The sequence below is a fragment of the Leuciscus leuciscus genome, assembly GCF_965113295.1.
Source record: "Leuciscus leuciscus genome assembly, chromosome: 1".
NCBI classification, from domain to species: Eukaryota; Metazoa; Chordata; class Actinopteri; order Cypriniformes; family Leuciscidae; genus Leuciscus; species Leuciscus leuciscus.
Genome location: NC_138725.1, coordinates 43,477,696 through 43,549,784, shown reverse-complemented (window position 1 = coordinate 43,549,784; position 72,089 = coordinate 43,477,696). Strand labels below are relative to the sequence as shown.

Sequence of the window (72,089 nt, the reverse complement as noted above, 5' to 3'; positions counted from 1 at the left end):
ATATATATATATATATATAGCTCATTGCCTATTGCAATATTCATCAGTCACATGCTTAATATCTGTCAAATAAAAGAAGTATTGTACATTACAAACATATCTAAAGTTCATAAAGTTGCACTGTGAAGTTTGACAATCTGAAGTCCCTGAAGATGGCTGGAGAAAGTGAGTGAGCGCAGATGGAATGATAGATGTCAATCAGGTACAAACTTCAGCATATGTGTTAAATGGAGCAGAACGTTCATCTCTGTCTGAATCACACACCGGGCCGCACGACTGCTCAGCGGGCGGCAGAGGAGATCAGCCATGAGGAGGCTGGGGAGGGAGTCACTTGGGACTCATTCAAAGGATCCCACTCCCCAGATGATATGGTTTGCATGTGTGTGTGTGTGTGTGTGTGTGTGTGTGTGTGTGTGTGTGTGTGTGTGTGTGTGTGTGTGTGTGTGTGTGTGTGTGTGTGTGTGTGTGTGTGTGTGTGTGTGTGTGTGTGCTTGTGATCATGCATGTGCAGTGCACTGACTTTAAAGGTATATTCTGGCCAAACGATTCAGTCAGATTGCATTCTGAATGTTTTGAAGGTGAAAATCACTCTTGAATCTCATAATCAAACAAGATGGATATGCTAATGAATTTTCTCAAAGACATCTGTTCATCTCAACATTTGGTCTAGAGCTCCCAACTGTGTGTGCTAGTCAACTTTATGCCACTCATCACTGTGAGATTGGAAAGCTAATCTATTAGGATTGTGTGTGTGTGTGTGTGTGTGTGTGTGTGTGTGTGTGTGTGTGTGTGTGTGTGTGTGTGTGTGTGTGTGTGTGTGTGTGTGTGTGTGTGTGTGTGTGTGTGTGTGTGTGTGTGTGTGTGTGTGTGTGTGTGTGTGTGTGTGTGTGTGTGTGTGTGTGTGTGTGTGTGTGTGTGTGTGTGTGTTTGTGTGTGTGTGTGTGTGTGTGTGTGTGTGTGTGTCTGTCCCCGTGTCCATGTCCGTGTCCATGAGAGGGAGTGTTGCATTTGTCAATGTCACAGACAGGCATCTGACATTCCCATTCATCTCAATGGCAGTTGTTCGGCTGCAGGAAGTTTGTGATTTGAAGCTGTAAATGTGACTAATTAACCCTATAATTCTTACTGTATCATATTTGGTTTGCACAATTCTAAGGCCTCTAAATTATCAGCATGATCAAAACTTTACTGTAAAACCTGTTGCACACAATCTACTACATGCTTTTTATATCTACTACATCCATAGTTTATACTTTTTATAAGTAAAATACTTTTTTGCTGTGAAATCTTTAATGATTTTTATAAAGTAAACCTAAGAATATTTATATATTTATATTTTTTTATATATTTTTAGTAATATTTCTAGATGAACACTTATGGGCTGAAGCAATTTAGGTTTACTTCAGTATGCGTACAAATATTTTGTTGTTGTTGTTATTGAAAAATGTAAGTATCAAATATGATCCATCAGTCTTTTGAGGAATGTTGAGGATCTCTTAATCATCAATGTATTGCATTGCATTTGATCATAAAAGTAAACCTTTATATATCATCAGTAAGTTGTCTGATCTTTATTTACATTATCAGAATTTATAAATATATACTATATATACATATATGGCAAGCCGTTCAGGAAATAATTATATTTATAATATGAAGTCTGAATATATAAAATGAAAGTTTGAATATATATATATAGAATGAATGTCTGAATATGTAAAACAAATGTCTGAATATATATAGAATGAAAGTCTGAATATATAAAATGAAAGTCTGAATATATAGAATGAAAGTATGAATATATAGAATGAAAGTCTGAATATATAGAATGAAAGTGAATAAATATATAGAATGAATGTCTGAATATATAAAATGAATGTCTGAATATATGGAATGAAAGTCTGAATATATATAGAATGAAAGTCTGAATTGTGAGTGAGACTGCACAGACACGTCTTTCATTAATGGACTGTTTGAAACATTAGTGACACTATTGGACCTGTTCATTATTTTAACATCATTGGCTGGTGTTAATATGGGTGTGGTAATGGGTGTGGGCATATAAGATTGGCTACATTGTTACCTTGTTGCACACTGAAGAAGGCACGCCGAAACGCGTCTGTGCAAATAAAAGTTTATATGCATAGTGCGGCCTCTCTCCTCTTTATGTATTCCAATTATTTAGGCCAGCAATCTTAAAGTTGATAAAGTATACACATTGAGTGAAGCCTGCTCCTATCCTCACTTCAAAATGTGTATAAAAAATAGTAGATGAGTAACACAACAACAATCTGATAACATCAGATTTTCATTCTATATATATTCAGACTTTCATTCTATATATATATTCAGACTTTCATTCTATATATATTCAGACTTCCATTCTATATACTGTATATTCAGACTTTCATTCTATATATATTCAGACTTTCATTCCATATATTCAGACATTTGTTTTATATATTCAGACTTTCATTATATATATATATATTCAGACTTTCATTATATATATATTCAGACATTCGTTTTATATATTCAGACTTTCATTTGATATATTCAGACTTTCATTCTATATATTCAGACTTTCTTTCTATATATATTCAGACTTTCATTTTATATATTCAGACTTTCATTTTATATATTCAGACTTTCATTCTATATATTCAGACATTCGTTTTATATATTCAGACATTCATTCTATATAGTCTTTCATTCTATATTCAGACTTCATATTATATATTCAGACTTTCATTCTATATATTCAGACTTTCATTCTATATATTCAGACTTTCATTCTATATATTCAGACTTTCATTCTATATATATTCAGACTTTCATTTTATATATTCAGACTTTCATTTTATATATTCAGACTTTCATTCTATATATTCAGACTTTCATTCTATATATATTCAGACTTTCATTTTATATATTCAGACTTTCATTTTATATATTCAGACTTTCATTCTATATATTCAGACTTTCATTTTATATATTCAGACTTTCATTCTATATATATTCAGACATTCGTTTTATATATTCAGACTTTCATTTTATATATTCAGACTTTCATTCTATATATTCAGACTTTCATTCTATATATATTCAGACTTTCATTTTATATATTCAGACTTTCATTTTATATATTCAGACTTTCATTCTATATATTCAGACTTTCATTCTATATATATTCAGACTTTCATTCTATATATATTCAGACTTTCATTTTATATATTCAGACTTTCATTTTATATATTCAGACTTTCATTCTATATATATTCAGACATTCGTTTTATATATTCAGACATTCATTCTATATAGTCTTTCATTCTATATTCAGACTTCATATTATAAATATAATTATTTCCTGAACGGCTTGCCATATACATACATACTATATATATATATATATAGTATGTATGTATATATATAAATATATATATATATATATATATATAGTATATATGTATATGTGTGTGTGTGTGTGTGTGTGTGTGTGTGTGTGTGTGTGTGTGTGTGTGTGTGTGTGTGTGTGTGTGTGTGTGTGTGTGTGTGTATATATGTGTGTGTGTGTGTGTGTGTGTGTTAAAATAAACTGTTACATTTCTCAGACTTACTAGCAAGACTTCTACTTAAAAAATATAATGAAACACTTACATGTTTCCTGCAACAATTATTTTGTCAGAACACAAAATAATAATAATTTCCGAATGGCCATCAATGGAGATATGCTTTTTGCAGGCGAATTGTGTTTGTGTGTGTGTGTGTTGTAGCATCACCCAGCTAATGGGACTATGTTAATCAACAAAACATTGACCCCTTGTCTAACTGTGTAGCTTGCTTGATTCACTGGAGTCTTTGACATGTGACTGGTTACTTAGAATAGATGTTTTTGGTTTTGAATAAGTGCCATTTAATGGAAACTCGTTTTTGCTATTCATTTTTATGTCTATCTTAGTGTTTGACATATTGGGAAAATAAGATATCACAATGCTTTTACATATTCAGTATTATTTAGTCACCTCACAGTGTACCTACAGAACATGGTAATAAATAAATACAAATATAAATATAAAACAAACAAACGCAATATGGTAAATACAAATGGTGCATCTGTTCACAAAAATACACATCAATTGAATATGCACAGGGTGAAGCGTTCAGCATACAGCATGTGATTTAATCATGTTTCAAGAGGAAAATCAAATGAGCACAACAGAATATCGCACACACACATAACCTGTTGACGGATACTTCTGTCGTGTTGTTTGAAGCGGTGTAGGAGGGGTGGAGTGATTTCCCACTGAGATCCCAGTGTCAAATACTGCCAAATTCAGGATTGTGATGGGCACAGAAGGGTTTCAATGCCACTTTGCTGAGATAGCTACTTACCTTTACTGACGTAAGAGCCAAAACCAGAAAATTTTAGCTCTCGCTTATGTAACAATGTTCAACAAATAAAAAAAGTTATGCCATAAATATTTTCACTATATGCCTCATTCCATGGGATGGGTTTGGGATCAATAATTAGCCTTTTAACATCTATAGATTTAATTTTATTCATTAAATATTTATTTAATATTATATTTTTAATATGTCATGGTTCTCTGTACACGTTTCTGTATAGCAGATACATATAACTGTTTAACTATTTAATTTAACTGTGTGAGGATATACAATCGATCCACCTTGTTTTGCAATGCTAAAGTCAGCTATTTTGTGTGAATGTGCAGGACTTACCATTCATTTGCTGGTAAATAACCAAGAATAAAGGGCAGTTGTCACGTCTTTTTCATGTATTTGTTCTCTGTTCATGTTTTCATGCTCTTAGTTCATGTTTATTATGTCCTGTCTTATATTTTGAAGTTTATGTTTATTAGTCATAGTCATGTTTTCTGTTTTTGTCATGTGATTCCCTGCTCCCCTCGTGAACCTGTCATTCGATCTTGTCATGTGTTTCCTTGGTTCACTTTGTTGATAAGTACTTAGTAGGGATTCGGGAGCATGAACTCAACAGAACCCCCGCCCCCCAAAATTTGAGGTCGGGAAATTCGGTCTGGACTTGATAAGTTGTGGAGCAACTATGCTCGAACCAGAGCTGTCTGGACCAATCAAATTGTCAGGGCGGGCTTTATACGATGATGGACAGATGATCAGCATTAACGTAATCATCCACGTCACCAAAGAGCGCTTGGGTTGAATTTGTTTACAACAAAGATGGCTGCCGCTGGAGAATTGAGATGTGTAGATTCCGCCATCACGTCTGTTATAGAAGATATCGACAGCACATTAATTAATTAATTAAAGAGGAACAGAGAACCGCGATCAAGGCATTTGTCGATCGGAAAGATGTTTTTGCCGTCCTTACTACAGGATTCGGCAAAAGTTTAATTTATCAGCTGGCCCCTATGGTCGCTAAGAAGATGGGGTGCAATGAAAACCCTGTGGTCATTGTGGTTTCTCCTTCGGGTCGCACTCATGGAGGGCCAAGTGAAAGAAGCAACTGAAATGGGCATCTCAGAGATGCAACTCGGCGTGCACGACGAGGTGGGCATAACCAGCGGTCGTTGCCAGCTCCTTTTCGGAAGCCCGGAATCCTGGCTGGCATACATCACTTACTCCTTTGCTCTGATTGGTTGTAGGTCTATCCAATTGAGTGTAGAGGCATTTTCTTTCCTGTTTCGGTTGAAACACAGCCCATGATCACAGCCCAATGGAGCAGTATCAGACTCATATTCTGACTAAATCTGAGTATGACAACGTCAGGCTAGCTCTTTACAGAGTGCACACACAAATACACACTTATTTGCATTTAAAAACAACTGTCTATCAGTGGGTAGTGAAAAATATAAGCATCGACCAAGCGGCAACCTTCCGGTCTCTCTCTTGAATCCAACACTGAAGTGACTTAAACTGTAATTCATCGACTGGGCGCTAGAGACAGGCTCCAAAAGAGAGTCAATCCCATGTTAAAACTTTATAGCAGAAAATTTTTTTTTACAGCCTGGTACAAAAAGTGGTTTTGGTCTATATAGCTAATTTTGCCCTTCATGACAACTGTGAGGGGGGGGATTTTTTTTTATAACTCATCCGTTTAAATTATATTGAGCCTTAAGGTTCCGCATAATTAAGGGCATGGCCCCTTGAGTGACAGGTGGATTGCCACTGCTGTCACTACAAGCTGTTTGTCTGCTGTCTGTTAACCGTCAAGGCCCCTTAGTTAATCCTGCCTCTTTGCCAATTTTCAATTATCCACGAGTGGCACACTCCTCTCACTTTGGGCTTCAGAAATGCTCTTCAGAAACATACGGGTTTTAATGATCTAAGCGCATGGTCTAAAGCGCAGGGCGCAATTGCACTTAGGGCGTGTTCGAATCCACTTTTGCAAGTTTAACTACGGGAAAAATGGTTGGCGAGTGCGGTGCATGGTCTAAAAGGATTGTCCCTATTCTCTTAATGAGTAATGGGTGTGTTTTGGGCGTAACGTGAAATAAACCAACCAGAGTCTCATCTCCCATTCCCTTTAAAAGCCAGTTGTGGTATCGCCATGGCGGATTCGCTATTTACATGGCAGAATTTGCCAGCGAAAAAGACTGAACGCGTCTCCAGAGCACAAACGGAACTGCTCGTGCACGAGGTTAAAGTGTTCAAGCAGACCATCTACAGGACAAGACGGATTCCATCATATCTTTATGTCCACAATATTGTTCTTTTACATTGTAATCCTTTTATGTTTAATATTTGGCTAGTTTGTGTGTCCCTGTGTGTGTAATAGGCTGAATGTACCACGTTGTGGACCCGCCTATAGGCGCACATTACTAACACGCTCTTTAAATAACCAAAAAATATATATTGCGCCATTGACTTTAGACCAGGTTTTTGTTGGTCAATGGTGCAGTCTATTTCAGTTGCCTCAAAATAGTAATGCACCTCAACACACCTCATTTTCTGACCAGCATGCCCATGGGCGCATAAATAGGCACAAATGCATTTGCTATTTAAACAAAGTGGCGCAGGACGTGAAAATGATAACTGCGTCGGGCTGAAACCAGCAAACAACACTTGCGTTGCACTTGGCACTGCATTGTAGAGTTCTCAACGGGCCTGAAAATTACAACCCGACCCGACCCGGCCCATGGCTTTTAAAGCCCGGACCCGATGTAACCCAACACATCAACATGAATTATCTGCATGAACCCGGCCCGCGGCCCGACGCCGTTTTTTTTCCTTTTTTTCTCATACATGTACAGTATTATCATGACCAGCAGACGGGAATTCAAATCAACCTTTAATGTTCACGCCTTTTAACAATACAAACAACTAAAACAATAAACTTTAAATATATAAATAGGCTATATAAATATGCCTTAAATAAAAATCTTCACACAATAATAAATAAAAAGAACTCAAACATGTACCCAGCCAGCGGGCGGGCTACTTTTCACACCACACAATTTTTTAAGAGTTTTGAAACAAAATAGGCCTAGCCTACAAACATAATCTTATGCTTATAAGGCATTTTGAGCATTGCACATAACCTGTAGAATTTCCATCAGAATCCAGCACCACTCCAAACACTTTCCAGACCTCTGATTTTCCCACTCCTGTAGTAGTGACGGTGAATTCACCTGCGGCAAGTTTACTTTTCACCAACTCCATCTTCTTCTCCAGGCTAAAGGCGTGCACGCAGCGGCGTCAGGTCTGTCCCCGCCCCTCTCCATGATGCACGTTGCACGCAGCAGCCAGACTTTCTTTACAGTGAACAGCAGCGATGATTAATAAATGTGTTTTTTTTTCTTTTTTTTCTTTTTTTTTCACTGAGCGGAAAAGATTAAGCCCGAGGTCCGACTCGACCCGAGTCATTTGCTTATATTTTCGACCCGAACCCGGCCCGAACACGCGGGTCCCGTCGGGTTTGTCGGGCCGACCCGACCCGTTGAGAACTCTACTGAATTGCGCTGGGTGTATGATAGGGCCCTATGTCTATTGTTTACAGTCTATGGTATCCACTAGTATCAAAGTACCAGTGTTGGTACTACTTTTGTCTGAAAATGTCTTTAAGTATTTTCAGTATATAGTTAGTTTCTATATATTTAGGGGCGTTTAAATGGCACTGTTTTCAGTTATTTTTATGCGTTTTTGGGGCTCTGAAAACGCAAACTTTTAAAAACGGAATTCAAATTATAATTTCCGTGTAAACTACAAAAATGTGAATTTGTGAAAACAGTGACATCATGCATATGCATATTACAAGTTCAGTATAATAGGCACGTAGTGTTTCTTTACAAAGTTACGTCGCCACCTACTGGCCTGGCATGGATGATATACAGTAGCGTTTTTAGTCGTTTTCACGGATCTGTGTGAAAGGGGATCATTTTGACGACGTGGTTGTCTGTACGCGAAGCACAGAGGAAAAACTTTTCCGGTTTTAGTACATCATTGTCTTGAATGTACTGACAGACCTCAACCGAATAACTTTTTTGAGAGCTCATGCTTTGAATCAGCGAGTCACATTGTAGGTTGATTCATCCAGGTTGCTGTAATTCTGGAGTGTTAATCAATTAAATGGCCCTTTAGAAATGCTACAGTAACCCTTCATCCGCTCAGGTCTCTACATGACTCCAAGCCCACCGGCAACTATAGTTGCCGCAATGCATAGTTGTCATTTTCCTTTTGTAAGTATTTTTCTAGATGTTGTCCATGTTTTATTTCTCAATGACATGCAAGCAAACAACCAACCACATAAAGGATTTCAAGAAAAAAAAAAGGTATTCACTTCCTCCCTGTCACATGAGGCTGTCAACTTCCGAGCCCTAATTCTAGGAAGCATGGCGAAGGCAAAACCTCCAAAAGAAAGGTCATTTTCATGTTACTAATAAGTATTTTTTGTTTACATATATATATATATATATATATATATATATATACATAATCATGAAGGTCTCTAGAATCATCCAAACAAAACAAATCTTACAAGAGATCTGTAGTTTTTTGAATACTTAGTCAAAAGTCCAAGCGGCAACTATAGTTGCCGGTGGGCAAATGCCTTGTAAGTACATATATCATGGGAAAATGGGGTATACTGTGTTAATAGGTTAATAAATCAAGGTTATTGTAGAAAAGAAATAACGTTTTTCCAGGTAGATTCATATCTACATATAATGAAATCACAATTATAACAATAAAAGTTACTTTTTGTCGAAGTTTAGCAGTTTTTGTACTGAAAAAATAATAATTAGTTTTTCAATAATGTTACATTATGATTAGAATCAAACCTAATCAGGATGTTACAAAGTGAAAAGTTGAAGTTTTTAGAGTTTTTCATTTTTTTCAAACATCTGTTTTTCATATAATTCTACAAATTTAAAGTGTGCCAATTAATTTCTGTCTATGTGTGGTTCTGTGTTGTTTCTGATTTTGAGGATGAATTTTGTCCATTGATGAAATTCATTTGATTCTAATCATAATAAAACAGATTTTTTTTTTTCAGTACAAAAAGTGCCTAAACTTTGACAAAAAGTAACTTTTATTATTATAATTGTGATTTCATAATATGTAGATATGAATACAACTGGAAAAACTTGTGAAAAGATGTCTTTCAGTTAGTCAAATAGCAAATCATTCTGCAGCCATCTACTGGTTAAAGTGATAATTTGTTACTTTTAAAACGGCATTTTCCAAAAGATGGGCAAAAATCTTACACTAAACCATGTCAAATTATCCATGTTATCCCCAAGAATGAAAGTTAGAAATGTGGGTCAAAAAGACCCTGAACAGCGCACAATGGTTAAGGCAAATTGATTTGTTGTTTGTTGTGTTTTCATATTCAAGAGATTATAAGCTAGATGCAGTTTTTTGGGTTTACATCAAATGTTCTTCGACTTTTATACATAATAAATGTGTTTATGAATAAAGATTGATCTGTTGAAAGCAGTTATTTTGAGATAAATGCCAAATATTGTCCTCCTATTCATATTTTACATTGAGGGGGTGCATACAACATATTTGCCCACCGGCAACTATAGTTGCCGCACATTCAAATATGATTTTCAAGAAAGAAAAAAAAAACCTGGGGAAAATAAATGCAGAACATGTTCACATAGGACACTATTAACATGATTATATGCATGAAACCATTCCGAAAAATTTGGCCACAAATGGGTTTAACTGTTGATTACTGTCTTACTTCAATATGCCAAAGAGTATTTTCGACCTGATAAGTCACAGATGGACAGTGTTACTTATTCTGTATACTCTGTATAAGCAATATTACAAGAACAAAAGTGATTTTATACAACAGTTCTATTAACAAAAAGTTGATGTGGCCAATCAGACAACTAACTGTTGTGTAATTAAAATAAACATTTCGATCAGAGCACTGCTCCACCAAAAATCAATGTTTTCGCTCTTACACGGCTCTTGCTTTCCATCCCAGGAGCTTAAGCTTGCAAGGTTACCACAATGAGACGCCAGCAAAACCACAATCCATGACTCCAGATGTGAACAGAACCGTGAAATAACCTTAAATGCCAGAAACAACCTTGTGGCAGTCATATAATTATGAATAATTGCTGTACGCATTCACCCGCACACACTGACACATAAAGCAGACAAATTATCATAATTATAATCATTCACCCGCACATACAGACACATAAAGCAGAGTTATCAATGGATGTTATTAAATGACCTTTGGTCACCTAGTGTCATAGTTTTATTTGTAGTTTGCTATTGCTTTGTCCATCTGTAGCACGTGAACCATATTTCTGCATGATTGGAAGTCAGTAGACCTGACATACAATGACGACCCTTATCCCCGCTCGTGACTGAGAGACCCTGTGTGATGGCTAGGACAAACTACCAATTGATGCAACAGAGGAGAGACAGAGAAGGAAAAGGAAATGCCCGTTCACATGTAGCATTTGTTATAGTCCAGAATACATTACTGTCTAGCAAAAGCTGTTAAAGTTGTTCACCTCCAAGCACTCACAGGAAAAAAAATACCTGGTGTTAATGATAACGTACTGTACTACATAATGATATTCATTCAGCCTTTTTTTAGCCATGACAGCAAATGCCTCAGTTGCTCAGTATATACTCTTATACTGCATATCAATGCAAATCATCATTCGCAAACCATACTCACTGATCTCACTGATTTGCAAACCATTTACCAACATTGTAATAAATGTGAAAGTAAATACGATCCGTTTTGATGTTGTGTTGACTTTTAAAAATGTATTAACACGATAAAGCCTACTGTTTCATATTTGAAATGCAAATGTAATTATTTTTTGTAGGCCTAGAACTTTTTTTTAACAAAATGATCAAAACTTTGCTAATAAACCTGTCGTACACAATCTACTACATGACTATGTTGTCTGATTAATAGTTTGTACTTTTAGTATAGGCCTTTAGTATAATTGTAAAAATGTCCACCATCAGGGTGTGATACATGTGTATTTTTGCTGTGAAATCATAACTGATTTGTATAAAATAAAAACAAAATAGTAACTTATATATTAGTAATATTTCAGGATGAACACTTACTGGACTAAAGCAACTTTGGTTTACTTGATTAATATGCATACATCGCTTTTTAGAAAAATCTAATATTAATTATCAAATCCATCAATCTTTCTAGGAACATTTATTTGTATCTCTGAATCATCATTTTATTGCATTCCATTATATATTTATTGCCCCCTACAATGGAAACTCTGATTATAAAACGTACTCGGTTACTAACGTAACCTCGGTTCTCTCTAGAAGAGGGAACGAGTACTGCGTAAGATATCTTACGCTAGGGGAAAATCCTTTTCCGCGAGATATTGAAGCCAAAAATTATCCTTAATTTTGTAATAATGCAAAACGCGTTGCAGCAGCAATGCAGACATAGGCGAGACAGCTCGCGCGCCTATTGGCTGCTCTGCGGCAACTGCAGCAGCCTATCGAGCGAGGCCTGGCGTGACGTCAGACCCAATCAGGGCACTTCGCGCCCGCTGCGTCACGTCCCGCCGAAATGGGCGTGGTCTAGGCCTATAAATATCGCTCGCAGGCAGCTATTATCTGGTTTTTCATCATCGAAGCAACCAGAGCGTGTGCATGCACGGCAAGATACGCAGTACTCGTTCCCTCTTCTAGAGAGAACCGAGGTTACGTTAGTAACCGAGTACGTTCTCTTACGAGAGGTCTCTCGTACTGCGTAAGATATCTTACGCTAGGGGACCCAGTGTAAAACGCCGTGCATGCTGAGATCTGACACCAAAGACCCAAGGGCGAAAGCCCGGGGTACATATAGTGCACAATCACTCAGTGAACTCACAGAGAGTCCGGGAAGAAGGAGGGGTGCAGCCTCACTTTTCCACATAAAGTAGCGTCGAAGGGACGCAAATTTCATCATACAGACAGGGCGGGGTACGGCCTGAACTGATGGGAAAAAATGTGGGTCTTACACAGTTTGCCCAGCTTTAAACTGTCGAAAATTGAGCTGTGCTCAGTAAACGCAGCATTCTGAGCTGAACGCATCAGGTCAGATAATACTGGTAGTTTAGACCGACAGCAGCCTGGCCTGCAGGGCGGGAACCTCTAGGTTATAAAACCTTATAAATGTAGACGGGGAGGCCCAGCCTGCCGCCATACAAATATCTTGCAAGGCAATCCCACTTGACCAGGCCCACGAAGAGGCCATGCCTCTTGTGGAATGCGCTCTGACACCCAAAGGGCACTGCATGCCCTTGGAGGCGTATGCCAGCGCTATAGCATCAACTATCCATCTGGATAGGCTCTGTTTCGACGCGGCTAGTCCCTTAGAACGTCCGCTAAACGAAACAAAGAGCTGTTCCGTCTGTCTGAAAACAGACGAGCGAGACACATAAGCTCGTAATGCCCTGACTGGGCAAAGGAGGCTCGCGTCTCTTTCCTCATCAGGGACCGGTAGGGCTGACAGAGAGATAATCTGCGCCCTAAACGGTGTGTTGAGGGATTTTGGAACATAACCGTGCTTAGGTTTGAGTATAACTTTTGAGTCATTGGGCCCAAACTCCATGCACGCCGCGCTCACAGAGAGCGCGTGCAGATCCCCTATGCGCTTCACTGAAGCGAGAGCCAGCAAAAACACCGTTTTGAAAGACAGGTGTTTCAAATCGATTGACTGTAAAGGCTCAAATGGCGCACCTTTCATGGCTTCCAGAACCGTAGAAAGGTCCCATACGGGGACTGAGGGAGGTCTGGGAGGATTCAGTCTCTTAGCTCCTCTAAGGAAGCGGATGACTAAATCGTTCCTTCCTATTGACTGACCAAGCGTTGTTTCTGAGAACGCTGCTATAGCCGCCACATAAACTTTGAGCGTGGAGGGGGCCCTGCCCCCATCCAACAGCTCTTGTAGGAAGGAAAGCACCTCCGTCACATCACAGTTTGTGGGTGACACACCACGGGCTGTGCACCAGCCCGAAAACACTGACCATTTCGAAGAATAGAGTCGTCTTGTAGACGGAGCTCTAGCCTGCGTGATCGCGTTTAATACTCCTTTAGGGAGTCCAACATGTACCCGTTGATGGCCCAGACATGAAGGGACCATAGTTCCGGGTGAGGATGCCAGATCGAGCCGCGGGCCTGTGAGAGGAGATCTCTCCTCACTGGTACTGGCCACGGGGCAGTACTTGCTAACTGCATCACGGCTGGGAACCAAGGTTGGTTTTTCCAGAACGGTGCTACCAGCAGTACTGAGCATCCTTCTTCCCTGATCCGTTCTATCACCTGAGGCAGGAGAGAGACGGGGGGAAAAGCATAGAGCGGGCGGCGGGGCCACACATGGGCCAGCGCGCTCCTGCTCTTGGAGAAAAATTCTTGACAGTGAGCGTTTTCTTGAGACGCAAACAGGTCCACTTCCGCTCTGCCGAATTTCTTCCACAGCAGTTGGACTGTCTGTGGGTGTAGAGACCATTCGCCTGCCGGAACATTGTTCCTGGACAGTCTGTCTGGTCCTATATTCATGATCCCTGGCACGTGCGCTGCTCTGAGCGAGCGCAGGTTGCACTGAGCCCATACCAGGAGGCGTTCTGCCAGCCTGTACAGTTTCTCGGATCTGATGCCGCCCTGGCGATTTATGTAGGACACCACAGACATGTTGTCCGAACGGACCAAGACGTGGTGACCTTTTATTTGGGGACAAAAACGCGTCAGTGCGTTGTCTACTGCCAGCATTTCGAGGCAGTTTATGTGCAGGAGCTTCTCCCGTTCTGACCACTGGCCGAAGAACGGTCTGCCCTCGAGCAGCGCTCCCCATCCCGAGGTGGACGCGTCCGTGGACACCACTTTCACCCTCGGGGAAGTCCCCAGGCTTACACCTGATTGGTACCAGTCGTTCGCTTTCCAGGGTTTCAGAGCTGTAACGCATTTCTGATTGACCCTGAGGCGAAGCAAACCGGGTGCCCACGCTTCGCGTGGGACTCGCGCTTTCAGCCAAAACTGCAGCGGGCGCATGCGGAGCAGACCCAGCTGGAGCACTGACGATGCTGAGGCCATGAGACCTAGCATCTTCTGAAATCCCTTGAGCGGGACAGACGCGCCGCAGCGAAAAGAGTTCGCTGTGCGTCGAATGTCTACCGCGCGCTGTTGTGATAGTCGCGCTATCATGGATAGTGAGTCCGGTTCTGTGCCCAGGAAAGATATTTTCTGACTGGGAGACAGGGAGCTCTTCGCCCAATTGACACTCAGACCCAAATCCTCGAGGTGATCGAGTAAAATGGTCGTGTGTTCTATGAGCACTGCGCGAGATTGCGCTAGAATCAGCCAATCGTCCAAATAGTTCAGCACTCGCATGCCTCTCATTCTGAGGGGTGCGAGCGCCGCATCCATGCACTTCGTAAATGTACGGGGTGCTAGGGACAAACCGAACGGCAGGACTGTGTACTGATATGCCTGGCCCTCGAAGGCGAATCTCAAATATCGCCTGTGACGTGACGCTATCTGTATTTGAAAACACGCGTCTTTCAGATCTATTGACACAAACCAATCTCCTTGGCGAATCTGCACAAGGATTTGCCTGGTCGTGAGCATCCTGAACTGTCGCTTCACAAGCACTTTGTTCAGTTGCCTTAGATCTAGTATGGGTCTGAGACCCCCGTCTTTTCTCGGTACCAGGAAGTATCTGCTGTATAGCCCTCCCTCGCTCTGATCTTGAGAGAGAGGTTCTATGGCCCCTTTGCTCAATAGTTTCGTCACCTCGGCTCGAAGTAGATGTGCTACTTCTGTTTTTACCGTGGTCTCGACGCGCGCCACATAGCGGCGAGGGCGTCGGCGAAACTGCAGCGAATAGCCTCTTTCTATAATGTTCAGCACCCACTTCGAAACCCCGGGTAGCTTTGCCCATGCGTCTGCATGGATAGCTAGGGGTCGAATACGAAGCGCGCTCCGCTCGCTCAGCGATGGAGAAGCTTCGGTGTGCTGTAACACAAGCGTGTCGCTCGTGACATTTGAGGCATGGGGCGCGCTGATGACAGCGGGCAGATTGCCCGCGCTCGACTCCTCTGCGGTGGTTAACCGCGAGGGGGAGGGCTGGGCGGTTCCCGTGGGAACTGTCATGTCTATGTGTGGATGTGGGCGCGGGACAGCGGGCACATTTATCACACCGAAAGCATCGTTCGCTTGCGTGAAGCGAGTGCACGTTGGTTTCGTTTTTACAGAAACCGTGAGACATGCATAACGTGGTGTTAGTGGGCACATTCACCATGTTTGAAGCGCAATCGGTCTGAGCCGATTCATGTGCGCGAGCCCTGTGTGACGGGCTGTGCTTGTGTGTAGAGATGGGCACTGGGCAGTGGGCATTCTTCTTACACATAAAGCACCATCGGCCGTGGCCGGGACACCAGAAAAAATTCACACTTATGGGATTTATCTGGGTAGCCGTAAAAACGGCGTTTGTGTGCAGGCAAGCGGGTGACAGAACCGACTTGTTTACTGCAGGATACACTGGAACAGTCACATTTACTGGAACTGAACGAGCGAGAAGTTGCCATAGAAACAGAGAGCGTCAACATGCTGGCGTTTATTGCAGGCCTGCGTGCATTACAACAGGCTTGTTCACTGCAATATTGACATTTCCAGTCGCCTGAATTCCAGAGGGGAATGGGAAATGTATAGGAAAAAGGAGGTTGGTCCGTCCGCAGCGGGACCAGAAAAACTCCCTTTTTTCCTTACGCCAGTGACGCACGGAACACCATAGAAACGGTGTTTGGGTGCAGGCGAGCGGGTTGTACAACGCGCTCGTTGGCTGCAAAATACACATCTGCAGTCGCCTTTTCAGGGAACTGACAGAGCGAGCATTGACGGCATAATTTTATCTGCCGGTAGACCCGGGGATCGAACGCGGGTCTCTCGCGTGCAAAAACCTGAGAGTCTGCCACTGGGCCACAGGGGGAGACACATTGTAACTCAGTTAGCGCGAGTATTATAAGAGAGCGTCAACGTGCTGGCGTTTGTTTGCAGGCATGCGTGTATTACAACAGGCTTGCTCACTGCAATACAGACATTTCCAGTCGCCCGAACTTCAGAGGGGAATGAGAAATGTACGAGAAAGAGGAGGTCGGTCCGTCCGCGGGGGGACCAGAAAACGCTCTTTTCTCCTTTCGCCAGTGACGCACGGAAACCATAGAAACGGTGTTTGGGTGCAGGCGAGCGGGTTGTGCAACGCGCTCGTTGGCTGCAAAATGCACGTCTGCAGTCGCTTTTCAGGGAACTGACAGAGCGAAGCATTGGCGGCATAATTTTAACTGCCGCTAGACCGGGATTCGAACTCCGGTCTCTCGTGGGAAAAACCAATGATTCCGCCACTGAGCCACAGGGGGGGAACGCAAAGGTTTTCGGATGCACGAGCATATAAGAGCGTCACATGCTTTCTTCGGCGTATGCTTGCAGGCGCGCTTGTATTAAAACAGGCTCGCCTGCTGCAATATTGATATTTCCAGTCGCACGATCAGGGAACTGGGAATATGTATGAGAAATTGAAGGTCAGTCCATCCTCGGAGGGACTAAAAAAAAAACACATCTTTCTCCTTTCGCCGGTGAGTGACGCATGAATGGGGCGCAGAAGGCAGGGTAGCTTTCTTATAACGTAAAGAAAAACTAACCCCGACCGTCCGCTTCCAGCCTCCCTTGTGAGCGGCGCAGTTTGCGCGGCTTGAACAGAGGGAGAGAGAAAGCTAGCCCCGTGACCGCCCGCTCCTGACATCCTCTGTGAGCGGCGCGGTGTGCGCGGCTCGAACAGAGGGAGAACAGGTATCGTCCCCCAAGCAGGCAAGGCAAGCGGGCGAACCGGCAAGCTTTGCGGGTTGGGGGGGGGGGCGGAGGAGCAGTCTCGGAGAAGGATGCCAGGTGAGTCCTCAGAGTCACCATAGGCAGTACCTAACTCGCAGTGAGGGCAGTCGCCGTCAGCGAGTGCGAGAGCTGCGTGATCAGGAAAAGGGGCGTCTTGAAAAAGACGCCCAGCTCTTTTAGTGCAATGGGAGTGTGTGTCGCGGCGGCGAGCACACACACATACATAAACACAGTAGCAGAGAAAGGATATAATGCCGGAAAGCGCAGCAGGAAGGCAAGGAAGGCGGCGCGGCCAGCGACTTCAGTGACTCGTCCCGCTGAAGGTGCTCTCTCTCGACGGCGCGGCTTCTAATCCAGCTCCAGCGATGCATGTGCTTCGCTTGAAGGATGAAAAATCAGATAATAGCTGCCTGCGAGCGATATTTATAGGCCTAGACCACGCCCATTTCGGCGGGACGTGACGCAGCGGGCGCGAAGTGCCCTGATTGGGTCTGACGTCACGCCAGGCCTCGCTCGATAGGCTGCTGCAGTTGCCGCAGAGCAGCCAATAGGCGCGCGAGCTGTCTCGCCTATGTCTGCATTGCTGCTGCAACGCGTTTTGCATTATTACAAAATTAAGGATAATTTTTGGCTTCAATATCTCGCGGAAAAGGATTTTCCCCTAGCGTAAGATATCTTACGCAGTACGAGAGACCTCTCGTAAGAGAACTAAGCATTTAAATGTCATCTTAATAAGACATATTATTGGGAGTCATAGAGTATGTGCATTTTATGTAAGTTATACTGTTATAAAGATCTCACTGATTTGCATTAGAAGCTATCAAAATCTTATTATTTGGCCATATGAATGTCAGAAACTGCACCAATTTGCATACTTTTGCTCAGTTTGGGCTTCTGAGTTACGTCCTCCTCAGGTATGAGATCCAAATTCTCACCATATCTTATTATATCAGACAGGCCATAAAAACAATAAATAAATCATATATATTTTTGTCTAGAGTTTAAATAAACTGTTACATTTAAAAAGAACCCCCCATAAAATGTTCCCTTCAAAGGCAATTAATGTCTGTCGGTGGTGAAGTGGCAAACTCTTTCCGTGTACACTCAGTCATGCCAACTTAAAGTGGACTATTGCCACAATTAATTAGTTCCATAATCCACTTTATAAATACCATGAGCTGTATGTGTGAAACATTTGAGGAAATCCTGAGAGTGCTGCAGGGGGAGTGTGAAAAAAAGCCCTGTCAAAAAGTCTCCAGAGTAAATGTAAACCTAGCAGAACATGACCAATGGCCTCCAAATGAATTCACATTTCATTTAATAAAGTAGCACCCATCTGCTAGCGGGACCGGTGCCTCGTCCTCAGGGCTTTAAGAGGGACCGGGCCGGTCCACAATCACCATTAAGATGACACTATATACTGGACGCTATCTGACCACAGAACAACACTTTTGTTCAGGGTTTTCAGAAAAGAAATGGTGACAAAAGCAGACACATTTCAGATGTCTTGTTAAAGGTATGACTGGAGGCCATTTAAACAGTGAGAGACATAAAATGATGACAGATGTGTTATTACAGCCTAAAGAGAAGTTCAGCTTTGCATCACATAGAAAACATTATATTTTAAAATAGATTCAAATAGAAAACAGACATTTTAAATTGCAATAATATCTCACAATATTACTGTATTTTTTTTATCAAATAAATGCAGCCTTGGTGAACATAAGAGACTTCTTTTAAACTTATAATAATCAAACATATATAATCAATTATATTACGTCATTGATTGAACTACTCCTGTAAGTTAATATAAAAATAAAAATAAAATAACTTTATTATTCCTCTCCTCATACAGATTAATCATGAATGGATTGCATAACACAGATTTTTGTCATCCTTTATAGTAAAAAACTGGTCTTTGCCCATTTATGTGAAAACAGCATATCAGGAGACATCAAAATCGAATTGCATTATCGCACCCTCATGTTGAGAGTCTGTCACCAGAACATCCACTTTTTGATATAAAACACTCACAACACTCATTTTCTGAGACACATGGAGCAGGAGATGTTCTGATGTCTAAGGGAATAAGTAACCTGCTGTTAAAGAAAGATGAGAACTGTGCAGAAAGACCAAAAGCAAGTCTGGCCTGTATTAAATCACAACCTTCATTTATTACTCTAGAAGTTTGGTGTCTGTTTTATTCTATTACTGTAGTTTGGATTTAGTTCAAATCACACTACCAATAGGGGTAGTAGTTCAAAGTAGATGAAAAACAAAAAGACAACTCAGATGTCTCAAAGGAAAGATGTCCTATTTAAGTCAGTCTGACTGTTTCTGTCCCACCTCCCGTGATCAGAAACATATCATACCATGGATTAAAACACATAGGTTGTTTCTAATTTTAGGGTTTGTTATGTTTGAATAAATCATGCTTGTCAATTTGCAAACAGACAATAACATACCGTTACAAAGCCTGTTTTTTTATTTACTTGTATGTTTCAGTATTGTTCACTTTAGCACAAAGTTTCAGCTTGAATGTGCATTTCCCCCATGATCACTGTGAGAGATCACTGCAGGACTCTGCATTAGGGCAAGATCTCTTGTTTGTGTCAATTCCAAACCAACAAAAGTAGGTTAACTGCTGGGGATAAATGTGATAAATGCTCTTTTCCCAATTGTTTGAAAAGGAAAGTGTTCAAATGAGTGGCACTGGCCCATTTAAACGCAGACCAAACTTGGACATATTCTAAAGTTTTGGTGCTACTCTATCTAAAATAGTGTTTGACCCATTTACTGACACAAAAGAAGAGTAAATGTCTGTCTATATGTTGCCATTGTCATTTAGGGCATCTTTTTTTTGTGTGTCATAGTGAAAGAAATATCTGGATCAGATTTTCTATATGGTTTATTGTACCTAGACTTCTTGGTGCACGCAAATCTTTGCATTCTGGTTCATATATTATTTTACTTTTTTATATTTTATTGCTATAGGATTGATGGATCATAACACATTTCAGACTCAAACTGGGGTTGCCAGTATTTTTGTCGACCACGACATTCTGAAGTCTACACACTGTTTCTCTATGCTTTCTTAATTTCAACTCAAATCAAACATACATTTATTGACCTACTGGTACATGATTATTAAAAAGTTTCAGGTTGGTATGATTTTTCAATGTTTTTCTAAAGAAATCTGTTTTGCTCAGCAAGGCTGCATTTATTTGATCAAAAATACTGAAAAACTAATATTGTGAAATATTACAATTCAAAACAACAGTTTTCAGTTGTTTTAAATTGCATTATATATTTTAAAAAGTCATTTATTCCTGTAATATCAAAGCTGAATTTTCAGCATAATTTCTCCAGTGTTCAGTGTCACATGATTCTTCAGAAATCATTATTATATGCTGATTTGCTGCTCAAGAAACATTTCTTATTATTAGCAATGTTGAAAAAAGTTGTGCTGCTTTTTTTCAGGATTCTTTGATGAATAGGAAGGTCAAACAAACCGCATTTATTTGAAATAGAAATCTTTCGTAACATTATAAATGTCTTTAATGTTTTCAGGGTCACATTATGTTTCCTTGTGTTTTTGTTAATTTTCCTGTGTTTCCTGTTTTTACTTTCAGTTTAGTTATTGTCTCCCTGTTTACTAATTCTTCTTACTGTTCACTTTCGGTTATTGGGCCCTATCTTGCACCCAGCGCAATTGACTTTGTACACCGACGCATGTATCATTCCTATTTTGCACCCGCGCACAGCGGACTTTTCCCTCCACAGAAGCACGTCGGTTAACTAAGAAATACACTTGCGCTCCCGGGGGTGGTTCAGCGCAAAGAGGAGGCGTGTTCCGGCGCAAACGTTCTCTCATGCTATTTTGCAGGTTTAGAAAACAATTCCGCCACTAACCAAAAAAAAAAAAAAAAAACAGTTTAAAGTCAGTGGCGCGTTGCGCATGTAATTCATATGCTATCTTAAGGGCCATAATCAATGTAGCGTGTGCACAACGCGCATACACTTTGATTCTCTCATCTACACAGACGCAGCAGTTATCATTTTTACATAATTACGATAGATAGATAGATAGATAGATAGATAGATAGATAGATAGATAGATAGATAGATAGATAGATAGATAGATAGATAGATAGATAGATAGATAGATAGATAGATAGATAGATAGATAGATAGATAGATAGATATACAGTTTATTATAAAAGCGATTTAGCTTACACATTTACCCAAATTATCATACGCCTGTTTAACCGAAGTTAATTTGGGTGGGTTTCTCCATCCCCAATGTCCCTGGCGAGAACGTCGGTCTCCTCGGCTGTGAACCGCTGCCGGCGCGCGCCTGGCAAATCCGCCGTTATAATAGGAATCCGCTATAGAATAAGCGCGCCTGCTCTTAAAGGGAATGTGAGATGACGCTCTGATTGGTTTATTTCACGTTACGCCCAAACCACACCTATGAATAATGAAGCTGCTTCAGACCAACCCATTTTAGATTTGCGTCGGGCGCAAGAGTCATTTATCCCGCCGGTATAATAGCAACAGCGCCCGAGATCCGCCCACAAAGTTACTTGCGTTTTGCGCTTGATACTTGCGTTTCAGATCGTTAAAATAGGGCCCATTGTCTGTGTTATAGTTTTCTTCTTCCATGAGGGGGCTTGGCTTCACGACGGCTTTGTTTCTAGATGGAACGTTGAATAACGCAACACACACGTCTCTCTGAAATCCTGTAGAATTCAAGCAAATTACGGCTTTGAAACTCCTGAAGTGTTTCCCATTTCGTGTGCCATATGCATCAGACGTTCAGCCAACGGTCCATGGATGTGATGTCTGAGGCTGAGCGTAGATTGCACCTAACATGTGACAACTGTCACTTTTAATCATTTTAAAATATCCTTGCTGAATAAAAGTATTCATTTGAACAGTAGTCTATCATTACAATCTGCAACAGTATAATACTTTAATACTATAATATATATATATTTTTTTTTATCAGTGCAAATACATTGCAAATGCAAGCACACCAAAAGGTTTTGTCAAGCCACAAAAATACATTTGTCATTTTGATTTTATCAGAGTTGCGTTTCCATTCGCCTTTCATCCAGGTTCAGTAGCCCAAGTCTCTTTCTTCTCCCATAAATGCACTAGACAGCTGAGACAGATGCCAAACAACAGAAGGCACTTTCTTCTCTGACATGAAAATGCAGCTGTGACATTGTGTACCTGTGGACCACGAGATCAATTAAACCTTCCGCTGGCAGAGGTAGAAAATGTAAGACCCCCTCAGTGCCCCGTTTTAACGGAATATTCAAGCACGGGAATATTCAAGCAAGACAATTTGTCTTCCGAAAGTCAAGTGTTCAAGCAGAAGGCATTCGCATGTGCCCTATTCCATTCTCTAATGCTATTCTGTACTGGAATCGCTGCAGCACAGGGAGACCCTGTCTGCAAGAGGGCTGGAAAATTAGCATAATTTCTAAACAGCGGTACCCTGGCCTTAATTACTGAAGGGTTTAATCAGCCATAATAATGAGGCCACGCTTTAAGCAGGTGAAAGACACTTTTACACCTGAAACAGCATGTGTCATGGGAGAAACAGGACGCTGTTATGTCCTTGTCACTTTCGATAGGAACTTTAAAAATTACAACAGGCAGTCGCACTGTTGATACACAATTTTACCTCGGTTTCTAGGTTAATACTCAAGCGTCTGAAGCAAAAAATAGCATTGCTTTAGGACAAAACCTTTTTTATGCATTAAAAATGAGAATATATGTGCAGACGCTCCATTTCTCATGTCATTTGTTGCCCGCAAATTGAGTCGCGCCAGCTAATTCCTTCCTGAAAGGCTTTTTCGTCTCAAAGTTTTGGGGCGGGAGATAAGCCGTTATTGACCACCTCCTCAGAAAAGGATGGTTTGTGTAAGGGTTGTGTCAGCGGCGGGAGTCTGTCTGTTCTAAAGCCATACTCGGCATGTCAATACTTTAATCCCCGCATAGCTTCTCTGTCTATCTTGCTTTTGTTACCAAGTAAAAAAGAGCCACTGCTCTCTCCTTTCAGTAAAGATTTGATTGCTGGGCTCTTCCTCCAGGAAATATGGCCTATTAATTAATGAATCAAATCATTTAGATTCATTAAATCATTCCGATTCAAGTACTTCAGCAAACTTTTAAAAAGAGTACTTATGGAAATAATATACTTAAGTTTGGACTCTTAAAAATAAAGGTTCTTTATCGGCATCCATGGTTCTATGAAGAACCTTTAACATCCATGGAACCTTTCCATTCCACAAAAAGTTCTTTATATTGGGAAAAGGTTATTTAGATTTTTTAAATGTTCTTTACACTAAGAAAAAAAGGTTATTTTAAGAACTGTTCACTGAAATGGTTCTTCGATGACGTCGCTGTAAAAAGCTTTCTTATAAACCTTTATTTTAAAGAGTGAATGTAAAGTTTTTGGGCACTTAAAAAAAAAAAAAATCTATATATTTTAGGATTTGAAGTACACTATATGCATTCAATTCAAGCACTTCTTTTTCACAAGCACATAATGAAATACGTTGTCTAACAATCTACTAGATTTTGTTCAAAAAGATACTTTTTATCCTAAACATTTATCTCAGTTGTGGTCTGAAGTGTTTACTGGAATTAAAGTCACCATGAAATCAATATGGACAATGTCCTCGTGAATTTTAATCAGAATATATTCCACTCCCTCTTGCAGTGACATCTCTTCTCTGATGATGTGTTTACTGGCGTGAGGGTGGGACAACCTGTCACTCACATGACATCACTGCAAGAGCAAACCACAACCATCCAATCAATTCCCCATAGACGAAATCAAGTCCTAGCCAAAATGTTTTTCTTGTTTGAGAAGCCATTTCACTGGGACCAGTGGCGATTTCTTTAAGACTGCAAGGGAAGCTTGGCTTCCCCTATAATGTCAAAAAATGAATGGTCAAATATGTACTATTGTATTAACATTTTATTGACTGAAAATGCGTTAGAAAATGTTCATCTCAAAGACGAGTTCGTTCAGAATCAGTTACATATAGCAGGTCGGCTGACTCGATTTCCTTCTCATATATTCCCGTAGCGTCACAGTGCATTTCCCTGTTGAAGCCCAGCTTCCATTGACTTCAATGGGGCTGTTTTGAACAGTTTTTTTCAGTGCTTCAAAACTAGACGGTCATTGGATAAATATTGCGATTATGTCCCGCCCACGAACGCTCAGCTTCTCTGGGGGTGAATGAGGAGTGTGGGCTGGCCTGGACTCCGGGCTTCTGCGTGATGATTGGAGGGTCTGTCGAAAGGCTGCGTCTCCTTAGATTGACAGCGATTTCATACAATAAAAAGTCGCTGATGTTGAAGCTGTTCGAGCTCAGTCCCATCGCGGATTTTTCAAAGACAAACTGCTGCAACCTATTTCTTGGTATTTGGTTGTCGAAATTGCTGGCCAATTTCCATAATACATTTCACACAATTATACATTTATACCTTTATTATATTATTACTTATTATATATTTTTTATATTATTATTAGTAATAATTCAAAAATAATTATTAAAATAATTTAAAAAACATATTATTAGTAGCATTATTATTATACTTTATTATATTATTATTTATACCTTTATTATATTATTACATTCATTTTTCACAGAGCATTTTCTTGAAAAGGAACGTAGAATTTACGTATTAAATAAATGAATAATTTTTATGATGTAGGCCGAAAATGAGCTTCCCCTCTTTGAAAGACCAGCAGCCGCCACTGACTGGGACATCTCATTTGAGAACAAAAGACTGTCGCAACTTCCGTTTGATGCCGACTTTAGAAAGCTATTCAGATGGTGTAGTTAAGGCATCTAACAGCAGGAGTCAATACTATCTCATAAATTCTTACAAAATTGCCACCTCTTAAAATACTTAAATTTTCTCATGAGTTTAGGTTGGTAGAAGCTAACGAGACTATGCTAACTATGCCAAACATTCACTCCATCCGAAATCGCATACTGTTTGAAACTTAATCCTGACTGTTAAAAAACTCCGTTCTATATAGCACGAATGTGTGAATAAAAATGTGGACGTACTACATCCGTCATGTTGTTATTATCATGTGACCTACCAGCGTCAGTTGCGTTGCTTCACGTCCATTCACAGATCCTCTCCCATGGCCTCATTGGATAGTAAAGTGTCCATCGAATGCACATTTCAGTCAGCGACTGTACTTTTCACCAATACTGTGTTAATGAATGCTATGAATTTGGACATAATACTTGGCTCACATACTGTTTTTCGCCTACAATATAGTATGGAAGTAGGCATATTCAAACGCAGGAAATTACTTCTTTAAATGAGTTAAAGGAGACGGATAATTTCCTATTAAAGGTCAGTGAGGTCTTTCTTCATAAAATGGCCAGGAGCACATTAGACAATAATTAAAGGCCTTTGTTTCTGTGGATAAAGGGCACATACTCCTACAGTGAAGCAGCTGACAGTCATGTTAATGGTTATTATTGAAGTTGAGCTGATTAACTATCATTTGGGAGAAGTCATGATTGAAACTGTGCTTTGTAAACTTACGGTGATCACAGTTGGCTACAGCAAAGCCTTCAGCAAAATCCAGATTAGTGCTGATTCTCTGTTCAGCACATCAATGATGCAGATCTAAACCCTCACACCCTCTCGGTCGTTTTCCCAAAAGAACAATTCTGGCAAGGCTTTCTGAATACCTCCAAAATTCAGATGCCCTCATCCTTATCAGATTATTGTCCTATTTCAAGAACATTTAAAGTAATACATTAAATGTCCCTATTTAAAGGAATAGGTCAACTTGGATTGAAACTCTGCAATAGTTTCCTCACCCAACCAAATTACTTTCTTTTTGCACGAAATCTGGAAAACGTTAGTCCCCGAGAAGGGAGAGTCCAGTTCAACTCAACTCAGTTCAAAATATATGTTTGTTTATTTTAAGTTTCATAGAAGACAGTGGGCCCTATCTTGCACCCAGCGCAATTGACTTTGTACACCGACACATGTATCATTCCTATTTTGCACCCACGCACAGCGGACTTTTCCCTCGACAGACGCACGTCGGTAAATTAGGGAATGAACTTGCGCTCCCGGGGGTGGTTCAGCGTAAAGAGGAGGCGTGTTCAGGCGGAAACTTTCCTTGTGCTATTTTGCAGTTCCAGAAAACAATTCCGCCACAGACCAGGAAAAACCTAGTCTAAAGTCAATGGTGCGTTTTCAGTGGCAAGATCAGATGCTATTTTAAGGGCGCATGCTTGGCCATAATGTAGTGTGTGCACAACACATATACACTTTGCTTCTCTCATCTACACTCAGACGCAGCAGTTGCCATTTTTGCAAACCATACATAATTACAAGGAAAAATATTCCACACGAGGGAAATCATTGTGGTGTCCATGAAGATGTGAAAAAATAGGCATAAATCTAGCTTACACATTTACCCAAATTATTATACGCCTGTTTAACCAAAGCTGATTTGGATGGGTTTCTCCCATCCCCATACAATGTCACTTCTCTGTCTTTTACGGCCCTGACGAGAACGTCGGTCTCCTCGGCTGTGAACCGCTCCTGCCGTGCGCCTGGCAAATCCGCCGTTATAATAGCAATCCACCATGGAACAAGCGCGCCTGCTCTTAAAGGGAATGTGAGATGATGCTCTGATTGGTTTATTGCACGTTACACCCAAACCACACCTATGAGTAATGAAGCTACTTCAGACCAACCCATTTTAGATTTGCGTCGGGCGCAAGAGTCATTTATCCCACCGGTATAAAAGCAACAGCGCCCGAGATCCGCCCACAAAGTTGCTTGCGTTTCGCGTTTGATACTTGCGTTTCAGATCATTAAAATAGGGCCCTAAAAGTCATACAGGTTGGAATGATGTGAGGGAGAGTAAATTATGACAGAATCTTCCTTTTTGGGTCTAAGAGGGTGATCTTGGCCAGAATCAGCTAGGTCTATATTACCTGGAGAAAGCTATTTGTTAGCGCTCTCATTCATCTCGATCAGGTCAATGCCATAGTGACTGTTCTGGTCTCTGTGACATCCAAGGCAGCACACAGGGTCCATTTCACACTTTTAAGAGCCTTTCAAAAAAAGATATTATCAGAATGTACAGCTTATTTTCAATGAGGAAGCTAACAGAGCCATGCTAACAAGCTAAATATTTACCCCTTGGCCAGATACAATATATTTATCCTTATATTCAAATGACACATTCTGTGCCTAATAGCCCAAATCGGAATGTTTTGCCTCATCTTCATTGTAGGATAATGCATATCTTCCCAGATGACAAAATATTCTTTGTTTGTCGGATATCATGTTAAACATAACCTGTGTCAGCACAGCTAACACTTTCAATTCTTTAACTCAAAAATACACAGAATGTATAGAGAAGAGACATTTATTGTAAATAAGTTTTGTGATGTGAATGGTACAACAGTGCTTAAACTTTCAACTTCCACATAGAAATGTTACACAGAATACTTTGTTTGAAAAATGTAACTTGGTGTATTTAATGTGATCCACGGGCAGTAGGATGTGATAAAGTTGTCTCTATTTCCGAAATACTTTGTGCATCGCCAATACAGAGAACATAGAACAGTATTATAATGGACTGAATCCTATATTGATAAAAAAAATATATAAACCTGGATCACAAAATAACGCTTCAATAAATGACACTCAGGTTTCTCAGTATAATTTGAGCTTGTGCAGGTATTAGTTTGGCGGGTATCATTTTAACCCTCAATGATTCATCTATGTGATTCACAATATAAACCACTGAACTGGACAACTTGGTCTGATCAGCAACTATGCTACTACTTACAAATATAAAGATATTGTGTAACTATTCCGGCGTTATGTGAAGAATATGACAATATCATATCATAAAAGATTAGTATTCCATTGGCATAGCTATTCCCAGAATAAATAACAAATAATTCAATTAATAAAACAGTGGGTTTCTACTTGTCAAAAGTATTTGAGGTATTACTTTTAATCGCATTTGTGTGTTTACACAAGTTACAGATACAAATACACAAAATAACATCAATATCAACTGCAGTGGGGATTTTTTAGACATTAAATAAAGGGCAAAATCATTTTATAACATCTGCCTGTACATTTCAATGTGTTTTCAGTGAGGGTCAGAATGCATTCACTCAACATCTAACCTTCATGATCACAGCATTAAAGTTATTCTGCTAATATTCAGCCCTTTTGTGATGTATAATGTACAGATGACTGTTCAAGACTGCATCTGTTATGTACTAGTTCATCATGTCTCTATCTAAAATGACCTTGTGCTGATGGCAAATGATAAAAACATCTAGGACATATGTTCTTTCTATGCATTCATCTGAGGCCAACCCCAATCCTCCATAAAACTGATAAAATGAAACAAATGTATGAATTGAAACACAAAAAACGGAACCTATAGTGTCTGTTAATGAACAGCAAGACACAATGAGAGGTGGAAACAGCAATCAGTGATTAGACTACCCCCTATGTAGTCTCAAAGTAACATGCGGTTTCATACATTTCAACACTCTGAAAGCTGAATACACTAAACAGTGTGGCAGCATTTTTTTAACTACATGTCAACTTACTCTACTAGCCTGAACCCTAACAGCTAGCCCTAACCCAATAGTCTACTAATACTCTAATGAGAGTTAGTTGACATTTAGTTACAAAGTTACTTATAGTTAGTACTGGATCATCGAAATAAAGTGTTACCGTCTTCTGTATTCTATATTGTGCAAAATTGTGTTTACCACTAGTATCTTGGTCATATATTAGCATAACTCCTTAACTTGGGTGCTAAAACAATGCTATTAGATTAATCAGCGGGTGCAATAAATTCTTAGTAAATGATCTCCCGACTGCCAACCTCGATTATTTCACACATACCTGATTTCTATATCCCGATTTCATATGTTAGATTGTGCAGCCAGACTGCAATAATCCAGCTGTGAAGGTCTTTTTAGCTACATGGCGGATCTTGACATTATCTGTGCTAATCGATTTCTGCGGTGTTCAGAGATTTCAATGGAAAAGATATTCACTATGTGATTTAATTCCAAGAAATGTGCCCCCCCGGTGAGTGATCCTGTAGTGCGATCTGAGTCATGAGGTGACCTGCAGTGAAACACTCAGGTTTAATAGATGTTGACTGGACTCAGAGACTGACAGACCAGCGGCAATTACGGGAGTAGTCTTAAGTACTGGTTTGTCACAAGCTGTTTGGCAGTGACGCACATAGACAGTATTCAATGGTGTGGAGAAGAAAAGCGGTTAAACTGGAGGAAGGGCTTGTATTATTTGCTGGAGTGTTTTTCTTTTAGAGGGAATTCTTAGGAAAGTCGAAGCCAAAATTTGACATAATACTGATATTGCTACAATTTTTATTTCTCCTCATAAATAATCAGCCCCAAATGTACATACCCTTTCCATTTACATGGAATCAAACTCTATTATCTGCGGATCTTCAAATGTTTTATTAATAAGTGGCTCGGGTGGTCGCACTAGATTTAAGAATTATTTCAGACCTGCAATGCACATGGGCAAAAGGATATTACGCAACACTCCAGGTCTTCTGTTTTGAATAAATTTAAAAAAGAATATATTATTTTTAACATTTCAAACTGTTAATTTAAATTTTGTTATTTAACATGAAAAAACAAAGGAGGTTTTTGTTGCTTACTTGCTGCTGCGGTGCTCCAATATTGTACAAATGATTCATTAGTTGGTGTTATGCTTTGATGATATTTAAATGTGCTGTAAATTACTTCATTTAATATCACACATACAGAGTTGCTATATGCTAACAGATATCACAATGTAGCATGTTAATATGAAATTTTCTGTATTGATTTTTTACAGGTGTTACATTGTGCTGTGTTTTAAGGTAGAAGGAAATGTCTGTACATTTTACAGAAAAAGCACTGGCAATTTTCTGAGAACATTTTTTCATACAGTGTCGACTCTGTAAACAAATGTAACTGACTGTTAATCATTTTGCTTGATGATATATTGAATGACATTTTTTAATAGCACTAAGAGAAATTAACCCCAATTTTGTTAACCCTATGTGTTGTTAACTTTGATAGTCGTAATAATAATACATAAAAAAACGCAAGTCCTGCAAGCCATGCACATAGCTTAACTTAAAGTTGAATTTAGATCCTCTAATAGTCAAACATCACTATATGAATTTGCAGGCTAGAAAGAGTTCACCAAACTTAAAAACAGCATAATGCGAACACAAAATCTAGTGTTACCACCCCTTAAGTTTACTACTCTTACTGTAAATACTGAGAATGAGTTTTCTACTTGCGAAATTAGAGAACGTGACACTGCAGAAAGCTGTGCTACTAGATATGTAAATGTCTTTTTATTTTCAGTATGAGTTAGCCTGCTAATTTTCCAGCTCAATTAGGGTAAGAGTAAATGACGTAGGTCAACAACATTTCAAGTGCACTGAGATAAAGCCACTTGTTTCAGAGCAATTCAAGTTTATGTGACCCACTTTATTCAAAACCAGATACAGGGTACTTGGGATTATTTGGATGTAGGTGACAAAACACTAAGTTTTCAAAATTGAATGCAGCCTTTTGCCCTTATGCTAATTGAAATGGTTCACATTATGATGCTAAAAACAAAAGAAACTACTGAATCAGTTTTCAATACCAAAACTACTGGGAATCCAACAATGGCAGTGTTTTGACAATCTTGTTCGGTATCATAATTAACCATTCATTTTTATCATATCTAACATTGAAAGATAATGAATGTCTATCATTAACCCTACAGCACTTCCTTTTTCTACAGTCTACAGTTGCACTAAAAGATTGGGTAGTACAGTATGTGAACACATCAGAGGAAAAATGGCGGAACAGAAAGGAGAAATGTGTATTTCAGAACACTGACAACATTTTCTACTGAATATGACAGCCGTAAACAATAGATTTGTTTATATTTTATGCATCTTTGTTTTTGAAGAAACACCATGTGCTTGCTGAAAAGCACAAGAGCTCTTAGATAATGAGTTCTTCTTTTGGAAAGGCACAAGCCCAGTGTTTTGTCAGGATATAGCGTGTTGCATTGCTACAGGATGCTTTTGGTGCACACGCTCTGGAAAGTCTCGATAGTTGAGATGAGAAGAACTAGAGACGCGATTGTCCTCACATCGACCTTAATCTTCCAATCTGATGTTCCGTTATCCGAGGAAGCTTTTGACATTATACGTCCTTGGTAACATTCTGTTATGTACAAGATTCTGAGAAAAACAATGTGTGTTTAGGACTAGAGCGACTTTCTCACAAGCTTTCAAGTTGTTGCGAATCATGACGGTGGCCCCATCTAGAACGTTTGACTGCATTGTTTGTTTCGTGTTTGAAGATGTCCCTCATCATATTGATGGATGGCCTTGTGACAAACTCATCACTAGTCAGATTAACCATTTGCATTGTGACGGAATGGACACAGAAAGAGTTCATTTGAGTAATGTTATGCTTTCCCTTTCAAATGAGGCTGAAGTCCAATGCATGTCTTTTCCATGCACAATCGCTCAAAGACAAACAGCACACATACAGCCATGCAGATCTCAAGCCAGACCGTTCGGTCAATCCTTCCAGCAGGACGGGCTCCTAATCCACACTTCTTCCTCCGTCAGGCTTCCTTTGTTATCCTCGCTCCACGCATCCACTCAAGGCCTGGGCTCGATAAACCCGCTGTTGCGGCCCCGTTCACACGGTCACCTCAGTCTTGCTGTTGGTGACAAAGTATGGATGTGGAGGCAGGTAGTGCTGGCTCTGGGCGGACGTCAACTCGTTCACTTGCTCCACGGTGGCGCTGTGCCTCTTGGGGCCGTACGTCTGCCGGCGGCCCAGCGTTTCTGTCCCCTCCCAGCTCTTCAGCATGCCAGGGTTGGCAATGGTGTTTGAGCCAAAAGCCAGCAGGTGGGAACTGTGGACCTTGGTGCTTTTGGACTTGTGTCCGTTCTGCTTTTGGCAGGGCAGCTCTGGGCTGTAAGGGTTGGTGGGCTCCTGCTCCAGACTCACCGAGTGCATGGGAAGAGCGCCTTTCACTGCCAGGTCGGCTAAGTGCCGTCTGTTAGTGTAGAAGTTTTCATTCGCTTTTTCAGCTGGAAAAGAGAGATAGAGAGAGCAAAAGCGAGGAAAATTCAGCAACACTTCATTAGTCAGATGCAAAAAACAACAACAACCTGATTGCTGTTTTACTCCCCACCAGAGAATTACACATTTAATAGATCAAGGACAATCACTTGTTTTTCCCAATATGAGTCATTTTTCTCAGAAAATACTTGACCCGATCATTTCCTTCTACAAACAACAAATAGAACCGGATGTTTTTGTAGAGGTATAGTGACATTCTGCCATTATTTACTCACCTCCATGTCATTCTGAACCTGTTTTTTTTTTTTTGAAGAGCTTCACATATCTCTTTTTCCTACAACATTTTCAAATAACCAAACATGTACACATACACTCAAAGGTTTGGGGTCAGTACGAATTAAAAAAAAAAAAAAAAGAAGAAAAAAAAATGACTTACTTTTATAGTTTTATTTAGAATCCTGACTTTTTTTTTTTAAATCATTTTGTGTGTATCAATGTACAGTAGTATTGTTTTTTTGTTTTTTTTTACACTACTGGAATAATTCAGCTCTGCCATCACAGAAATATATAAAAATGTTAATATATAGAACTATTTTAAACTGTAATAATATTTCACAATATTAGTTTTAATGTATTTTTTATCAAATAAATGCAGCTTTGGTGAGCAGAGGAGACAACATTTGAACAGTAATGTACATTTTGGTTTTATCATCATACAAACCTATCATATGGCAGCAGAAGACGAGAAAATAGAGTATAAGTTTTATGTTTTTGGAATGTCGTGGAGGTGAGTAAATAATGCCAACATATTCAGTTCTTTCTGCACTATTAAAAACTTGGGTTTGTTTACAAAAATAACTTGTAAAATGCAAATAGCTAAGAGTGCCTCAAATATTTATAAGAGCAGTTAATGTTCCATTGTGAATGGCAACCAAAATAGTTAGTCTGCAAAATGCTAATGCTTTTCTTTTTGCCTAAGGTTTCTATTTGTTACAAGTAAATGTTTTTCTTTGAATGCAAATTATCCTGGATTGCTTCCATCCTGAAATGGAAACATGCAGCTTTTTGCTCTTCCAGAAGATGGTTTGGGGTTTTATTTGTCTGTTGAAACCACTCTTTTTTTTTTTACCTGTAGTTATTGTGCACTTCAAAAAAATCTCACTGTCACTTTGTCGCTATTACTGTAAATGTTATTTTTGGACAATAATGTTTACAGCCATACCAACAGTTTCCTTAGAAAAAAAGGTTTTATAAATTTTGTTTGCTGCAAACACAGTATTCAACATTTGAAGTGGATCAAAAAAGTTCATCAAAGTTGTCCTAAGACAAGAACGTGTTTTGTTCAAAATTCATGTATAACTTTGATGAAAGGTTTTGATCCACTTTAAATGTTGACAACTGTATTTTTTTTTTTTTTAACCAGTGCTAGTCGATCACTGACAGTGTGAATCACAACTTGCTAAAACCAGATCAGACAAACGAGTATAAACGATCCTAGCGTGTCACTAATCATTTCTTTTTCATAAATTCCATGCAATGTCGCTAACGGTGTATCACCTTCCAACTCAGCCAGGCCTTAATTGGGACTGACTACACTCTGCTTGAAATCCACCTCATTTCAGCATGACATTTTAGACTTTTTAATTAAATATCCTTCAGGTGACCTTTTTAACAGCCTTGACACCCCAAAGACTCACAACAAACCACAGATCTAAAACCTCATACCAGGAGGCAGAGCGCAAAATAAGCCAGCCGGCTGAGAGAAGTGCTGATCTTTGATGCGACTCTTTCATTAACATCAATGCGCTGAGATTAACGCACATCAGAGGAACTCAGGCACCTCAGCTCTCTGGCTACTCGTGTGGCTCGTCTCCTGGGCCTCTCTCGTTATAAACTGTCCTTTTTTTGTTTTCCCAGGGATCGGTCTGCACAGAGTGTACTTCAGTGGATTAGCAACTGAGCAGTTTCATCTGTGGCCGAAAGTCTCAGAGAAAGAATGTCATCACACGTCGCTGCTTCTGATGGTTGTTTGTCTACGGTTTGCTAGCTGTCATCTCACTGACGTCTTTTCATAGGCTTTACTCTGATGCCAGACTAACTGATGTGAAAACTAACAAGTGACTATATTACTACCCAATGTTACCACTGTAAAACACAACTTAAATAATTAATTAAATGATAAATGTAGTAATTAAAATGATCACAAACCGTATGAGAAGCTTCTAGAACCTTCTGGTTTCTGCTTTTAGAACAAGTTAACAATGTCACTGGAGCAGTCAGTCATTTCTGAAATACGTTTGATACTTAAGTGACTGGGAAAGAGTAATGAGAGTTTGAAAATCTGAATTTCTAAAATTAATAAGTAAAAACACTGACCCCCGGTTTCAGAGACAAGACTTAAGCATAGTCCAGAACTAAAATGCATGTTTGAGCTGTTTTAACTGAAAGCAACTTGCACTGGCATATCTTAAAATATGTCAGTGCCATTGTTTTGTCTCTAAGGCATGTTTATAAAAGCTACTTACTGTACATATCATAATTGAACTAAGGTCTTATCTAGGCTTAATCTAAGCCCTGTTTGTGAAACCAGGCCTTAAACTGCGAGGACATGTTTCAAAATTAACAACTGAGCTGTTTTTTTTTGGGTTGGACAATAATAAATGGCAAATATATTCAAACTCATTTAAACATTCACAATATTAAAGCCATTTGAGCTTGTCAGTGTTTGCTAAAAAAATTTTTTTTTAAATGAGGTACCGTGACCATGCATTGGGAGAACAATACTGTAACAGTAAGTGGCCCTAAATATTGACATAGGACAGACATTATGTCAAGACAAGACCCCATACGATCCAGATCTAGACCAATATGAGACCACCTAACATCCAGCATGCCAGTCCAACAACCAGATCTCAGACCAAGACCACATGATCAAGAACTCTGACTAATATAGGTGGCTATATTGAAGACTTTCAAAAATTATTTCTTGTATTTTAGAGTAACACAACAAGAAAACAATGCCATGTTAAATACTTGATGACTTGCTGGGAGCTGGGATGACTTTTACATTTGTAATTCCTGACAATGGTAGATTTATGGAAGCCAGATCTCATATCGATAAAATAGCATTTTTAACAACTATAGATAAGATTTAAGAAAATGAGTGTTTGTTTGTTTTTTCAGAGGAGAACAGGCTTTGATCAAACCCAAATACAGGCAGATTTAAGAATGGCCGTCTTACCCACAGCCTTGAGCGAAGCGTACTTGTTGAGCTCCTTTCCAGGTTGAGATGGCTCATAGGGGTGGGCTACAGGTACCTGTCCAAGCGAAGGGTATTGTGTCATGGCTTGCATCAGAGATGAACCAGACCCCACACTGTTCATTTGGGCACACTCTAAAGCAAAGAGACACACAATAGAAACGAATAACCGATATGAAAGGTAAATAATATTTCCATGATCTATAATCTATCTATCTTTATTTATTTATTTTTTGAAGGTGAATCAGTGTCAGTCCTGGCTCATCTGGTGCTCTAAATGACATAAAACATGAAGACAGACAGGACTAAAAAACTTTTCACACCTTTGTAGTTTTTCATATTAGAGCAGGAATTGTTAGTTTAGTGATGGAGAAATAGAAACGAATAACAGATATGAGTGGTAAATCACAAAGAATCTCAGTTTTTTTCATAAATATTTGTATTCCAGTGGGATTCTGCACCCATTTATTTATTTATGTGTGTGTGCGTTTCTATAATGTCTAAAGTGGACTATCAAAATAAAGTGTTACAAAATGAAAAATGAAGAAAAGAAGAAAAAAAGTTGTTCATGTTAGAGCAGGAAGTGTTGGTCCAGTGGTAAAGTTTTCATTCAGTGTGCAAGAGGACCTTAAAAACCACACCCAATATATTACTTATATATTATACTGCAAGTTTTTGGCTGAATTATAATACATTTAAATAATGTATGTATGTATGTATGCATGTACTATATGTATGTACACAAACACACAAAACACACAAAAACACAAAAACACTTCAATTTATTTAGGCAACTGAAAGTGGTGTGCGTTTGGAGCCACTCTGTTGAACTGACCAATTTAGACCAACAATGTGAGCGGGTGATTTATTTTATTGTGTTACCTACAATAACCATCCAGCTTAACTATCAAAAAAGCCATTTTTTTTGTAGAAGTAGCATTAAAAATCCACTTGAGGGGCCACAAGCATCTGAATGGCTATGACTCTTCTGGGCATTACTTATTGTTTGTGTGCGAGCATTACACACATTATTCGGGAAGGCTAAATGCTGCATGAGAATCTGTTGTTCTTCTACACATTAACACCCTCAGAAGTCTTTCTCATTGCCTTTTCTTTTGTTTAAGCTCATAGCAGTTGGGATACCTCCCATCAGAGACCGCTAAATTAACATTTAACAATATCTTAAGCTGCTTGAGGCCTGTTTCATCGACCCATCAACGCAACTTGTGAGTTTTCTCTTTGGTGATTCACTCTATACCCCCAGGAAGCAGATCATTAGTCATGGATTTCTGGAGCTCCAGCCAGGCTCTCCTGGGCTACTAATCGAATCCGTTTGAACTGCTAATGTCAAAACACGTTAATGCCAAAAGCACTGGCAAGCGATGGTCACAATGGAAAATTAATTGTTTGTTTCACAAGTTTTCACACTTGATTACAGCAAAGACTTTCCTATGGAGGGTCGCAGATGGTGTAAATCATAAACGCTTTTCTAGAGATTGCATTAGTAGACATCTGGCCAGCTGAATGGGGGTGCAGGAGCATGGCAAATTGACTGGCCCTTTGCCGGCTGGCATGAGGGGCCAACCAGATGTTGTGGGTATTATCTCTAACCACTCTGATGAGTCGAATGAGACAGAGAAAATACAGCCAAATGCTGGAAAGGAATTAGGAAACAGTAGACTAGCTGTAATGGGCACCATCCGTCCACTTCTTTCATTGCAAACGAGTCTGTTTGTGTCCGTGATGGAAACTGTGCTCTGTGGCATTGTGCCACACTGCAACAGTGCTGTCTGATCTTTTCCCGTTCTTCAGATGTGTTTTAGTTGTTGAACTCTCCTTGATCTGTTGTTGTCTTGGAAACCTCTTTTAAGTCTATTTCTTCTAGCTGGATGGCTGTTCGCTACAAGATTGTACCATCTCTGTATCACAGGACTTACGGAAGGGCTCTTCTCTTAACACACACTTCAGGCACTAGACTGAAGCCAAATATCAATATATCAAATATCAATGTTGAAAACAGTTGTGCTGCTTCATATTTTTGTACAAACGGAAATGTTTTTTTTTTCCAGCATTCCTTGAGGAATAAAAAGTTCAGAAATAGGAATATTTTGTAACGTTTTAAATGTGTTTACTGTCACTTTTGATCAATTTAATGTGTCCTTGAGAAATAAATCTTTATCCTTAATCTTTATTAAAAATCTTAATCCTACTGAGCCGGAATTTTTGAACGGTAGTGTATTTGGCAGAGACTTTCATCCAAAGCAACTCACACAGCATTCAAGATATGCATTTTATTAGTTGATGACCTTGGCATTGCTAACATGCTCCACTGTTTGAGCTGCCAGGAAAACAACAGTAAAATTAAGCAGAAATGAAGAGCATCCATGTTTGTGTTAGGTTAGATAAGGATAACAACACTACAATTTCTCATTTCAGAGACTTCTGACAATCATCTGGTTTTAGTAATATACATGAAATTAAATGTAGGATTCAACCAAAAAACAATTCATGCAGTTTTTTATTACATTTACACTTTAGGCAGACTGAGTGTAATTTCTGATTAAAGTTCACATTCTGTGTAAAGTGATTTCACATGACACTGTTTTCAACTAAAAACTGAATACTTTTTTTATGTGTTTTGGCCCTTCGTTTACACGACAATGCCATTTTCGGGGCCTAAAAATGCAAACTTTTGAAAATGGGTTTTCAAAGTGCACGTTTCTGAAAACGACACCCTTATCATCTCTGTGTAAACTGTAAACTGTAGTGTAACAGTAAGAAATAAGGGTGGACATCATCACAAGTGGTTATAAGAATTACACAAATCAAGACAATATAACATTATGTCATCATGAAAAGTGAAAGGTTCCTTACAACAGACTCAAGGATGATACATTTTAAATTTGCCTTTGTGTTCAAAGGATTTTACATTTCCTTAAAGGAAGTAAAACGGGACTTTATATCAGAGGATAACATTCTAAAATTGGTTCTGGCTTTGATAAGATGAAATTTACCCAGAGGACAAAGTAATAGGCTATTACAGTATTATCAAGATAAACATCCTTAGAATAAAAAAAAAAAAAAAAAAAAAAAAAAAAAAAGATAGATTATGTAATTTGTGTCTATAGGTATGTGCATTCGAGTGCACTGTGGTAAAAGAATGCGTGTGTGCTTAGGCGTGTCGTCTTTCATAAGTGGCATCACCAACTACTTGTCTGGCATGCATAATACAGCGTTATTAGTCGTTTTCGCGGTTCCGTGTGAACGGAGATAGTTTTGATAATGATGTCATCTGTACAAAGAAAAAACATTTCCATATTAGCACATCGTTTTCGTGTACGTACCCTTATACTGCATTCAAGCTATACATTTTGTCACTTCATACATTCCCTTCGAATCAAGCATGATCTTTGATCTTTGAGCTACAGGAACAGCCTAATCATAAAACATTTAACACATATGTCTACCTGTTCAGTTCATAAAGCCAATACTAATGATCTTATGAGTTGATTCAGCTATGTTAAGAAAGACCTTCAAAATGTGCAGTATGGTGGTAGAATTGGGAAACACTGGTCTAGATGGATCTAGATCATACACTTTCCACTGATAAATAAAATCTTTCTGTGTGGTGAACAAGAAGCAATTGTGAGATGTTACATACCACCACTGATCATATGAATCCTATAGGTTTTTATTATGGAGTTTTTCAATTTGAGTAAAATAAAATAACTTGATGATACTTGAACGTTTTGCTCTACAATGTAAATTACACACACCCATATCGAAAACGCACATTTTGAAGCTGTCATTTTAACTCTTTCTCCACCAGCGTTTTTTATTTTTATTTAAGTTGCTAGTTAGCACCAGCATTAAAAAAAAAAATCGTTTTTAACAAAACATCCTGATTGGATTCAGAACGATGACCAAAATCTAGATGGAGTAGATCGAGTCCATCAACACCTCCAAAGCTTCACAGTCCTTCACCTCATCCTGGGTCAACATTATACTTCAACAATACTTATATCACTTCGTTCGACGACTTCTTAAACTGTGTTTTGATCTGGAGATTCTGTACTCTTTCAAAACATGTGTAATAGCGCCCCCGTGAAAACATGGCTTTTCAATTTGAAAATGTTAGCAATGGCAGGGAAGCTTTAAATGACGGAAAATACAGTCAATGGCGAAGAAAGAGTTATGTAAGTAAATAGATAAGAACATTTGGGGTCTGAGTTTGTGCAGTTTATGTTGTAGAACAAAACAGTAAAAAAAAAAGAAGCTAGCGGGGAAAGAGTTCAAATGAACACAACAGCTTCAAAATGTACATTTTCGATAAGGGTGTGTGTAATTTACTTTGTAGAGCAAGGCGTTCGAGTATCGTCAAGTTATGTTTACCACAGACCTTATTTTACTCATTAAATTAAAAAAATTAAAAAATAAAAAGTATATATTTATTTATATATATATATATATATTTCTGTCAGGACCACTACCGTCAAATATGATTGACAATTAGCATACAGTTTGGATTGGCGGTATGGTTCCGTTCTGGGCGAGAACTCCCTGCGCATCCATGCAGCCTAGCATGGATAAGAGCAGGGAGAGCAGCAATAATCCCCCTTAGGGTAAACAGAACAGAACCAACATGAATGTATGCAAATATATTTAATTCAAGATTTTATAGCACAACATTATTCAATAATTATTCTGATTCAAGGGGAATCAGAATGTCAAATCCTGACAGGGCGAGTGGAGGAGCTGGGGATGGAGGAGGGTAATTAGCTCCTGAGAAACACGATAGCTGCTGCTGTATACTGAAGGAGCTTATATATGTATATGGTGATAGGTGTCGTATTACTATAGGTAGATGTGGATCAGCTGAGGGTCAGCTGATGCGAGCTTGACTAACGTGACCTGCCAGAACTAACGCTATGCTTGATATATATATATATATATATATATATATATATACCCATAGGAAAATCTCAAGGAAACCACAGAAGAATTAGTCTTCCAGGTTTTGAAGTCATAACTGCAGCACTCTTAGTACACTGTAAAAAAAAACTGTAAATTTACAGGAAACTGTCTGTATTTTTTACAGAATTTTGCCGTTTTGTCATTATACAGTGAATACCTGTTATTTTACAGATATTTGTTGTAATTTAAAGATCCACTATTAAATTTACAGGTAATTGCTTTTATTGTGGTTTTACATTAATTTAACGTTTTTTAAAGGAAATTATCTGTAATTTTATAGGGTTATGTGTAATTTTACATAAAAAATTAAGTAATATTTTACAGATTATTTCTGTGGAATTAGAAAACAAAGAAAATAAGGTATAACTGCAGAAATCAGCAGTCACTTAACATGTTTTCCTTAAAGATTATTAAGCATGTGGGGGTTAAAGTGAGTTTTAAGATTTGTCCACACATTAGGCAGGCCTATTTAATTATTTATAATCTTTTAATTTTGTCTTGCAAATAGATGTTCATTTTGATCATCATTTGTATTTGCCCGTAAATTTCATTTAGGCCTATATTTTATGTATCGTTTTTCCAAATCTGCGTTGCTGCACATTGCGTGGCTTTGTGTGCGTTTGAATGTGTGTGTGTGTGCCCGCGCGCGCGGCCGCGCGCAGATTCAAATTATCCGCCATTACGTTTCGTTGCTTAGTCCCGCCCAGCCCACAACGGTTAGCTACAAATCTGTCTCTGTCGTCGATCTGTGTCAAGGGCAAGCGGGAGATTTGAATTCAGAGCTATAATCGTATTCGACAGAACAGAAGCAGCCGTGAGCAGGAGCGCTGCTGAACACATATTAGTTGTAGTCTGGTGTCAGTCAGTCATTCCGGAAATAACGCGCCCTTTTTCAGTGAGCCTGGTTCGTCACAGCAGACCTCATCCCGACCGATCAACGGCTGAGGTAAGAGTCTAATACTACATGTAAATGATATTTTATATTACATTTGTGTTAAGTGGTTAGACTGTTTCCATGCTAACGTTAGCATTCTTAAATTATGTTCAGTCATAACTGGCGTCGAGGGCAAAACACAAATGCAGCATGGGTCTTTTCAATTATCGATCTGTGTTAAGAAAGATCAGTTGAACCCACTCTAACTTACTTGTTAACTTATAGACCTAAAACAATCTTTAGTAGACTTGTTATTCATATTAAAGTCCATAATTGTGTATAAAATCTTCGTTATGATAGTCAGTAACATTAAACCAATCTCTTAAATGGCGGGACATTTTGAAACCATGTCTGGAAGCTGAAAACTTTATTTTTCAATTTTTTTTTTTGTAAACTTTTTTTTTTACTTTATTTTATTATAGTAAAATTGTAGTAAACACGTTTTTAGCTGATTTTTTTACCATTGTAATAGCCACAGTTTTACTAAAAAATAGGCCTACTGTGTTTCTTTTGTTTATTTCGTAATAGTTAACATGACTAACTTTATTAAGACCGTTAAGAAATCGAAATACTGTCTGTAACTTAATAACGTACTTGTTGATGATACAGGAAAGCCTAGAACAGGAAGACTAGAATATGAATACAACATGATGAACCCCTAGGTGTATCTAGGTCTAGGTCACAGTAAATCATATTCATTTAATGTTACTTGCTATAAATGTAACTTAGCTAAAATCACATGGCAGCTCAAAATATTACTGCTGGCCTTTCCAGCTCAGCTTCAAGATCATAGTCAGTTGAGTTTTTGCATTGTCCCAATGGAACATATTCTGACATGTGTAAATCTAATACTGAGTTTTAAAATAACTTGTGTGTGTGTGTGTGATTTCAGGTCACGTGGAAAGCAGATGATCATGGCAAACAAGGTATGGGAAGAATTCATTAAAACATAAAAATCATAATGGTTCTGATTCCATATGTTCATAACAGTCTTCTGATTCCATATGATTGCACTAAAAGTATGCACAAGGTTTGGATTTGCTACAGCAAGATTACGATTGTGTTAGATTCCACCCATCTTTCTTTCTTTTTTTAACTAGGCTCTGTCATTTAGAAACATGACTTTTCCTATCACTAATATCTTAATGACACATATCTCTACCTTTTAATCCAGCCAGATGATCTGACGGTTGCTGCTCGCATCTCAGCCTACCTGATGGAAAATTCTTGCTGGATGAATGACCTTCACCTTCAAATCAGCCTTGCCAAGACAGAACTGCTTATGGTTCAACTTTCAGCCAAAACATACTTGCTGTGATCCTGCTGATTTGCCTTATCATCATTAGGAGGATCAGGCCCTTCCTATCGGAGCTACACAACTCTCTTGTTCTATCCAGACTGGGCTATTGTAATGCTCTCCTGGCAGCTCTTCCAGTATCAGTCAAACCTCTGCAACTGATCCAGATGCTGTAGCAAGAGTTGTCTTTAAAGGTAGCCCTATGCCTAAACTCACTGCTTCAGATCTATGTGTCCTCCAGAAGCATGTGTTCTGCAAGTGAACGGCGCCTTGTGGTGCCATCATCCCAAAGAGACACAAAACCACTTTCACTGACATTTACCTGGACTGTTTCCTGGTGGTGGAATGACCGGCGCAACTCAACACATTTTCAAGAAACTGCTAAAGATCCATCTTTTTCATAAACACTTCACCCAATAATACTATATCTTTGTAAAAAAAAAAAAAAAAACCTTGCTATGTGTACTGTGCGACTAACTGGGACTTGTCACTGCACTTGTTGCTTTTTATTATCTTTAATTATTATCTTAATTGGTTAGTCACTTTGGATAAAATGTAATTGTAAATGTTAAAATAAGTTATACTGTAAAGGTATACGGTAATTGCTTTTTATTGTGGATATATTTACATGTTCTAAATTATATACTAAGCATCTATTTCCTATCAATCACTTATCTTGATGTTTAGTGTTTGTTCAATTACTAATACTGTAAATATGCAGGTATTCTGTACTCATACATTTAGTTAATTTAAAAGAAATTGACTGTACATTTGCTATTATTAAGAACTTAATTAGAGATGTTGTGAAATTGGATCGGTACAAATAAAAATAAAAACTGTAAATTTACAAACATTTGTATTTGAATTTATGTACTTGTGTGCATTTTTTATACATAATTTCATTGTTATTTTACACAGAAAAACTATATTAAAAGAAAATTACTGTAGATAGACAGTATTATTATATAAAATAATTGTATAAAACCTTAAATTTACAGTATTTAATTGTTTTAAAGGTGTATATGACTTTTTTTAAACGTTAAAAATCCCAATAATTACATAAGATTTTATGTAATATTAAAGATATAATCTGTTATTTAATTATGGAAAATTACTGTATTTTAACGAGATTGTTTTTTGCCGTTATTTTACGGTAATTTTCTGGCGCCCCAGCTGCCGGAATAATACCGTTTTTTCACAGTTTTTTTTTTTACAGTGTATTTTCTTATCAAACAAATACATATTAAATCAGTTAATTAAGTCCCTTAGATATGTTTCAGACACTACAATGGCATTTTGTCTTCATTAAAATCCGCCCAGTGTGTTTTTAAGATGTCTACTTAAACTAGATGGACTTGTATTGGTTTAAGTCAATATTTTTTTCCATTAACTGATCGATAAAAGTGCAAGAATCCGTTATTTTTCTAGAAAAAAAGTTTTATTTTGAAGAGTATTTTCTGTGGTGATAATTAAGAAACTGAGCAAATCACATCTTCTTTTGATTCATATAATCAATCACCTAGATAATTTGGAAGTTTAGCTCATAAAGGAAATTACTGTAACCATAAAGAAAATAATCCCAGACAATTAGAATCAGTTTTACAGTTCAGACTCCAGTCTCTTAAACATGAAGCTCCCATAAATGCATCAGGTATGCTTATAAACCAGGTGTGCAGAATATCTAATTAAAATGTGAGGAAATTAAGTGATCCATAATCTCTTAGGCAGTAAGATTAATTCCATTTCGATAATCGAAAGAGGGGATGGAAATAAGTCATTATGCAGTGGAACTGTAATAAAGACAGGGTAGAGGGTCCATTCGCAGAAAATGAAATGCCTGTCCTGCGGTTCCTGAATGATTATTGAGTGTCTTCCGAATCAATCCTTCAGATGCTGAGCTTAACCTAACGCAACCTGCTTCTTCACACCAAACTCCTGAAATGCTGTTTCTGCAGACTCAGTCTAACTCGATTGTGGCATCCACTAGGTCTGACAGAGCAGCTGTAGGCATGGTGGCAGGTAATGGTTTTTAATATCTGCTGACAGTGACGAATTTTCTTTTTGACAAGGTCATTAGTCAGACAGAGTATGATACTACCTCCTGCTTATTAGTATTGATGCCGAGAGAAACATGTGGCATTATACAAGACACAATGCTGATTTACAATTGATTCACATTATTACCATTAACCCTGAGATGTACGCTTCATATTTGGCCTAGAGCTGGTTGATATGGGCTAGATAGCTAGATAGATAGCTAGATAGATAGCTAGATAGATAGATAGATAGATAGATAGATAGATAGATAGATAGATAGATAGATAGATAGATAGATAGATAGATAGATAGATAGATAGATAGATAGATAGATAGATAGATAGATAGATAGATAGATACCTGAACATACAGACAACACAACACACCAGTCTTTTTTTTAATTTTTTATATAAATATCAATACTGATTTATCACCCAGCCCTAATTAGACCTCATGCCTTTTACAGACAGTCTATGTTTCTTCACATTGGTGTTCCAGTATTGCCAAGCATTGATTAGCAGTGTGTTTATCCAATATACAGCATGTGAGAAGAAGCCTAGAAGACAGTTTCTAACATCATATATTGACTGTGGTAAATTAATATGTCCCTCCTGTGTCTAAATCACATATTTAACCAGCTTGAAAAAAGCACCGGAAGGTGGAAAGGAGATGATTCCTATTATTTGTGGCCCACAAACCATCCTATCTTTCAGATAATTGGATTGGCTCACTGCTTATACAGTACAATCACACCCTATGAGAAGACGCACCAGAAACGACATGGGAATAACTAGCCTCTGATTCCTCATCTGTAGAGAGCTTTAATTTCTTTGGCCTTCTTTGTAGCGTTGCCATGCAACCTCAAATCCAGTAATGAGTAGGCTTGATTTAGGATGCAGTAAGGACAGCGGTTCATCTTTCACAATTGTCTGGTCCCTCATTTGGGTGGATACAGTAGAAAGTAAATCTTTTGTGGAGGACAATCATTCCATGAAAAGATGATAAAACTCACACACTGCACAAAATCTTAATCCGTATTTTTGTCTTGTGTTTTTAAGGAAAAAATATATAAACATCCTTAACTCTTTCCCCACTGGCGTTTTCTAGAAAAGTAGTCAGCATTTTCGATCATATTTACAAAACTTTCATGGCCTGTAGAATTTTATTCTAGCTTTTTCTTTTAAATAATATAATATTTCGAAGTGCAAAAATATGAACTTTAATTATTGGCTTTACATCATCAAGTCAGCTTTCACTTTAGCGCGAGGCCCTGTGCGGTCGCACACTTGGCACAGCCTGCGACGGTTCTGCCAGTAGCATATAACATTATTTAGCTCCTTAGCCTGAGCTAACTTGATCACGTCAAGCTAGGCGGGCGTGGTTTCAGCATCCAGGCACCTCAGCTCCACCCACGCCCCGCCTCTTTGCCCATTTTCGTTTATCCGGGAGTGACGCACATCCTGCCGAGATGGCGACGGCCGGCTCCTCCAACTTTAGCCTTAAAAAATGCTCTTCATAAACCTGTGGGTGACGTCACGGACACTACGTCCATATTTTTTACAGTCTATGGGATTGCTAGAAAAACTCGTCAATAGAGGAGAAATCGCACATACTTCCCTACTATATAGTAGGTGAAAAACAGTATGTGACAAAAGTAGTATGTCCGAATTCACAGCACTCATAAAAGGGTAGGCAAAAAGTAACCAGATAACCTACTACTTTCGGCGAGATTCTTAAGTGTGCAGATAATGGACACGTTACTATCCCATGAGGCTTTATGGATTTATAGAGGATTTATGAATGGCAGTGAAACGACACTGACGCTGGTAGGTCACATGATAATTATAACATGATGAATGTAGTAGGCCTACGTCCAGATTACATTCCTACTACACACACTTATACTATATTGGACATATATATATATATATATATATATATATATATAATGAGTGTGTACACAGAAGAAAGTTAGTAAGTTATGTTGTGGCTTAGGTGTTTGTCTCAAAACCAAAGATATCAATTGCCATGGAGTTCAATGGGAATGCTAACAGATTGCTCTCTCCAGGTAATACAGACCTCCTTGGCTGGTCAGGAGCTACAGTAAATAGCAAACAAAGCTGATTGTATTTGGCAAAAAATTGGATTTTCAAGTGACAAAACTATAAATGCTGGACTGACAGAAATTGCTATAATTTGTGAGCGTTTCAAAGAGAGAGAGAGAGGGAGGAAAAGCGAGTGGCCGTTTATCTGGGAGGAGATGTCAGCTATGCGTGAGATGTCACCCAGCTTTGGGTTCTCATCGTTTCTCTCTGCCAAGAAGTCTGATTGGAATTTAGCCCATTTTTGAAGAGAGCACTTAATGAATATGCCAGTTTTAGTTATGTTACATGCACAGTTCTATTCCCTCCTGGACTGTGATTCAGAAGCCTTATCTAACATAGCTAATAAATGACTGAGGTCAGCTTTTTGGGGGGGTATGGGCGGGTAGAGATGATGGGGGGTGCATGAGACATTTTTGTCAATACGTAATGGAAAAACATGCTTCGGTGCATATTGCAATAAGATAAACATTGGTCCAAGGAGATATGTTAGTAAGACCTCTGCTGAATTTTTCACGAAGAAAACAATAATCAATATACCTGCATTGCTCCAATAAATAATACATCTAATATTACCAAAAACATCTTTAGATCACAGGTTTTCGGACATAAATTGGCACTTAAATTATTCTACATTGCAACTGCACACACAAGTTCTGCATACTTTGAATTTATGAATTTATGGCATATTTTAATTCCTCCTTTAATTTTGCATCTGGGATGTACTTAAAGTACATCACACAGCACAAACAGGAGGTGTTTTTTAAAGTTCAAAAGAACAACAAAAAAAAAAAAAAAACATCCAAATCCAGTATTTGTGGTCTCAAGTTTTAGTTTGAAGGAGCCCACTTAATGCTGTATCTCAATGATAAAAAGAGATAATGAATACAGAAATTGGGCTAATTACAGCCTTATTTCCCACTGGTCAAAAACAGATATCAGTGCCAAGCTAATTACATTAGAGAGGGGCATGAAAGTACATGTTGTGTCTGATAAAAAAACAGTCTTACTAAATAGGATGAAGAGACACATTTGACATATCGGAAATATCCTCTGTAGCTGTAAGACACCAATAATTGAGATTCCTAGCTCATATCTTTCTAATGGAGACGTCAACAAAATGTTATCAATATAAGGTTGGCCGAGTGCAATGAAAATAGCTTTTTATGTCCTTTTTGAAAACCTCTAGTGCCTATTAATTGCAATGTCATTAAAAAGGGAAAATTATCCTTTATAGGGTTTGTAAGGGTGAGTTAATGATATCTGAATTTAAATTTTTCAGTCAACTATCCCTTTAAAGTAGAAGGACACAAAAAGACCTGCTCAAATGAGTCAAAGTGAGTCAAAAACAGACACAGATAGTTTGCAAGGCCTCATTAAAAATGCAATAGAGTATTTTGGGATCTAAACACAATAGTGACTTGGGAAGGGCACAGACATTGTCACACAAAGAAAACTTTGGAACCGATCTGAAAGCTGGAACGGAAATAATGGATTTATCATCTTTCCACTACATCCGCCTTTCACATGAAAGGATGTGGATATCTTGCTATGGTATGTGTATGTATGGGACAGTTGAAAGGCTGGCTGGTGTCTGTCTGTGGTTCTTCTAATTTCAGGTGTGTTATGACCTTCAGCATCTCCTGTTACTGATGGCGGGCTAACTGTCAAATGTCTGCCTTAAAATAAACCCACTTTTTTTTCCAGAGCAGAAACATTTTTACTGGCAGTATCAGCTTAATCAGTATTTATGACTTGTTTTTTCTGTAAAAATATGTACATCTTTAAAAATAATAATAATTTTACGTATTAGCCTAACAACAGTTGTTAAATTTATCTTAAGCATGTTTCGATATTTTTACTGGAAAACCAGACAAAAATGCTACAAAAGAAATAAATACAAATAATAAACACCCAAAAATTAAGATACTGTCATCATTTGCAACCAAACAGTTTTGGTAACTACTGACTTCCATTTTATGGATAAATAAAAATATGTTTTTTCATGTTCCACAGAAAAATGAAATCATACAGGTTTGTAATGACATAAGGGGGAGTAAACAATAAAACCAATTTGAAGTTATTTTAAAATTTTGTCCGTTTTTTTAACCCTGTAACAAGTTTTAGAGCAGAAACATTTTACTGGGAGCATCAACTTAATATTTTATTTGCTGTAAAAGAAAAAATATTGTATCAAATTTTTTCCCTTTTTTGTTTTTACTTTAATATTATTATTTTTTGCCAATTAACAATTTTATTCTCTGACATATACATTCTCTTAAAGTCCCCCTTTTGTCAATATTTTAACCCCCAAAACTAATCTTTGATCACAAAAATGATTCATGCCTTAAAATAGCTTAAATGTAACTCTACACCCTTGCCTCTTTTAGTATACGAAGTTCTATAAATATGCAAATTAGCCCCGTCTCCACTCACTCACACCAGCTCAGAGATCCACTCGTTGACGATCACGCATTGACGTGATTGGTTACAAGGTAGTTTGTGACGTCAGAAACACCAGCGTTTTCAAACCACGTTTTTGAAACTGTCTTTGGTTCACTGCAGTTTTAGGGAGAAAATACTCAGCAATGGTGTTGACTTATGAATTTACACATGGTTTGTCTTAAAGCATATAAAAAACACCACATAAACATAAAAAAAACATTAAAAGCTTCATTTTCACCACAGGGGGAGTTTAAGAAAAGTTTTTAATATCTAATAAAGTTTTTATCTCAAGTAAATGTATCTTGATTTAAGGATACGTAGGCTGGGGAAACAATACATAAATGTTGATTAAGAACGTAAGAATAAGAGTGTGCAAGCCTTTACTTTCGAAATGACAAAAACATGATTGGAAAAAATCCACAAAAGCCTGTGTAAAAGCTTTTTATGGGTGCTGAACAGTGGAAATGCGGTTCAATCTTCACCACCACTATATCATAATGAAGGCTTTGTGCACCTACACTGTGTTGTTAGGTCTTTCTTAAATCCCAGAAGCCATTTCTGTCATGCATGAATACCCTTTCCATTCCTTGTTTGGTATTTTTTAAAAGCTTATCATGTGATTCAACAACATAATGCCAGAAGAAAACAAGACAAGCTCTGACTTTGATTTCTTCCTGATCTGCCATTACATGACTCATTACGCACTCAACACAACTCCACACGTGGGCAGCCATCTTAAATTTGGAAACCCACGTCTGCATATTCATCTCTCCCCAGGAAATTTGGATGTTGTGCTGTCAGTGGCCCATTGGTTTAGGATATATGCCACATATGGGCACGGACCCCAATATGCCTCATAGACTCAAACATGGATGTGGACTACACAAATCCCACCACATCATCTGACATTTGATCAAATGAAAAAGGACCCAATGTCTTATTTTGTTTTTCAGATACTTGAGAAAAACATTAGATGACACTATTTCCTAAAGCTTTAAAGGTTCCATGCTTTGGGTCTGACAGGCTGACGAGACCTCAAACTCTAGCCTTACAAGCCTCAAGTTGTTTTTATTTCCCTGGTTTTCATTGCCAGTGCTGTGCTCTGTTCAGTCAGAGCAAGAAATGCCAGTAAACAGGGTAAATAATAGAGTATTCGGTAAATATAAATAAGACTGTGAGCATATCTTTTGCAACTCTTTGGTAATCTTGCCTTGTGGCGGCCTTGGCATACATGTTTCATTTTCTGGCACTCCTTGAACTTTTAGCCTGCCTTTTGCCTTGGTGTATTACAGCAGAACAATGTGTCCACCGCAGAGAGCTCCTTCAACTCAACTCAACTCAACTCAATTCAACTCAACTCAACTTAAACTCTTGGTTTCACTTTATTTCATGGCCCCTTTAACACTTTCAGTTGACTATAAGTAATGTTGCACATACATGTCAACAAACTCTCATTAGAGTGTTAGTATGGTATTAGTAGACTGGTAGGGTTAGGTTTAGAATAAGTTGACATGTAGTTGCAAAGTTACTTATAGTCAGTAGAATGTCGGTTGGGGGACCATCACAATAAAGACTTAGCAGATATTAAGCAGACAGTCTACTAATACTTTTGACATGTAGTTGCAAAGTTACTTATAGTCAACAGAATGTTCAAAAGGGACCATCAAAATAAAGTGTTTCCAAACTCTTAACTAAGCTTAGCTTAGCTTAACTTAAACTTTTAGCTTATCTTTGAACTTAACTTTCTGCCATGGCTTAGAAGACAGGTTGATATGTGTCGATCAACAATATTTTAAAGTCTCAGGCCACAATTATTGAAAACGACCAGCATTTCTTGAATTACGTTGCAAACAAATTACATTTTCCAAAATTCATGCCTGCCTGTACCACATCATTAGTATGGCACTGCCTCATGTGGTTATTATCCATAAATATTTCATATCCCCACATCCTCAAATTCAATAAATATTAATGGACAGAGATCGGCACCGCATTACCCATTACCTTCAAATATTCCCAAAGTTATTAGTACTACTGTTTGCTCCTCTGCGGAAAATGGCTTCACATTGGACCGATGCAGCCTTGAGAGACAGACAGACTGGGATTGGAAAAAAATGGATAACAGCAGAAACATGTTTTTTGATTTTCACAGTGACCAGAGGGCATAACATGGGAATACAAAATGTGAGACATAGTATGCAACATAAAACTAATGGAGCGATCAAAATACATTGAAAATGCTAAAAACAACTGCCTTGTAGATTTAGATAAGAGTTTACAGTTTATTTGTTTACAGATGCTGTTTGGTTTGATGTGTTGCATCAAACTGCGTTTTCAAGTGTGGCTTGAGTGTTCAAATAATTTTGGGTTCACATCATTGAAGTGCCATTAAATGTTGTTTCACTTAATGGTGAGCTAACAGTTTAACAATAATATATTTTTTCATTGATGAAGATAAAATGCATAACACATTTGTAAATCTAGTGTTGTTTTTGGAGAAAAAGGCCATTTAAGGTCACTTTTGTGCGCTAATTATAACTTAAAATTTTGCGGACGAAATCCAGTTATTTCCATAGGAGTCCACAAATTTGGGAATTTCGGGAGGTCAAAAGATTTCCCACGCAGATTGGGTTCAAATTGGTCACAGATTCACCGTGTTGACCAGTTACTTCTGTCTGAGCTTAGCTTTATACATTGCTACACTATTTACAGTAGACAATGGACCATTTTGGCAGCAAAATTCCACCAAAATTTCACCAATGTGACTGCACCTTTACACCATTGCCATCTCCACAAAGGCTGTTCACATAGTTCTGCGTTGGTGTGTCTGCACCGTTCTGTGTCGTATACAGCCAATCCACTAGGTGGCGGTGGCGACTACAGGAGTGTAAGACAGCTAAATGACAATATGAATCTTAATGAATTCCCTATAGTATTTTTGTGTTTCTTTCACACTGGGTAAATTTGAACTCACTATAATAAATTTGACGCAGTAAATAAACACTAACTACATGCAACCTGAAGACTGAAAAATAAGCTCAAAATCAGCATACATTAATAAACTCCTCAGTTTGTCTGTTCTGAATGCTCTCTAAATGCTAAACATAGTTATAACCTGATTTTTTTTTTTTTTTTTTTTTCTCAGTAAACGCTTCAAACACTCAGTCCAAAAACTCTGGAAGATGAAATGCCCTCTGGACTAAATTCTGCCACTGAAGAATGTAGACCAATAAAAAAAAAAAAGTGAAGTGGACCCATTTCTTACAGCGGTGCCATAAAATCCAGATTGGACTGACCCATTTCAGGAGTTGTACATCACCACTGGGCTTACATTTTGACTGAGAGGAAGTGGTCTGATATCCACTCAATGACATGGTTTTGAAGTTGAGAGGAAATTCTTCTCCCCTGCTTGACCACCTGCGGTAAAAAGAGGCCATGCTACCGTAAGTGCTCCAGTTGCTGTGGGAGGCTTGTGCCATGGACAAATGATAGGAACAGGAACACAGTCACCTGTCAGTCGTCCAGTACGGCAGGGGGATGGTTGACACCGTGAAAGAAATGCTTAAATAAAAACACGGACAGACCATAACAGACAAAGATATCTTGTTTTGTTTTGCTTTATTTTACATTACCTTCCTTTAATTGTTTGGAGTCAGTGTAATGGTTGTGAAACGGGCTTTTTGAAATGACATTCTTTGAAATGCCATTTCTCAAGATGCTATTTTTTCTAATGATGCTGTCTTGTTTACAGACAAAGTTTGCATTGATTTGGACTTTGAATGCCCTTCTATCATTATAACTGTGCTGTTCTTCAAACACAAAGTGAAGAATGATTTTCATGCCGTTTATGACAGCTCTGCACTTGCATAACAATAACAGCTCTTGTAGGGTGCCATTATGCTTCCAGAATACATTTGGACTAATACTGGAAAATTTACACAGCAATAATCCACATTTGGAAAGCAATGCAAAAATCAAAAAAATATATGCCTACAATTAGCCCACTGAGCTGTTCAAAAGGTGATTATTCCCTTTTTTAGTTACGCTTGAAATATAAAAAGCATTTTAAGAAGAAATATAAGAAACCTACATAATTAATCTGCACTGGAACAGAATATTGTGTGTATAGTCTTATTGAGCTATGGGGAATTATTAAGAATTATTGATTCAACTGCCCCACACTCAACTTTTTGTCTTCTATTAGTTCAGTTTACTTACTTTTTCCCTTTAGAAATTCTGCATCATATGTAACAAGATGGCAAAATAACCTGCATTATACTATATTAATTAAGTATGCTACTATGCACACGACGTGCGATTTAACAAAATAATGAATTAATAAAATGTGGTAACAATCTTTTTGTTTTTGTTCCATGTGCAGCACTCTGTATATAGTTGTATATTACAGTATAATAATCTGCAATAAATAAGTTGTGGGAACAAATACTTAATTTATGGCCACGATACCTATATTTTCCTCCGCATGTCGTGAGTTGCTCTGTACCAAACAAATCGGTAGTATAAGACTGAAATGACCAAGGATCTTGTTAGAAATGAACCAAAAAGATCCTCTTTTCTAACCAACCGCTCTTTGGCTTCATCAGAAGGATATGCAGAGCTGTAGGTGCTACACATCGTCCATTATTTCAAAGCCAAGTTTCCGAATACAGAATAGGAAATGGTCTCGTGTAAATTCTTTGGGATTCTGACGGATTTTAGAATGAGTAATTTTTGCGTCTTAGTTTCAAACAGATTTTAAAAGATCAAATTGGATTCCCACTGACGTGACCTCTTTAACATGGAGTGGGCAACTTCTCCTCTACAATCATCTATGGCCGTTTTCAGCTCAAGCCGTGGGAGTGTTTGACTGATGGTGGGATGTATGAAGGTCTGAAGCAATCCACCTCCTATTGTGACACAGCTCTCAAAGAGCCAATTTGGGCCCGATGAAAAAGCAGCCTTTCTCAGCTCTCATCTTTTCAACAGTTGCTTTAGCAGTGTGAGCTCCATGCTCCCTCTGACGAGCCAGACGCGCGATTTATGTCACAGCTCCAATCGGGGATTATTTATATGTTTTGCTTGTTTTTGATGGTGTGCAGGTTTTCTTTTTTCTAATTATAATGTGTTAACTTAGAGCCTATGCGATCTGAGAAGTCCACACCATTGCTTGCCAGTCATCGCAGCCTTCCTCGGATGCCGCTGATTTACATAGCCACCTACTTGTCAGCACGTCGACTGGCAGAAAATGAACTGATAATTATTCTTTGGGGGGGGGGGGGGGGGGGGGGGGGGCATTAGAGGGAAGAGGGAACTCTGTTTAAGATGCGATAATTGATCTGACTGCCTAGGCTCTATCTGTCCTTGCCTAAATTCATTAAAATCAATAACAGTAATTTCAGCTGCGCTCTCAAACCATCCCCTGATATATCTCAGCCACCAGAATTTAAAGAATTAAATGGCCACTCATTTCTCAGCAATGTTCAAATTACTGCATTACAATTTCTTTTACTGTGGTGTAGTGAAGGTGTCAGACGATGGTAATACCGTGGTACTTTGATATAGAAGACAGAAGTGAGATCACTAGCGAAAATGCTTCCTTTTTGCAATTCATTGATTTTTTTCCCCCCTTCATTATAAACTATGAGCATAACATTTTCTGTGATAAAATTAACGAAAAAATAATAATTATGAAATCAAAATCCCAAAACCGGCTGATTATTCACAGGTTTAAATAAAATGTCCAATTCCAGATTTTCAATGTGATCTTTATGCAAGTTTGTTTCTTCCACGGAATAAAAAACAATAATAAGGTAATTTTTATCTCACTTTTTTTTTAAACTTTGCGAGATTAAAAGTATAGACCCCCTTTCATTTGGTAAACACGGTGACGTTTTTTGTGGGCCGAGCTTAGGTGGAGGCAGAACGATTCCCCTGGCCGCTTCACTAACGTTAGTTTGCAAGTTTTGTTAGCTTGTTTTTTAACAATGACTGGAGAAAATCAGATGTTATCTTAATGTGTAAGTTCACTCACTGTCCAGGACCGCGATTGTTATTTGCAAAAGTTCATTTTAACGGACATAACCAAATTGGCCAACCCGTACACGTTCACTCAATGGATGGACGATCTGACAGGATTAACGTTAACACTACCTCCGTTGAGTGGCCTGACATATACACCTACCTGATAGAGAAACCAAGCATAAAGACAAACTGAGGGCATATAAATCTTTAGATGCCTATAACTATGTGCTGAATGGTCACGTAAAAGACTTGTGTTGTGTGGTACGATCCGACGCTCTGCCTAGTCAGCGCCAAGGCCAGAAGACGACCATGTAAAGAGTGACATTACAGTGCAATTTGAATGATGTGAATATTTTCTAGAAATAAAAAAGACAGATACAGCAAATTCATTTTTTAACTATGTATTTGATTATTCTTTCTTACCAGGTTCAAAAAGTCGTCACAATCAAACAACAACGTAGGCTATACAATCATAGATGATTCACAAATAATCACAATAGTTTCGAAAACATTATGCGATAAAATTTCAAATTGGAGCCTGTAGTCGATTCTTGCACCCAACAACACAACAAGATGACATTTAATTATAATAATAATATTTTAAACTCCTTATTATGTAGCCGAATCATTGCTGGTATATATTGGCTGTCTCCAGTTTTCCCTTTGTTTTGCCTCCAGCTAACACCGTGACGTAATTGTAACGTCGGCGCAAAAAGGGTCTATATCACACAGTTCTGAGAAAAATAAGTCAAGATATAAACTTTTAAGCTATATCCCACAATTCTGACTTTTTAACTCGCATTTGTGAGTTTATATTTCACAATTCTGAGAAAAAGTCAGAATTTTATTATACATATATATATGAGCAATATGCTATATATTATGCTAGTGATATATTGTGCATTCCAAGTCTCAGACTTTAAGTATCTAAAAAACGTACTCGGTTACTAACGTAACCTCGGTTCTCTCTAGAGAGGAAACGAGTACTGCGTAAATCTTACGCTAGGGGAAAATCTCTTTTCCGCGAGATACTGAAGCCAAAAAATTATCCTTAATTTTGAAATAATGTAAAACGCGTTGCGGCAGCATGCAGACACAGGCGAGACGGCTTGTGCGCCTATTGGCTGCCCTGCGGCAACTGCAGCAGCCTATCGATAAGGCCCACTCGTGACGTCAGCTCCAATGGGGGCGCTTCGCGCCCAATACGTCACGTCCCGCCAGAATGGGCGTGGTCTAGGGCTATAAACATAGCTTCGAGAGGCTAGCTCACTGGTTTTTCATCGCCGAAGCGAACCAGAGCGTGTGCAGGCACGGCAAGATACGCAGTACTCGTTTCCTCTCTAGAGAGAACCGAGGTTACGTTAGTAACCGAGTACGTTCTCTTACGAGAGGTACTCTCGTACTGCGTAAATCTTACGCTAGGGGAAACAGTGTAAAACGCCGTGCATGCTAAGATCCAGCACCAAAGTCCCAAGGGCAAGTGCCCGGGCTCATATAGTACATGACCATAATGGACTCACAGAGAGCCCAGGAAAGAGTGGCTAGAATAGCATCATTCCTGTAATAATATAACATCTTATAAGGAGCAGTTATACTGATGATGTGTCGTACAGTCAGGGCGACCCCCGGCCTGGACTGACGAATATAGTGGGTCTTACACACTGCCCATAGAGCTGCGCGATCCAACAGCGAGCATTTGCTCAAGCAGTTTCAGTATTCTGGCCCGAACACATCAGGGCAGACAGTACCGATTTTAGACCGAAAGCAGCTTAGCCTGCAAGGCGGGAACCTCTAGGTTATAAAACCTTATAAATGTAGACGGGGAGGCCCAGCCTGCCGCCATACAGATATCTTGCAAGGCAATCCCACTAGACCAAGCCCACGACGAGGCCACGCCTCTCGTGGAGTGTGCTCTGACTCCAAATGGGCACTGTAAGCCCTTAGAGGTATAAGCCAGCGCTATAGCATCAACTATCCAACTGGATAGGCTCTGTTTCGACACGGCAAGTCCCTTAGAACGTCCGTAGAGTGAAAACAAAGAGCTGCTCTGTCTGTCTGAAAACAGACGTGCGAGACACATAAGCTCTTAATGCTCTGACTGGGCAAAGGAAGCTTGCGTCTCCTTCCTCGTCAGAGACCGGTAAGGCTGACAGGGAATGACCTGCGCCCTAAACGGTGTGTTGAGGGATTTTGGAACATAACCGTGCTTAGGTTTGAGTATAACTCTTGAGTCATTAGGCCCAAACTCCATACACGTCACGCTTACTGAGAGCGCGTGTAAGTCCCCTGTGCGCTTCACTGAAGCGAGAGCCAGAAGAAACACTGTCTTGAAAGACAGGTGTCTAAGATCAATCGTCTGTAAAGGCTCGAATGGGTCACCTTTCATGGCTTCCAGCACTGTAGAAAGGTTCCATACAGGGACTGAGGGAGGCCTGGGAGGATTCAGTCTCTTAGCTCCTCTAAGGAAGACGATGACTAAATCGTTCCTTCCTACTGACTGACCCAGCGTTGTTTTTGAGAACGCTGCTATGGCCGCCACATACACTTTGAGCGTGGAAGGGGTCCTGCCCTTGTCCAACAGCTCTTGTAGGAAGGAGAGAACCTCCGTCACCCCACAGTCTAGGGGCGACACGCCACGAGCTGTGCATCAGCTGGAGAACACTGACCATTTCGAGGAATAGAGACGTCGCATAGACGGAGCTCTAGCCTGCGTGATCGTGTTTAACACTCCGCTTGGGGAGGTCAGCGGGTACCCGTTGATGGCCCAAACATGAAGGGACCACAGCTCTGGGCGCGGATGCCAAAACGAGCCCTTGGCCTGAGAGAGGAGGTCCCTCCTCACTGGCACTGGCCATGGGGCAGTGCTTGCTAGCTGCATCAGAACTGGGAACCAGGGTTGGTTTTTCCAGAACGGCGCTACGAGTAGCACTGAGCATCCTTCTCTGATCCGTTCTATCACCTGAGGCAGGAGAAAGACGGGAGGAAAGGCATAGAGCGGGCGGCGGGGCCATACGTGAGCCAGCGCGTCCCTGCTCTTGGAGAAAAATTCCAGACAGTGAGCGTTTTCTTGAGACGCGAACAGGTCTACTTCCGCTCTGCCGAATTTCTTCCACAGCAGCTGGACTGTCTGTGGGTGTAGAGGCCATTCGCCTGTCGGAACATTGTTTCTGGACAGTCTGTCCGGTCCTACGTTCAGGAGCCCTGGCACATGCGCTGCTCTCGGCGAGAGCAGGTTGCGCTGAGCCCACACCAGGAGGCGTTCTGTCAGCCTGTGCAGGTTTCGGGACCTGAGGCCGCCCTGGCGATTTATGTAGGACACCACTGACATGTTGTCCGAGCGGACCAGGACGTGGTGTCCTCGTATTTAGGGACAAAAACGCGTCAGTGCGTTGTCTACTGCCAACATTTCGAGGCAGTTTATGTGTAGAAGCTTCTCCCGTTCTGACCATTGGCCGAAGAACGGTCTGCCCTTGAGCAGTGCTCCCCATCCCAAGGTGGAGGCGTCCGTAGACACTACCTTCACACTCGAGGAAGTCCCCAGGCTAACACCTGATTGGTACAAGTCGTTTGCTTTCCCAGGTTTCAGAGCTGCGATGCATTTCTGATTGACCTTGAGACGAAGCAGACCGGAAGCCCACGCTCGGCGCGGTACTCGCGCTTTCAGCCAAGAGGCGCTTTGAAGCAAGCCCAACTGAAGTACTGATGATGCTGAGGCCATGAGACCTAGCATCCTCTGAAATTTCTTGAGCGGGACAGATGCGCCGCAGCGGAAAGAGCTCGCTGCGCGCTGAATGTCTAGTACGCGCTATGGTGACAGTCGCGCTATCATAGACAGCGAGTCCAGTTCTGTGCCCAGAAAAGATATTATCTGTCTGGGAGACAGAGAACTCTTCGCCCAATTGACCCAGATTCTCGAGGTGATCGAGCAAAATGGTCCTGTGCTCTATGAGCACCGAGTGAGATTGAGCTAGAATCAGCCAATCGTCCAAGTAGTTCAATACTCGCATGCCCTGTAGTCTGAGGGGTGCGAGCGGCTAGAGACAAGCCGAACGGTAGGACTGAGCACTGATATGTCTGGCCCTCGAAGGCGAATCTCAAACGTCGCCTGTGACGTGACGCTATTTGTATTTGAAAATATGCGTCTTTCAGATCTATTGACACAAACCAATCTCCTCGGCGAATGTGCGTGAGGGTTTTTCTGGTCGTGAGCATTCCGAACTGTTGCTTCGCAAGCACTCTGTTCAGTTGCCTTAGATCTAGTATGGGTCTGAGACCCCCGTCTTTTTTCAGTACCAGGAAGTATCTGCTGTATAGCCCTCCTTCACTCTGAGCTTGAGATAAAGGCTCTATGGCCCCTTTGCTCAACAGTTTCAAAATTTCGGCTCGAAGTAGGTGGTGCTACTTCTGTTTTTACCGTAGCTTCGACGCGCGTCACATAGCGGCGAGGGCGTCGGCGAAACTGTAGCGAATAGCCTCTTTCTATAATGTCTAGCACCCACTTCAAAACCCCCGGGTAGCCTTGCCCATATATCTGCACGAATGGCTAGGGGCTGAATGCGGAGCGCGCTCTGGTCGCTCAGCGACAGAGGGGCTTCGGTGTGCTGTAACATAAGCGTCGCGCTTCGAGGCAGGGGGCGCGCTGATAACAGCGGGCAGATTGCCCGCGCTCGACTCCTTTGCGGTGGTCAACCGAGAGGGGAGGGCTGGGTGAGTCCCGTAGGACCTATGTGTGAATGTGGGCGCGGGATAGCGGGCACATTTACAACACTGAGAGCATTGTCCGCCTGAGCAGAGCGAATGCACGTTGGTTTTGTTTTTACAGAAACCTTGAGATATGCGGAACGTAGTGTTTGTGGGCACTGGGCAGTGGGCAGTGGGCACATTTACCACGTTTAATGCGCAATCGACCTGGGTCGATTTCATGTGCGCGAGCCCTGTGTGACGGGCTGTGTTTGTGTGTAGGAATTTCGTCTACATTCGTAACACCATCGGCCGTGGCCGGGACACCAGAAAATACACTCTTATGGGATTTATCTGGGTAGCCGTAAAAGCGGCTTTTGTGTGCAGGCAAGCGGGCTATTTCGCCGACTTGTTTACTGCAGAATACACTGGAACAGTCGCATTTACTGGAACTGAACGAGCGAGAAGTTGCCATAGAAACAGAAAGCGTCAACATGCTGGCGTTTGTTTGCAGGCGTGCGTGTATTACAGCAGGCTTGTTCACTGCAATATTGACATTTCCAGTCGTCTGAACTTCAGAGGCGGAAACCATAGAAACAGAGTTTGGGTGCAGGCGAACGGGTTGTACCACGCGCTCGTTGGCTGCAAAATACACATCTGCAGTCGCCTTTTCAGGGAACTGCCAGAGCGAGAATTGACGGCAAAAAGTGTGTTTTGCCGGTAGACCCGGGATTCGATCGCGGGTCTCTCGCGTGAAAATCTGACGATCTACCACTGGACCACAGAGGAAGACACATAGACATTCAGTAGCGCGAGTATTATCAAAGAGCGTCAACATGCTGGCGTTTGTTTGCAGGCGTGCGTGCAAAACAACAGGCTCGCTCACTGCAATATTGACATTTCCAGTCACCTGAACTTAAGAGGGGAATGAGAAATGTGTCAGGAGTGGAGGTCGGCCCGGCCGCAGCGGGGCTAAAAACACCCTTTTCTCCTTTCGCCAGTGACGCACGGGAACCATAGAAACGGTGTTTGGGTGCAGGCGAGCGGGTTGTACAGCGCGCTCGTTGGCTGCAAAATGCACATCTGCAGTCGCCTTTCAGGGAACTGACAGAGCGAAGCATTGGCGGCATAATATATCTGCCGTTAGACCGGGATTCGAACCCCGGTCCCTCGTGCGAAAAACCTAAGATTCCGCCACTGAGCCACAGGGGGGGAACACAAAGGTGTATAGATGCATGAGCATATAAAAGAGCGTCAACATGTTTTCTTCGGCGTTGGCTTGCAAGCGTGCGTGTTACAACAGGCTCGTTTGCTGCAATATTGATATTTCCAGTCGCCTAATCAGGGAACTGAGTTGTCTTTTCGCCGGTGAGTGACGCGTGAATGGGGCGCAAGGGCAGGGTAGCTTTCTTGTAACGTAAAGAAAAACTAACCCCGATCGTCCGCTTCCAGCCTCCCTTGTGAACGGCGCAGTTTGCGCGGCTCGAACAGAGGGAGAGAGAAAGCTAGCCCCGTGACCGTCCGCTCCTGACATCCCCTGTGAACGGCGCGGTTTGCGCGGCTCGAACAGAGGGAGAGCAGGTATCATCCCCCAAGCAGGCAAGGCAAGCGGGCGCACCGGCGAGCTTTGCGGGTTGGGGGGGGCGGAGGAGCAGTCTCGGAGAAGGATGCCAGGTGAGTCCTCAGAGTCACCAGGCAGTAACTGGCTCGGAGTGAGGGCGGTCGCCGTCAGCGAGCGCGAGCGCGAGAGCTGCGTGATCCTCAGGAAAGGGGCGTCTTGAAAAAGACGCCCGGCTCTTTTAGTGCAATGAGAGTGTGTGTCGCGGCGGCGAGCACACACACATACACAAAACACAGTAGCAGAGAAAGGATATAACGCCGGATAGCGCAGCAGGAAGGCGACTGAAGGCGGCGCGGCCAGCGGCTTCAGAGTGTCGACTCGTCCCGCTGAAAGGCTTTTTCAGACGGCGCGGCTTCTCTCCGGATCCAGCGATGCGAGAGCTTCGCTGAAGAGATGAAAAATCAGTGAGCTAGCCTCTCGAAGCTATGTTTATAGCCCTAGACCACGCCCATTCTGGCGGGACGTGACGTATTGGGCGCGAAGCGCCCCCATTGGAGCTGACGTCACGAGTGGGCCTTATCGATAGGCTGCTGCAGTTGCCGCAGGGCAGCCAATAGGCGCACAAGCCGTCTCGCCTGTGTCTGCATGCTGCCGCAACGCGTTTTACATTATTTCAAAATTAAGGATAATTTTTTGGCTTCAGTATCTCGCGGAAAAGAGATTTTCCCCTAGCGTAAGATTTACGCAGTACGAGAGTACCTCTCGTAAGAGAACCACTGTAGCTCAGTACCATTTCCTCACTGCCCTCCAAGTGACACATTTTTGGGAAATATTTAGGAAACAAAGTTTGTGACATGATGAAACTATGTGACAAGTGTCTGTCATATGGAGACTGATATGTGGTCAAATTCATGAGCAGGTCATTATTTCCAATCTTGCTAAATGGGCAATCACTTGCAACATTTATGCATCTGGCATAAATCTTCTAGCCATCGGATCCCATTATTATGCTTTATTTTGCCATATTTTTCAGTTGTATTTTTTTTTTCCATGGATGGGAAAGAACAACAATGGTCAGCAAAATCTTTCACCATCTCCATGGAAACAAGCTGTGCAGCAAACCAGGTAAAGCTGTCTGAGTAACTAAACCACAGCTGAATTCAAGGACTTTTGACAGGAATATTCACTCCAGGTAAAGATTTCTTCTGTTGTGTTTCTCTACTCTAAGCACAGAGATGGCGCAGCATTATCATAATACAGAATCATCAGCTATGACTTTTGCTTATGACTATGCAACTCAGCTGCAGTCTTACGAACTCCATGCGGTATTGCATTTTCATTCATTTTAATGCTGATTTCACCTCTAACAGTTATTTAGTCCTATAAGCTCTCTAAAAACTGCTGTAAGCTGTTCTGGTGTGTAAACAGAAGACTGAGAGTTGATTAGGTTAACTGGCATAGCAATGAGTCACCGATAGTTTCTTTGCCCAGCAGATTCTGAGTTTAAGCAGATTCTCATGAGTAAAAGTGTGCTGTACAAACACTGGCTCTGGGGTGAATTAATTATATATTATTGCTGTCACCTGTTTAAATAAAAACAGACTCTCTCAACTTGTGCTGGTAAATGTTTTGGCCTGAACTTTACAGCAGAACTCTGTGCTTCACAGACTAATTGTGCAAATTTGATCTGTATGGTAATGGAAAAGTATAGTGGTTGGGCAGTAAATACATAAAGCACTCAAGCCAAACCGAGTTTCTTGTGCTTGGTTAACCCGGATTGCTGGATTGGGACTATGAATTGCATTTCAGTGACCGATTTACTCATGCTAATTCTGTTTTCCCAGTCACCACCAGATGACTCAGGTTTGTCAATACGGATATAAAGCGTAATGTCAAGTCTGTGTGTTGTAGAACAGAGATATTTTGGGGCTTTTCTTATTAGGTAGATACAGTAGAGAGTGACAGGACAATTTTGGCAGTGAGACAGTTTGAGGAGGAGGAGACGGACCATTCATAGAAAGATATGCCAAATAAGGAAGTCCTACCTTTCAGTTAAATTAACCAGTTGCCTCAATGACCAGCGTCATAGCGTCAATGACGCTAGATTCGTCAGTTAGCCACAGCTTGACAGTTTATCTAAAACAGTATGTGTAAAAAAAAGCATCTTTCTCCATTGATAGCAAAAATGTAGCACCATTGTGATCCTAATCAAAAGAGGTTTTGATTTTCTGGTTTTCTTAACCAGACAGCACTGTGCTGCTAAGCTGGTAGGCTAAGGTATTAGCTTGCTAACTGAAGACAAAAACGATTAGGGAATATTTACTTTCACCATTTTTAACTCAATATTGATTTGCAAAATGTAATTTAAAATACATTCATGATTATATTTTCATGATTAAGTGCAAATACGCCGTAAAGTCATTTTAGCATGGTTATGGACATTAGCATAATCTATCGGAAAATATTGTTTGTTGGCCTGACTTGAGATAAAGATGGTTGAATAATGACAAAAAAGTCAAAAAAATTATAAAAAGTTTAAACATTTAAACATTACATTGATCAAAAGTGACAGAAAATGTATTTATAATAAAACAAAATGTTTACAGTATATTTTAAATAAATGCTGTTCTTTTAAACTTTCTATTCATCAAAGAATCCTGAAAGAAATGTATCACGGTTTCCACAAAAATATATAGCAATTGTTTTCAACATTGGTAATAATAAGAAATGTTACTTGAGCAGCAAATCGTCATATTAGAATTACTTCTGAAGGATCATGCGACACTGAAGACTGGAGTAATGATGCTGAAAATTCAGCTTTAACATCACAGGAACAAATTACATTTTATAGTATTTTAAAGTAGAAAACAATCATCTTAAACTCAGGGGTGTTTCCGAGGAGGAGGCCAGGGAGGCAGTGGCTCCTCAAAAAAAGCGGATGAGAAAATATTATATGCAAATATATTACAACACAAATATTACAAAATGTGATATTAAAATGTGGCATCTTCATGTCTGTGACAGAAGCTTGATGGCTGATGATCTGAAAACAAGTTGTATATTAAAAAGAACAGCTCGACATCATTTCACAAATAAAATGTGTTGTTTAAATTCTTACTGCCTTTAGACACTATTTTGCAATAAATGTAAAACTGCTTAAAGAAACTAACTTGATGAGATTTATACTTGGTTTTAATAAATAGAACATTAAAAGCATTGGTAATATAAAAATACAAAATAGAAATGTGTTTGATTTATATAATGTTTATTTAACCCAGGAAAATGTGACAACATTAAGTGTAATTTTACATTTGATTTATAATGTACTTTTTTTTTTCATTTAATCATTTAATGATTAATTAAATAATACAATTTTAGTTATAAATGTACTTTTTCCCCCCCATTTAATAATTTAATAATTATTAATAATTATTAAAAACTGTGAGGACTTTGCCCCCTCATTTCAGAACACCTCTGCACGTCACTGCTTTAATATTTCTCAATAGGCCTATTACTGTTTGTACTGTATTTCTGATCAAACAACTGCAGCTTTGGTGAGCACAAGAGACATCTTTATAAAACATAAAAAATCTTACTAACTCCAAACTTTTGAGCAGTAGTGTACATTTAGGGTCATATCTAAACTTGTCACCCACATGAGCAGAACAGTGTCAGAAAGACATGATTCAAACGCTGTGGTGCTACGCCTCAGTCACTAACTTCTACACTATCTTCACTCTTCTCACCTTTCATGAATGTCATGGTTCTCGAATTTTCAATGCTTTACTTCTTGAGTGTAACCTTGTTTAACAAAACAAGGCCAAGCCAAACCCTGGTCCCAGTGTGGCCCCGGTCAGCACTCCTCAAGTAAACACTTTAATGGGTTTGTGGCCGCAGAGCCTTGACTGTGAGAAAGCCAGAGGTTTGCATGTTTTCCCTGCTTTGTTCAGCGAGACGTTTTGAGTTCCCTGCAGACGGCCCTTCTCTCATAACGTTCTTTCTCCCCAGCGTTCGTAGAGACAGCTCTTTAGAGGAGCAGCACCTGCATGTCGCTTCGCTGTGCTCCGTTGCACTTTCAGCAGAAAGTTCAATCACTCAGCCAGCCTGTTAACATACACTCCCCATTGCCTCTCAAGTGTTGTTGCAGAAAAAACATTGGGTGTGCACTACAGATTTCACTCTCTCTCGCTCTCTTTTTCAGAGCTGACAGCTATCTATAAGTGCTCGGTTTGTTTCCTTTCCACGAAATCCCTTTCTTCAATCTCAGAGAATGAGCAGAGACCAATGGGAAAAATCAAGTGTGCATTTTGTATTGTGATAACAGCCGAAAATCAACAAAGAGCTTTTCACTTCCATCAAAATTCTGATTTAGAATTACTCTCCCTGTCCACTGTTAAAGCAACAGCTGTCAGGCCATTGAATTACAATGTGGTGAAATAAAAGCCAACCAGACTTTGTTCAGCAATTAAGATACATAAACATATCTTACCAGGCACGTCGGAGTGTTTTCGTCAAACACACGGGCTATAAAAAGAGCATACGACTACGACATCTGCTACAACTGCTTTTCTGACTTTCATTAGGAGGCTATCAAATAAAGTGTGACTGTTTGACTCGACGCGAGGCATATTGATCTAAACATCCGGAAGACAACTGGGACACCGGTTGGGAATCCGTCAGCACCATGGCAACACTGTGACATGCCACGAGACAATGTTAGTAAATCAGCGCTGTCTGCGGGCTGAAGTTTATTGAATTAGACTTCCTATCTTGTAATATTTCATTTTAATCATTATTTACGGAGGAAACTTCACTGTGATTGTTTTTCATCACAAATATCTTTTTGCAAATGGCATATTTACATCGACTTGAAAGGCGCTGTTTAATATTTTTTGCCTCAGCTAAATTAAGGGAAGTTGTATTTCAGCAATTAGATACAATATGAGATGCCTTGCTAGCTAATGAATACAGTAGTGACCATATTCACAATACAGTACAGCCTCGAATGCCTTATTACTTTAATAAATGGTTTCTACATATTAAAAATATCAAGAACACCCATTTTCGTTATTTTACTATGCAAAATCTTTCAGTGTCATCCTTATGATACAGTCCCTGACAAAATAGAGCGTTGCAATGCAACAAAAATAATCTGCTAAATAATAAGAGCTTCGATATGGTAATCAGCTGTTTCACATAATAGCTGTTACAATATCATTTCTTGGACTTTGTATTGACCAATCAGAAGCCAGGACCAGAACTACGCATTTTATATTGTATTGACCAATCAGCATCCATGACCAGAACTATCTGTTTTATAATTTTTCTTATTGACCAAGCAGCATCCAGGTCCAGAAATATCAATTTTATAATATTCTGTATTGACCAATCAGCAAAACTATATGTTTTATATTTTGTTGTATTGATCAATCAGCATCCAGGAACAGAACTATGCACTTTATAATAAATTGTATTGACCAATCAGCATCCAGCCTCAGAGCGATCAGTTTTATAATATTCCATATTGGCTAATCAGCAGAACTATATGTTTTATAATATATTGTTTTGACCAATCAGGACCCAGGACCAGAACTATCAATTTTATAAAAGAACTTAGCACACTTGCCAAAGTAAACTGGATATTTTAAGGTGATAATTCGCTAGTTATCATATTTTCCTGCACATTTGTATTATTTGCATAAAATAACAGCATGAGTGAGGTGAAAAGAGAGAGAGGGAGATAGAGTTGTGTGTGTGGGAGAGCGAGTGTGTGTGCTTTTTGTGTGTTAGTCAGCCACTTAGCCTGTGGTAATTACTATCTTAGCATGTTAAATGATCACTATAGATGCACACAAGTGCTACTGCAGCCCACCGGACATGACAAAAATGGGCTTCTCTAACTACTTCCCCTGTTCTCAGTAGGAGTCGAATCAAGCAGGCGAAGATATTTACTGATGAATAGCCATAGGACCTCACAGCTGCTTCTCTGGGGTGAAGAAGATGCATCTGCTACTATTGGATTGTCACAGCGGAGAGTGTTTTCCAGAACGAGCTAAACTGAGCTTTAAGTGAAATGGATTCGACCTGTTGTGCATGAGCTCTGATGGTAAGGAACAGATTTACTTACGCAGGTTGTTTCCTGTTGCTCTGGCCTGCATGTTCTCGTAGTGTTGTCCATGCACTGCCAAACTCTCCTCCCTCTCCACGTGTTCTCCTGGAGCTGTCTGGCGCATCACCTGGGCCAGGGCTCTATGGAGAAAGGCTTTGTTTACTCATCTTACAAAGAAAAACTGTAAATTCATGTAGAGCAATTCAATAGATATTTATACTGTTCTTGACAGACATTTCCTCATCGAAAAGTTTGTTCCGAAAATTTTAAATAAATGTTGACAAAGAGTGATTACAACGATCTGTTATGTTAGACCGAAATGAGTGTGGTACATTAAATACACCATTAAATAACTTGCAGCCGTTTTCTTTCCTGTATTGACGCATTTGAAAAAGAAAAACTTTTTTTTTTAATAGCCAATAATACGTTTTAGTTTCATATCAGATTCCATGAATTTGCTACATCCTGACTGGTTGTATTAGTGGGAGGAACGTTCTCATTCTGGAGAGAATCTGATTGGATAAAAATTTAGATACGCCCCTTTGTGCAAAATGAGTCATAAATATTTTTAAAGGGATGGTTCACCCAAAAATGAACATCCTGTCACTTATTACTCCACCTCATGTTGTTCCAGACTTTCGTTCATCTTTCTTTTTGATGAAATCTGAGAGCTTTCTGTCCTCTCCACACACGAGAATGAACCTCATTGGTTCTTGCTGAAGCTCAAACGTGCTGCGTAACACGAGAATTAACCTCATTAGTTATTGCAGAAGTTAAAACATGCTACGTAACTCACAAGAATAAACCTCATTGGTCCTTGCTGAAGCTCAAATGTGCTGCGTAACATGAGAATAAACCTAATTGATTCCTGCTGAAGCTCAAACGTTCTTGCTGAAGCTCAAACGTGCTGCATAACACGAGAATGAACCTCATTGGTTCTTGCTGAAGCTCAAACGTGCTGCGTAACACGAGAATGAACCTCATTGGTTCTTGCTGAAGCTCAAACGTGCTGCGTAACACGAGAATGAACCTCATTGGTTCTTGCTGAAGCTCAAACGTTCTTGCTGAAGCTCAAACGTGCTGCGTAACACGAAAATGAACCTCATTGGTTCTTGCTGAAGCTCAAACGTGCTGCGTAACACGAGAATGAACCTCATTGGTTCTTGCTTGAGCTCAAACGTGCTGCGTATTTTTATTTTTGGGTGAACTATCCCTTAAGTCTGTGTTCCGTGAAAATAAATATTTAAATTGTGTATATCTGCTAAAAGACAGCTTTACTCAGCGTTTAAAAATATAGTAGCATATGCTAGACCTAACAGACTTGACCGAACAGACATGATCTAAAAGCTACGAAATTCCCATTTGGGTTTCCTGGGGTCTTCAAACAACCTCATGTACATAAAACTAATAGATTAATTCACAACATGCTTTGAAATGGTAAAAATAATAATAATAATAACTTTTTTGTGGAGATACATTAAACCATTATGAAAAATCATTCAAATTGTGCAAGTCAGTACGGTGACATATTCAAAAGGCACTCAATTAAAATGGTGTAAATGACTGGTTGTGGGAGGTGGATAGGATACTATGGCCCATGTGAGTTTTTATTGTGTTCATGCCTAAATAGAGTGGAAGATAAAATGAAAGGTCAGTGCACAAATAGAATGTCCTTGAAATATTAGTATCATTAGACACAGATCAGTGTCCATTATCCTACTAATGTCACGGACACCTCTCTACTGATGTTTAGATGAGTAAGCGTCTATGTGTGTGTTTGTTTGTTTGGAGTAGACGCTTTTTCAGACAAAATCTGTGCTTCACCATGGAGATAATTAGAGACTTAGAGAGATGTTGATGAATGTTTGCTGATCAACAGATGAATTAGACCTGAATGCTAGTCAGTATATTTTGTAGTACACCTGCTTTCAGCTCTCTCTGATTATCAACATTTATACTGTGTCTTCAGGGAAAAGCACAAAGTCATGGTGAGAGATAGAGTTGTGTCAGTGTAATCCTTGAGCTATGCCGAATGACATCCCAGAGAAAAACTGTCATCCTTAGAGGTTTGCTCATTGAAGGCATAAGCACTATATTTCATTATTGATATCAACTTATAAAATCTCCTTTAGGAGAAAATAAAAACAGACACAACGGAGGTAATTATTGACTTACAGTCCGATTGTTGAGCTAATTAAATTAATTCAAATAAAAAAGCTCTGTTAATTTAGGAAGAGTGTGATAAATATTTGAGTTCACAATGAAATCTATGAGAAAGGGTACAAAGCTGTCACTGGGGTGTTTCTTTAGACCTTTTGTGCCTTCTTTAGGACAAATGTATGACATTTGATTGCAGATTTTGGAAAAGTTTGTGATTGTGTCAGATCTCTTCTGAAACTCTTAAGTTGAAACAAGCAAGTGACTTATGTAAACAACTCTCAATTTTCTCTCTGTTTAATATCATTGTTGTCTACAAGAAACAGTTGAGGTAATAAGCTCTCATTTGTATTTTTATTTCCCATGGTGTAAACTGCTCCACTCCAAAACAACACAAGCAATTTACAACTTTTTAAAAAGGACAATCTTACGAATGCATCAATGTAAAGCTATAAAATGTAGATTGCATATTACCCTTTGTTAATTAAATTGTTAAATCCCATTTTCTTTCCTTTCTTTCCTATGGAATAAACTTCTCTGCTCCACAACTATACAGCTTACAATTTACAACAGTTTATAAAAATGACAAAGGATATCTAAAAATGATTATTGATATGCAGTCAGAGTGTATTAATATTATGTAAAAGACAGCTCAGGCCTAATTTGCTTTTGGAAGAATTTGATTTTTGAAATCCCATTTGATTTTCTCCGTCTCTAAACTGCGCAGCTCCACAACAACCACGCAGACAATAAGCAATAGCGTTTGAACTTGAACTTAGGCTATTCAACCTCTCTTACCTGGACATGTTCTCTCTGTGAGGTCGATGCGCCTTCTCCAAGCCAAGTTTGGTGAATATCCCAACCAGCGCCATGATAGCAACTACTCCGCATATGATATACACAATCAAATTCGCTTTATCCTTAGTCGGATCGTGTTGGTCCATCATCTTCGGCGGTGGTCTGCCCGTCATGGACCACGGCGGGGTGTCGTAGTTTTTGCAAGTGGTCTGATCTAACCTGGAGTTTTTAAACTCGCAGCAGAACCTGAAGCCACAGGTCCCGCAGCAGTACAGGTAACTACCCGTCCGACACACGAACGGAGGATCCCAGTGACCCATCACATCATAATAGCCCCGACACCTGTCCGTGTGAGGGGTCTCAGAGAGACCGTTTTCCCCGTCTCTAGAGTCGTTAGACCCTGACGCTGTCACCAGACCATCCAGGTTCTTCCCAGGTTCTCCTTCCGCGTTGCACACAAGAACTTTCACCAAAAAGTAACCCAGTAGTAAGCCAGTGCTTTTCATCCTGCGCTCTTCTCTTCTCTCCTCTTCTTTGCCACGGCTGAACGGACGCTGAAAGATGTTGGGTGTCTTTTGTCATGAAGTGTCAGGACGCATATCTCCATCAAAAACATCACCGCCATCCGAGATGATCATGTTTGATGATACTTAAACGCCACAATGAGTCTATAGAGGTTTTGAAGTATGCAAATGATTGAATATGGAGATTTCTATCTTATCAAGTGTGGCATTCCAATAAACACTACTGTGTTTTGTCAACTAATATATATTATCCTAAACAACGGCGTTCTTGAGCACTCGGGAGCGTGGAGCGCCTGGATCGCAATGAGCTGCGGTTGAACGGAGCGCTGAGTGAGACTGAATGCGTAATGATGAGAGAGGAGGAGGGGACCCCAAGTATGGGCACATGGAAGGAAGCAGCAAAAGAATTAAGAGGAGAGAGAGCAGAATATGTCAATCAAATATTAAGACCACAAAAAGTAGCCAATACATTTTGCGCGTAAATGAATGCGCAACTCATACGCTACAAATAGCCAACTGCAATTATGTCGTTCAATAGGCTCATGAGGATCGACTAGCCTATTTAAAACAAATATTTTAGGTTTTTTTATGCCACTTTTAAACGTTGAAGCACAATGGAAAGTCCTGTACGATATTAGCCCCGAGTTACAATATTTATAAACGTCTAAAAAAATTTTAAAACCTTGAAAC

General features: G+C 39.6%; 1 protein-coding gene and 1 long non-coding RNA gene across 2 annotated transcripts; one reads left to right on the top strand and one right to left on the bottom strand.

Annotated features, from left to right (window-relative positions):
* Positions 1-27,747: 27,747 nt before the first annotated feature.
* On the bottom strand, positions 27,748-71,722 carry shisa9b (shisa family member 9b). The gene is given in 5 exon segments (XM_082189565.1): positions 27,748-32,509; positions 35,743-35,895; positions 67,939-68,060; positions 70,876-71,402; positions 71,405-71,722. Coding segments are annotated over 5 exon segments (1,296 nt in total). The 5' UTR covers positions 71,501-71,722; the 3' UTR covers positions 27,748-32,111.
* On the top strand, positions 41,605-43,902 carry LOC309513923. The gene is made up of 3 exons (XR_014211563.1): positions 41,605-41,680; positions 42,561-42,594; positions 42,843-43,902. It is a non-coding gene; the product is annotated as an uncharacterized lncRNA (long non-coding RNA).
* Positions 71,723-72,089: the final 367 nt, after the last annotated feature.